The sequence below is a fragment of the Salmo trutta genome, chromosome 14 (genome assembly GCF_901001165.1).
Source record: "Salmo trutta chromosome 14, fSalTru1.1, whole genome shotgun sequence".
NCBI classification, from domain to species: domain Eukaryota; kingdom Metazoa; phylum Chordata; class Actinopteri; order Salmoniformes; family Salmonidae; genus Salmo; species Salmo trutta.
In genome coordinates, this window is record NC_042970.1 from 82,437,675 (window position 1) to 82,495,174 (window position 57,500).

Here is a 57,500-nt window from a genome sequence, read left to right on the forward strand (position 1 = left end):
AGGAATGAAATGAAACAGACCAGAGGAGGAGAAAAAGTCCTTTGTTGTTTTCCTGTCATTCCATTGATGTGTTCTAGAACGTTTCCGTTGGTTCCGACAGTGACATGTATTGTGGTGGCGGCGGTAGGAAATTATTCCCCCAACTCCAATTCATCTAAAATTAGAATTGTAGACATTATGTGTGTGTTGTGTGTGTGTGTGTGGTTGTGCGTGTGCGTGTGCGTGTGCGTGTGCGCGTGCGTGTGTGTGTCTGTGTGTCTGTGTGTCTGTGTGTGTGTGTGTCTCTGTTGTGTGTGTGTCTGTGTGTGTCTCTGTTGTGTGTGTGCCAGTGGTGTTCGGTACTGTTTAAGATGAGGGGGGACCATTGTTTTCATGAGCTTGGCCTTATTTCCTCTACAGCATATTGGATGACTGTCATTCATATTCCATAGAAACTGTCTATGGCTTATAGATAGAAACTGTCTCTGCTGGCTTGTCAATAGAAACTGTCTCTGCTGGCTTGTCAATAGAAACTGTCTCTGATGGCTTGTAGATAGAAACTGTCTCTGATGGCTTGTCAATAGAAACTGTCTCTGATGGCTTATAGATAGAAACTGTCTCTGATGGCTTGTAGATAGAAACTGTCTCTGATGGCTTGTAGATAGAAACTGTCTCTGATGGCTTATAGATAGAAACTGTCTCTGATGGCTTGTAGATAGAAACTGTCTCTGATGGCTTGTAGATAGAAACTGTCTCTGATGGCTTGTCAATAGAAACTGTCTCTGATGGCTTATAGATAGAAACTGTCTCTGATGGCTTGTAGATAGAAACTGTCTCTGATGGCTTATAGATAGAAACTGTCTCTGATGGCTTGTAGATAGAAACTGTCTCTGATGGCTTGTCAATAGAAACTGTCTCTGATGGCTTATAGATAGAAACTGTCTCTGATGGCTTGTAGATAGAAACTGTCTCTGATGGCTTGTAGATAGAAACTGTCTCTGCTGGCTTGTCAATAGAAACTGTCTCTGATGGCTTGTAGATAGAAACTGTCTCTGATGGCTTGTAGATAGAAACTGTCTCTGATGGCTTGTCAATAGAAACTGTCTCTGATGGCTTGTATATAGAAACTGTCTCTGATGGCTTGTAGATAGAAACTGTCTCTGATGGCTTGTAGATAGAAACTGTCTCTGATGGCTTGTAGATAGAAACTGTCTCTGATGGCTTGTAAATAGAAACTGTCTCTGATGGCTTGTAGATAGAAACTGTCTCTGATGGCTTGTAGATAGAAACTGTCTCTGATGGCTTGTAGATAGAAACGGTCTCTGATGGCTTGTCGATAGAAACGGTCTCTGATGGCTTGTCAATAGAAACTGTCTCTGATGGCTTGTAGATAGAAACTGTCTCTGCTGGCTTGTCAATAGAAACTGTCTCTGATGGCTTGTAGATAGAAACTGTCTCTGATGGCTTGTAGATAGAAACTGTCTCTGATGGCTTATAGATAGAAACTGTCTCTGATGGCTTGTAGATAGAAACTGTCTCTGATGGCTTGTATATAGAAACTGTCTCTGATGGCTTGTATATAGAAACTGTCTCTGATGGCTTGTAGATAGAAACTGTCTCTGATGGCTTGTAGATAGAAACTGTCTCTGATGGCTTGTATATAGAAACTGTCTCTGATGGCTTGTAGATAGAAACTGTCTCTGATGGCTTGTAGATAGAAACTGTCTCTGATGGCTTGTCAATAGAAACTGTCTCTGATGGCTTGTAGATAGAAACTGTCTCTGATGGCTTGTAGATAGAAACTGTCTCTGATGGCTTGTAGATAGAAACTGTCTCTGATGGCTTGTAGATAGAAACTGTCTCTGATGGCTTGTATATAGAAACTGTCTCTGATGGCTTGTAGATAGAAACTGTCTCTGATGGCTTGTAGATAGAAACTGTCTCTGATGGCTTGTAGATAGAAACGGTCTCTGATGGCTTGTCGATAGAAACGGTCTCTGATGGCTTGTCAATAGAAACTGTCTCTGATGGCTTGTAGATAGAAACTGTCTCTGCTGGCTTGTCAATAGAAACTGTCTCTGATGGCTTATAGATAGAAACTGTCTCTGATGGCTTGTAGATAGAAACTGTCTCTGATGGCTTGTATATAGAAACTGTCTCTGATGGCTTGTAGATAGAAACTGTCTCTGATGGCTTGTATATAGAAACTGTCTCTGATGGCTTGTATATAGAAACTGTCTCTGATGGCTTGTAGATAGAAACTGTCTCTGATGGCTTGTAGATAGAAACTGTCTCTGATGGCTTGTTGATAGAAACTGTCTCTGATGGCTTGTAGATAGAAACTGTCTCTGATGGCTTGTAGATAGAAACGGTCTCTGATGGTTTGTCGATAGAAATTGTCTCTGATGGCTTGTCAATAGAAACTGTCTCTGATGGCTTGTAGATAGAAACTGTCTCTGATGGCTTATAGATAGAAACTGTCTCTGATGGCTTGTCAATAGAAACTGTCTCTGAGACCTGTTTGTATTAGACCTCAGCAAGACGGTAAGGGAGAGAACAGCCCATGGCTGGGGGGGGGGGGTCAGCAAGACGGTAAGGGAGAGTACAGCTCATGGCTGGGGGGGGGCAGCAAGACGGTAAGGGAGAGAACAGCTCATGGCTGGGGGGGGCAGCAAGACGGTAAGGGAGAGAATAGCCCATGGCTGGGGGGGGGGTCAGCAAGACGGTAAGGGAGAGAATAGCCCATGGCTGGGGGGGGGGCAGCAAGACGGTAAGGGAGAGAACAGCTAGTGGCTGGGGGGGGGGGGCAGCAAGACGGTAAGGGAGAGAACAGCCCATGGCTGGGGGGGCAGCAAGACGGTAAGGGAGAGAACAGCCCATGGCTGGGGGGGGGGCAGCAAGACGGTAAGGGAGAGAACAGCCCATGGCTGGGGGGGGGGGCAGCATGACGGTAAGGGAGAGAACAGCTCGTGGCTGGGGGAGGTCAGCAAGATGGTAAGGGAGAGAACAGCTCGTGGCTGGGGGAGGTCAGCAAGATGGTAAGGGAGAGAACAGCCCATGGCTGGGGGAGGTCAGCAAGACGGTAAGGGAGAGAACAGCTCATGGCTGGGGGGGGGCAGCAAGACGGTAAGGGAGAGAACAGCTCGTGGCTGGGGGGGGGGGGGCAGCAAGACGGTAAGGGAGAGAACAGCTCATGGCTGGGGGGGGGGCAGCATGACGGTAAGGGAGAGAACAGCTCATGGCTGGGGGGGTGTGTGGGGTCCTTGATGATGCTGTGTGCCTTCCTCGGGCACCGTGATGTACTGGGCCGTCTTCACCACCTGCTGGAAGGAGTTGCGGTTGTGGACGGAGTAGTTCCCATAAAAGGCTGTGATGTAACCGGTAAGAACACTCTCGATGCTGCAGAAGTAGTATATAAGAGGACCCGGGGCAGCATGCCAAATGTCTTCAGCAGCCTTGGGAAGTAGAGACGCTGTTGCGCCCTCTTGACAAGAGTGGTGGTATTGTTGCTCCATGATGTGGATGCCAAGGAACTTAAAACTTGTGACTCTTGTGACTCTCTCTACTATAGTCCCATTGATGGGGATCAGGGCACGTTCCCTCCTCTGGTTCCTGAAGTCAACAATCAACTCTTTTTTTTTTTGCTGATGTTGAGGGAGAGGTTGTTGTCATGACACCACAATACCAGTTCACTTACCTCCTCTCTATAAGCTGACACGTCGTTGTTGGTTATCAGGCCTTCAATTGTGATATCGTCAGCAAACTTGACGATGGAGTTGGTGTTTTGCGCAAAGTCATGCAGTCGTGGGTGAACAGGGAGTAGAGCAGAGGACTGAGGACACACCCCTGGGGGGGCCCTGTGTTAAGAGTCAGTGTGGAGGAGGTGTTGATGCCAATCATCACAGCCTGTGGTCTGATCATCAGGAAGTCCAGGATCCAGTTGCAGAGGGTGGTGTCCAGACCCAGGGCTCTGAGCTTGGTGTTGAGCTTGGAGGGAACACTAGTGTTGAATGCTGAACTGTAGTCAATGAACATCATTCTCACAGAGGTGTGCCTCTTGTCCAGATGAACAGCATTCTCACAGAGGAGTTCCTCTTGTCCAGATGAACAGCATTCTCACAGAGGAGTGCCTCTTGTCCAGATGAACAGCATTCTCACAGAGGAGTTCCTCTTGTCCAGATGAACAGCATTCTCACAGAGGAGTGCCTCTTGTCCAGATGAACAGCATTCTCACAGAGGAGTTCCTCTTGTCCAGATGAACAGCATTCTCACAGAGGAGTGCCTCTTGTCCAGATGAACAGCATTCTCACATAGGAGTGCCTCTTGTCCAGATGAACATCATTCTCACAGAGGAGTGCCTCTTGTCCAGATGAACAGCATTCTCACAGAGGAGTGCCTCTTGTCCAGATGAACAGCCTTCTCACAGAGGAGTTCCTCTTGTCCAGATGAACAGCATTCTCACAGAGGAGTGCCTCTTGTCCAGATGAACAGCATTCTCACATAGGAGTTCCTCTTGTCCAGATGAACAGCATTCTCACAGATGAGTGCCTCTTGTCCAGATGAACAGCATTCTCACATAGGAGTTCCTCTTGTCCAGATGAACAGCATTCTCACATAGGAGTTCCTCTTGTCCAGATGAACAGCATTCTAACAGAGGAGTTCCTCTTGTCCAGATGAACAGCATTCTCACATAGGAGTTCCTATTGTCCAGATGAACAGCATTCTCACAGAGGAGTGCCTCTTGTCCAGATGAACAGCATTCTCACATAGGAGTTCCTCTTGTCCAGATGAACAGCATTCTCACAGATGAGTGCCTCTTGTCCAGATGAACAGCATTCTCACATAGGAGTTCCTCTTGTCCAGATGAACAGCATTCTCACATAGGAGTTCCTCTTGTCCAGATGAACAGCATTCTCACAGAGGAGTTCCTCTTGTCCAGATGAACAGCATTCTCACATAGGAGTTCCTATTGTCCAGATGCGTTACGTCTGTGTGAATACCGATAGAAATGGCATCTTCCATGGATCTGTTGGAGCAGTAGGAAAATTGCAGTGGGTCCAGTGTGGATCTGTTGGAGCGGTAGACAAATTGCAGTAGGTCCAGTGTGGATCTGTTGGAGCGGTAGACAAATTGCAGTAGGTCCAGTGTGGATCTGTTGGAGCGGTAGACAAATTGCAGTAGGTCCAGTGTGGATCTGTTGGAGTGGTAGACAAATTGCAGTGGGTCCAGTGTAGATCTGTTGGAGTGGTACGCAAATTGCAGTGGGTCCAGTGTGGATCTGTTGGAGCGGTAGACAAATTGCAGTGGGTCCAATGTGGATCTGTTGGAGCGGTAGACAAATTGCAGTGGGTCCAGTGTGGATCTGTTGGAGCGGTAGACAAATTGCAGTAGGTCCAGTGTGCCTGGCGTGCTGGCCTCGATGTGAGCCATGACCAGCCTTTCAAATCACTTCATGATGACCGAGGTGAGCGCGACCAGGGGGAATTGTCATTTGGGCATGTCACCTTGTTTTTCTTGGGCACTGGAATGATGGTGGTCTCCTTAAAGCAGGTGGAGACTACACCCTGGGACATATTGAAGATGTCTGAGGAGACGTCCGCTAGCTGGGCAGAACACGGTCAAGGATGCCATCTGGGCCGGCAGCTTGTTGAGTATTCGCTCTTTTGAGAGTTTTTCCTCACGTCAGCCAAGGAGAGCGAAAGCAGCTGGTCGTCTGGAGCAGCGAGAGTCTTCCTGGTATTGTCTTCCTGCTATTGTCTTCCTGGTATTGTCTTCCTGGTATTGTCTTCCTGCTATTGTCTTCCTGCTATTGTCTTCCTGGTATTGTCTTCCTGGTAGTGTCTTCCTGGTAGTGTCTTCCTGCTATTGTCTTCCTGCTATTGTCTTCCTGCTATTGTACTCTCAAAACAATCCTGCAGCATTGAGTATCCCTCATCTGTACAGCGCCTCACTATGTTGTGTTGTCTTTCTTGTCGTGATGTGTGATTTGTATTTTATTTTAAAAAATTATCCCAGCCCCCGTCCCTGCAGGAGTTATTTTGCCATTTGGTATGCCGTCATTGTAAATAAGAATTTGTTCTTAACTGACTTGCCTAGTTAAATAAAGGTTCAATTAAAAAAAAATATATATATACATTCTCAGTGTTGGTGGCTCCCTCGAGTTGGTGCTTGTAGGCGGGGAGTAGAAACAGAGATGTGATCTAATTGGCCAAAATGGGGTCGAGGATGTCTTTGTACGCATTGCGGATGTTTGTGTATACATGGTTCGGCATGTTAGTGATATTTTTGGGAAAAATGTGTTTTAGATGGGCTTGGTTAAAGTCCCCCGCGATAAAAAAGACTGCTTCCAGGTGAGAGGATTCTTGCTAGCTAATAATTTTGAACAGAGAGACAAATTGGAGTAATCAAGGTGACAGACAGTGACACATTCAATACCGACTTGAACACTCTTGACAGCATCTAGCTTATCTGGGGTGTAATCATTAGCCCAAACAGCTGAAAAACGTTCCATTTTGGCAACTAAAATGAGAGTTTCTAATGGACAAATTCAGGTAAGTTTAAGAAACGTTTTGCAACAGAATTGGCGGAATGAATACACCACTGATCGCCGGAACACACAGTTCACTTTCATAGCAGCCACGTAAAGGTCTACAGCATAATCACTTTGCATGTTCTATAATTCATTCTCCCATCTCTCCTCCTACATGCTCTCCTCCTCTCACCTTTTCCCTTCACTTGCGGACTTCAGTGCACAAAACAACAGCTGTCTCTGACCAGGCAAAGAAAACCTCTCCAAGCCAAACCTTCATACAATTTACATTTTACATTTTTAGTCATTTAGCAGACGCTCTTATCCAGAGCGACTTACAGTAGTGAATGCATACATTTCATATTTTTTTTCTCCGTACTGGTCCCCCGTGGGAATTGAACCCACAACCCTGGCGTTGCAAACACCATGCTCTACCAACTGAGTCACACGGGACCATAACCGCTAACCGCTACACATCGTTGTCACCAAATTAGCTAACGACATAGTCAAAATAGCTACGACGTTAGTAAACCTACAATCCAATCCATGTGTACAATCACACAGTACAGTGTACAGCAAGCAGTTTAGCAGTAACACCACCGGGCAGTTGTGGCAATAAATTAATAAAACCGAAAGCTTACCTTGACTTGGAAGAGTTGCAGAGTTCGTTAGCCTTAGCCAGTTAGCTAACATAAATAGCATTCCTCTTTGTTTGAGTCAGGTTGTTGAGTAGGCTAAATTAGCTGCATTAGCTAGCTAAGTAAGTGAAACTAAAAGGAATACAAAAAAACCACGAAATTTAGCTAGCTCTGCTGTGTTTACTTAATTTTTTGAAGAAATTAATTTGTTCAAAACTGTTCAACTATTGTCTTTCTCTCTTTGAGTCAACTACTCACCACATGTTATGCCCTGTAGTGCTAGCTAGCTGTAGCTTATGCTTACAGTACTAGATTCATTCTCTGATTCTGTGATTGGATGGACAACATGTCAGTTCATGCTGCAAGAGCTCTGATAGGTTGGAAGTCGCCATAATTACTGTGTAAGTCTATGGAAGGGGGTGAGAACCATGCACCTCCTAGATTTTGTGTTAAAGTCAATATACCCAGAGGAGGATGGAAGCTAGCTGTCCTCCGGCTACACCATGGTGCTTCCCTAGAAGGTGCTGTTGAGGATACTGTTTTGACTTAACCTTTATTTAACTAGGCAAGTCAGTTAAGTACAAATTCTTATTTAAAATGACAGCCTACCCCAGCCAAACCCTGGCGCCACCCTATGGGACTCCCAATTACGTCCGGTTGTGATACCGCCCGGAATCAAACCAGGGTCTGTAGTGACACCTCTAGCACTTAGATGCAGTGCCTTAGACCGCTGCGCCACTCGGTAAACCTTCATTGCAAAACAGTGAGTTTTAATCACTGATTTGGTGACATGTGAATATATTTAGTATAGCTTTATCTTCAAAGGACCAGATCATTTTTCTGATTTAAAAAAAAAATGAAATTCAGTGAGTAGGATGGTACTCCCCTTCCACGTCTGAGGAGCCTCCACTGGTGCGTGCTTGCGTAAGAGTGTGTGTGTGCGTGTGCCTGTGTGCGTGTATTGCCATGTTACTGTATTGTAATGGTATGACAGTGAGACTTCTGACCTTCTGTCTTATATGGATTCTATTAGTAGTAATACATCAGCTCAGAGGGGGTGGACACATCCAGGGAAAAGTCCCCACTTCAGACTCGGAAAACCATGACCTTGATCAGGGAATTTTGGAGATAACCCTAGAGGAGAAGATATGAGAGAGAGAGAGAGAGAGAGAGAGAGAGAGAGAGAGAGAGAGAGAGAGAGAGAGAGAGAGAGAGAGAGAGAGAGAGAGAGAGAGAGAGAGAGAGAGAGAGAGAGAGAGAGAGAGAGAGAGAGAGAGAGAGAGAGAGAGAGAGAGAGAGAGAACCAGCCGTGGTACCATCACACATCACAGTGTATCTGTTATCAGCTCACATCCATTATACATGAACTTCTACACACACGCTGGCACAGGGCACACATGCTGGCACATGCTGGAACGGAACAGATTTAATGCTGTCGGCCTGTGTGTGTGAGGATTTAATTCCTCTGGTATTCAGTGGTGAGCAGTCTGGAGCATTGAAGACAGGTCAGCTCTTCTCTTTGTCCTTGTCCTTAAATGAGGGATAGAGGAAAAAGAAGTGGGGAGGAGGGGAGAGTGGGAAGAGGAGGAGAGGAGAGGGGAAAGAAGAGGAGAGGAGAGGGGGAAGAGGAGAGGGGAAAGAGGAGGAGAGGAGAGGGGAGAGAAGAGAGGGGGAATATGGGAGAAAGGAGAGGGGGAAGAGGGGAGAGGGGAGAGGGGGAAGAGGGGAGAGGGGAGAGGGGGAAGAGGGGAGAGGGGAGAGGGGGAAGAGGAGAGAGGGAAGAGGAAGAGGTTATTCATTCTGAACACAAACCAAAAACTTGCTAGCAATCAGACACACAACCTTCAAGGGGTTGATTTTGTAGATTTTTTAAGATTTTTGTTCACATCTGTGTGTGTGTGTGTGTGTGTGAGTGTGTGTGTTGTACCCTCGGCTGTGAAATAGTTGCTCAGACAAGCACTTTATTGTTGAAGAGGAAACATTCCACAGACCACCAGATTTGTGCCCTGCTTGCTGGCACAACTACACTGGCAGTGTGTGTGTGTGTGTGTGTGTGTGTGTGTGTGTGTGTGTGTGTGTGTGTGTGTGTGTGTGTGTGTGTGTGTGTGTGTGTATGTGTGTGTGTGTGTGTGTGTGTGTGTGTGTGTGTGTGTGTGTGTGTGTGTGTGTGTGTGTGTGTATGTGTGTGTGTGTGTGTGTGTGTGTGTGTGTGTGTGTGTGTGTGTGTGTGTGTGTGTGTGTGTGTGTGTGTGTGTGTGTGTGTGTGTGTGTGTGTGTGTGTGTGTGTGATCTGTCATCTCCTCTCGTTGGCAGCCGCTGTCATGCGCTGCTCCAACATCTGTCTGCAAGGAACCGCGGCCGCCAACATTCCAGAACGCAGAACAGAACGCGCGCAACGTTCCAACCGAGGGAACTATCATCTCCCCGAGCTACTTATTCACCTATTAATACATGTATTAGTGAACAAATACCTTATTAAAATATATTAGTTAATATACATTTTCATTGTAAACTTATTTGGGATAAATTATTATGCATACAATGACAGTTGATAGAAATGTATAATAATAATTTGCTTTTCTGAAGATTTAGTTAATATTTTGATTGACAACTGAAGTCTTCCAAGTGCCCGGCCCGCCTCTTGCTCCTCGGTCACGCCCAAACAGAGTGCGCTCAGAGCGGCTAGTGGCTGGAGAGGAGACTAGTCCCGCCTGCAGGCGTGGCTCTCTCCCTCTGGTAGCTCGGTTAGAACTAACCGTGGTTTAGAATGGAACAGTCCAGTCATCTGGAGGGAGACAGAGAGACAGAGACAGAGACAGAGACAGAGACAGAGACAGAGACAGAGAGAGAGAGAGAGAGAGAGAGAGAGAGAAGCAAACCAGGATGAACAGTCAGATGTCTCCCTATTCTGTGAGTTTTGTCGCAGTGGAATAGACGTTCACTTTTATTGTCAATGCTTGCACTGCTCACCATTGTATGGGATTATAAACGATCTATTTTAGATTTGTAAACTTGTAGCAAGATGTCAAAAGGTGTCTGGAGGAAACGCGCCCTCTCCACGGCTGGAGGAGCCTTGTTCACCTGCCTCGTGATGATGTTTCTTCTCGTCGCCGTTATCAAACACCGGGGGACTCTCGTGGAGGAAGGTTCCACCGGGAGAGAGTTCGGGACTCGCTCCCTGCAAAGTTTAAACAGCATGAATAATAATGACAAACCCGTTAACCAAGCTCCAGCCGAGGATCGGGTCGGGGACAAATGTCAGGCGGCCCAGGTCAAGGGTTTTTCGGCGTACTTCAGTGAGTTGAGCCGGGGGAAACGGGCGGTGGAGCACAGAGCGGTGAAGGCTAGTGATCCTACACCGGTGGAGGAGCTCAGTCCGGCGGATGTGTTCATAGCGGTGAAAACCACCAAGAAATACCACCACACCAGGCTGGATCTACTGCTGGACACATGGATCTCTAGAAACATGCTGCAGGTAATGGGAAAACTTTACACTTACAGGAATGAAGCGCCTTTTGCTCAGGGACAAAATAACACATCTTTCACCTAGTCGACTCTGCGGTTTGAACCAGCAACATTTCGATTAAAACGCTCTGAACTGCTACGCTAGCCTATTGGACACATTGCTATTGTAGTAGTTTGTGAAATTAGATTACCAATGCATCTAAACATGCAACAGGTGATAGGACAAATACTATTATATTCTTAGAGGAAAACGGACGAAAACTAGTTTGAATAATTCCACAGAAATAAACACCCAAGTTAGTGGCATTAGATTACCAATGAATCTAAAGGCTGCCCAAGGCAACGGAACATGTCATGGTTGCTAGGCAACGGAACATGTCATGGTTGCTAGGCAACGGAACATGTCATGGTTGCCAGGCTACGGGGATAATTAGGATAAACTGTAAGTAGCAGCAACACTTTTTTTTACAACAACACTTTTCTTACTACTTTACTGATAACAGCTTTATTCAGGAAAGTTTGACTTACTGTGATATGTGTTTGTCCTAGTCTACCCATAGCTACTGTGTATTGAGGAAAGTTTAACTTACTACAGTATGACTGTGATATGTGTTGTCCTAGTCTACCCATAGCTACTGTGTATTGAGGAAAGTTTAACTTACTACAGTATGACTGTGATATGTGTTTGTCCTAGTCTACCCATAGCTACTGTGTATTGAGGAAAGTTTAACTTACTACAGTATGACTGTGATATGTGTTTGTCCTAGTCTACCCATAGCTACTGTATTGAGGAAAGATGAACTTACTACAGTATGACTGTGATATGTGTTTGTCCTAGTCTACCCATAGCTACTGTATTGAGGAAAGTTTAACTTACTACAGTATGACTGTGATATGTGTTTGTCCTAGTCTACCCATAGCTACTGTATTGAGGAAAGTTTAACTTACTACAGTATGACTGTGATATGTGTTTGTCCTAGTCTACCCATAGCTACATTAGGGTGAGAACTTTAAGTTGCTCTGAATGACTCTAACCAAAATGTAGTTAGAACAACATAGTGTATGCTACAGTTTTAGTGAGGCTACCAATGCATCTGCATTCAACAGAAGGCTTGACGGTGTATGTTCCCAGGGGTAACCCCAAGAAACCCCAAACCCTCCTCTCCCTGAAATACCCCTTCACCACGATTAGTTACGCCGGCTCACTTTCATTGCCTCCGCGCTTTGACCACAGCGCGAGACAGTCAGACGTAAACCTGTAAAGTTAAACTGGAGCCGGAGCCGATGAAGATTACTCTCGGAAGGCAGATCAGAGGACGAAGGAGAAGGAATGAAAACGGAGAAGAGCTCTCTTTCTCTCTCCCCTTTTCTTCTCTCCTTGCTTGTGTCAGAAAACAAAGGGAATCAGAAAGAATAGTCATTATCATGTTTTAAAAAAAAGGACATACAGAGGATACTATATAATGTAATCTTAGAGTTGATCTACAACAGACTGGTAGAACTATGTCCTTATAGAGGATACTATATAATGTCATCATCGAGCTGATCTACAACAGACTGGTAGAACTATGTCTTTATAGAGAATACTATATAATGTCATCATAGAGCTGATCTACAACAGACTGGTAGAACTATGTCCTTATAGAGGATACTATATAATGTCATCATAGAGCTGATCTACAACAGACTGGTAGAACTATGTCCTTATAGAGGATACTATATAATGTCATCATAGAGCTGATCTACAACAGACTGGTAGAACTATGTCCTTATAGTGGATACTATATAATGTCATCATAGAGCTGATCTACAACAGACTGGTAGAACTATGTCCTTATAGAGGATACTATATAATGTCATCATCGAGCTGATCTACAACAGACTGGTAGAACTATGTCTTTATAGAGAATACTATATAATGTCATCATAGAGCTGATCTACAACAGACTGGTAGAACTATGTCCTTATAGAGGATACTATATAATGTCATCATAGAGCTGATCTACAACAGACTGGTAGAACTATGTCCTTATAGAGGATACTATATAATGTCATCATCGAGCTGATCTACAACAGACTGGTAGAACTATGTCCTTATAGTGGATACTATATAATGTCATCATAGAGCTGATCTACAACAGACTGGTAGAACTATGTCTTTATAGTGGATACTATATAATGTCATCATAGAGCTGATCTACAGCAGACTGGTATAACTATGTCCTTATAGAGGATACTATATAATGTCATCATCGAGCTGATCTACAACAGACTGGTAGAACTATATCTTTATAGTGGATACTATATAATGTCATCATAGAGCTGATCTACAGCAGACTGGTAGAACTATGCCCTTATAGAGATACTATATAATGTCATCATCCAGCTGATCTACAACAGACTGGTAGAACTATGTCTTTATAGTGGATACTATATAATGTCATCATAGAGCTGATCTACAACAGACTGGTAGAACTATATCTTTATAGTGGATACTATATAATGCCATCATAGAGCTGATCTACAGCAGACTGGTAGAACTATGTCCTTATAGAGGATACTATATAATGTCATCATAGAGCTGATCTACAGCAGACTGGTAGAACTATGTCCTTATAGAGGATACTATATAATGTCATCATAGAGCTGATCTACAACAGACTGGTAGAACTATGTCCTTATAGAGGATACTATATAATGTCATCATAGAGCTGATCTACAACAGACTGGTAGAACTATGTCCTTATAGAGAATACTATACACACAGTGTACAAAACATTAAGCACACCTTCCTAATATTGAGTTGCACCACCCCTTTTTGCCCTCAGTTCGTCGGGGCATGGACTCCACAAGGTGTCAAAAGTGTTCCACAGGGATGCTGGTCCATGTTGACTCCAATGCTTCCCACAGTTGTGTCAAGTTGGCTGGATGTCCTTTGGGTGGTGGATCATTCTTGATACACACGGTAAACTGTTGAGCGTGAAAAACCCAGCAGCGTTGCAGTTCTTGACACAAACCGGTGCACCTGGCACCTACTACCACACCCTGTTCAAAGGCACTTTGATTTTGTCTTGCCCATTCACCCTCTGAATGACACACATACACAATCCATGTCTCAATTGTCTCAAGGCTTAAAAATCCTTCTTTAACCTGTCTCCTCCCCTTCATCTACACTGATTGAAGTGGATTTAACAAGTGACATCAATAAGGGATCATAGCTTTCACCTGGATTCACCTGGTCAGTCTATGTCATGGAAAGAGCAGGTGTTCTTAATGTTTAATATACTCAGTGTACTTCTCCACTCATTGTTGGAGAGAGTAGCTACCTGTAGCCTGTAAAGAGAAACTACCTGTAGAGAGAGTAGCTACCTGTAGAAAGAGTAGCTACCTGTAGCCTGTAGCCAGAGTAGCTGCCTGTAGCCTGTAGAGAGAGTAGTTGCCTGTAGAGAGAGTAGCTGCCTGTAGCCTGTAGAGAGAGTAGCTACCTGTAGAAAGAGTAGCTACCTGTAGCCTGTAGAGAGAGTACCTGCCTGTAGCCTGTAGAGAGAGTAGCTGCCAGTAACCTGTAGAGAGAGTAGCTACCTGTAGCCTGTAGAGAGTACCTGCCTGTAGCCTGTAGAGAGAGTAGCTGCCAGTAACCTGTAGAGAGAGTAGCTGCCTGTAGTAGAGGTCGACCGATTATGATTTTTCAACGCCGATAACAATACCGATTATTGGGGGCCCGAAAAAGCCGATACCGATTAATCGGCCGATTTTATTGATTTTTTTTGTAATAATGACAATTACAACAATACTGAATGAACACTTATTTTAACTTAATATAATACATCAATAAAATCTATTTAGCCTCAAATAATAATGAAACATGTTCAATTTGGTTTAAATAATGCAAAAACAAAGTGTTGGAGAAGAAAGTAAAAGTGCAATATGTGCCATGTAAGAAAGCTAACGTTTAAGTGCCTTGCTCAGAACATGAGAACATATGAAAGCTGGTGGTTCCTTTTAACATGAGTCTTCAATATTCCCAGGTAAGAAGTTTTAGGTTGTAGTTATTATAGGAATTATAGGACTATTTCTCTCTATACGATTTGTATTTCATATACCTTTGACTATTGGATGTTCTTATAGGCACTTTAGTATTGCCAGTGTAACAGTATACCTCTCCTCGCTCCTACCTGGGCTCAAACCAGCAACGCATCGACAACAGCCACCCTCGAAGCAGCATTACCCATGTAGTGCAAGGGAAACAACTACTCCAAGTCTCAGAGCAAGTGACGTTTGAAACGCTATTAGCGCGCACCCGCTAACTATCTTGCCATTTCACATCGGTTACACCAGCCTAATTTTATGAGTTGACAGGCTTGAAGTCATAAACAGCGCAAAGCATTGCGAAGGGCTGCTGGCAAAACGTACGAAAGTGCTGTTTTGAATGAATGCTTACGAGCCTGCTGGTGCCTACCATCGCTCAGTCAGACTGCTCTATCAAATCATAGACTTAATTATAACATAATAACACACAGAAACACGAGCCTTACGTCATTAATATGGTCAAATCCGGAAACTATCACGTTTATTCTTTCAGTGAAATACGGAACCGTTCCGTATTTCATCTAACGGGTGGCATCCATAAGTCTAAATATTCCTGTTACATTACACATCCTTCAATGTTATGTCATAATTACGTAAAATTCTGGCAAATTAGTTTGCAACGAGCCAGGCGGCCCAAACTGTTGCATATACCCTGACTCTGCGTGCAAGGAACGCAAGAGAAGTGACAATTTCATCTGGTTTATATTGCCTGCTAACCTGGATTTCTTTTAGCTAAATATGCAGGTTTAAAAATATGTACTTCTGTGTACTGATTTTAAGAAAGGCATTGATGTTTATGGTTAGGTACATTCGTGCAACGATTGTGCTTTTTTTCGCAAATACGCTTTTGTTAAATCATCCCTCGTTTGGCGAAGTTGGCTGTCTTTGTTAGGAAGAAATAGTCTTCACAGTTCGCAACGAGCCAGGTGGCCCAAACTGCTGCATATACCCTGACTCTGTTGCAAGAGGTGACACATTTTCCCTAGTTAAAAGAAATTCATGTTAGCAGGCAATATTAACTAAATATGCAGGTTTACAAATATATACTTGTGTATTGATTTTAAGAAAGACATTGATGTTTATGGTTAGGTACAAGTTGGAGCAACGACCGCCCTTTTTCGCGAATGCACACCGCATCGATTATATGCAACGCAGGACAGGCTAGATAAACTAGTAATATCATCAACCATGTGTAGTTAACTACTGATTATGATTGATTGATTTATTGTTTTTTATAAGATAAGTTTAATGCTAGCTAGCAACTTACCTTGGTTTCTTTCTGCATTCGCGTAACAGGCAGGCTCCTCGTGGAGTGCAATGTAAAGCAGGTGGTTAGAACGTTGGACTAGTTAACCGTAAGGTTGCAAGATTGAAGGTAAAAATCTGTCGTTCTGCCCCTGAACAAGGCAGTTAACCCACCGTTCCTAAGCCGTCATTGAAAATAAGAATGTGTTCTTAACTGACTTGCCTAGTTAAAAAATATTTATAAAAAATATAATAATAATAATAAATAAAAAAATTGGCAAATCGGTGGCCAAAAATACCGATTGTTATGAAAGCTTGAAATCGGCCCTAATTAATCGGCCATTCTGATTAATCGGTCGACCTCTAGCCTGTAGAGAGAGTCACTACCTGTAGCCTGTAAGGAGAGACTAATCTATGAGTGGGGCTAATTTTAAGGCTAATCTATGAGTGGGGCTAACTGTAAGGCTAATCTATGAGTGTGGCTAACTGTAAGGCTAATCTATGAGTGTGGCTAACTGTAAGGCTAATCTATGGGTGTGGCTAACTGTAAGGCTAATCTATGGGTGTGGCTAATTGTAAGGCTAATCTATGGGTGTGGCTAACTGTAAGGCTAATCTATGAGTGTGGCTAACTGTAAGGCTAATCTATGGGTGTGGCTAACTGTAAGGCTAATCTATGGGTGTGGCTAAGTGTAAGGCTAATCTATGAGTGTGGCTAACTGTAAGGCTAATCTATGAGTGTGGCTAACTGTAAGGCTAATCTATGAGTGTGGCTAACTGTAAGGCTAATCTATGAGTGTGGCTAACTGTAAGGCTAATCTATGAGTGTGGCTAACTGTAAGGCTAATCTATGAGTGTGGCTAACTGTAAAACTAATCTGTTAGTGTGGCTAAGTGTAAGGCTAATCTATGAGTGTGGCTAATTGTAAGGCTAATCTATGAGTGTGGCTAATTGTAAGGCTAATCTATGAGTGTGGCTAATTGTAAGGCTAATCTATGAGTGTGGCTAATTGTAATTGTCTGAGTGTAAATGTACATCCCAAATGGTACCCTGTTCCCTACATAGTACACTACTTTAGACCAGAGACCTATACCCTAGCTAGTGTACTACTTTACACCAGAGCCCTATTCCCTATATAGTGCACTACTTTTCACCAGAGCCCTATAGGCCATATGCCATTTGGGAGTCAGACTAAAAACCATTAAAAACACACACACACCAGACACTAGTCTGTGTTGATATGTAAACAGAGCGACAAGCTCTCACGGTCTCACTGCAGGATCACACGTTTGTTCATAAACGTCTGATGTCAAAGGTTTAGTTGATGCATTCATTCTGAATGGTTAAGGTTTGGGATTAGGGTGTAAATAAATGGATGGAACACGAGACCCTCGGAGACGGAGCTCACAGCCTATACCTATCTGCCATTAGAGCTGGGAATTTCCGGGGACCTTACGATATAATATTATTGCGATATGTATTGCGATTCTCACGATTCGATGTAGGATCTTCATTTGAGCCAGTTTGCTACAGCAGGAAAATAATCCTGCTGCAACAGGAAATGTGAATTATTATGTGGATTATAATTAATGGACATTTTTTGGTAGGGGTTGATGCATTTTTCGTTATTGCAAATCAAGTCTGACATTTTAAAGTGGAAATTACAAACTTTAGAAGCCTTTTTGTAGCTCGACTATACCACAAGTTAGCATTTCCTGTGTTGCAGGAATATTCTCAGCAACTAAAGAGTGATCAAACTAAGATCCTACATCTGTATTTGTTGTGATTCGATACTACAATTTTATTGCGATTTGATGTTCCAAACATATTGCTCACTATATGTCTGCTGCAGAGAGACGAGAGAGACATGAGAAAACAAGTTTTGATCAGTCATGGAAATAAAACTGCTGGAAACATGTTGGCTCACAATGGAATAATAAGATGAAGAACAAGATATAGGATGAAAAATACCGAATTTTGGCGCAGGTGCAGCCGACTAGTGCTAACCAACGCTACCTAACAAAAAATGTAAAGTATCGATATAATATCCTCCAAAAATAATATTGCCATATGTAACTGTATCTGTTTTTTCCCCCATCACTATCCGCCATCCATTTCCACAACGCCTTATCAAAACCCAAGCCTACTTGATGCTAATAGAGCTCACCATCGCCCCCTAGTGTCCGGTTTTGCAGTCATCTGCTGACGTCCTGCTTACCTGGATGGACGTCTAAATTCGCAGTGGGTCATAAGTGACCTGGCTGAACAGAGAGAGGAAAGCACTGTGTTTACCCGTGTGTGTGTGTGTGTGTGTGTGTGTGTGTGTGTGTGTGTGTGTGTGTGTGTGTGTGTGTGTGTGTGTGTGTGTGTGTGTGTGTGTGTGTGTGTGTGTGTGTGTGTGTGTGTGTGTGTGTGTAGACATTCCTATGTCTGCTCTCAGGTGTGTGTCAAAGGTGTGTGTCCCGCCCCACCCCTATAGGCTAATGTTAGACTGCTGAGTAAGGGAATACCTAAACACACACACACCCTGGGAACTCTCTCTCTCTTTCTCGTGGGAAGTGAAGAGGTATGGGTGTGATGTTTAGGAGAGTAAACACACAGACACACACCCTGGCGGAGGTAACCTTGATAATATGTTGCCTCAGAGGTAGTTGTGACGTCACCAGGAGACTTTAGCTACTTGGTTGTTATAGTGGTTGATTGTTCTAAAACGTTTCTCCTTTTCTCTCTCTCTGTCTCTCTGTCTCTCTCTCTGTCTCGTTATTGTTCAATTAATGTAGTTTCCTGTGTTGTAAAACTCAAATCCTGGCTTGCCTCCTAACCTTCCTCCCCCTTCTCTCTTCTCACCATTTTCTCTCACTCTCCCCTGTATGAGACAATGTGTAGTTTCCTCTGTGGGGTCTTAACAATGACACACACACACAGAGACACACACACAGAGAGACACACACACGCATAGAGACGCACACGCACAGAGACGCACACGCACAGAGACACGCACACACACGCACAGAGACACACACACACAGAGACGCACACGCACAGAGACACGCACACACACGCACAGAGACACACACACACAGAGACACACACACACATACGAGCTGGTTTTCCTCTGGAGGGTTTAAGAGCTCACAGGGCTGACGAGAACACACAGCTGGAGAGAAAGACTGGACTGCTGACAAACACACCGACATACACACAGGGATACACACACACACACATAGGGATACACACACACACAAAGGGACACACGGACACACACACGGACATACACACAGGGACACGCACACACAAATACATGGTTGCTGATTGAGGAGAAAGAACTGTCAAGTCAGTGGTTATAGGAGAGACAGTGGTTATAGGAGAGTCAGTGGTTATAGGAGAGTCCGTGGTTATAGGAGAGACAGTGGTTATAGGAGAGACAGTGGTTATAGGAGAGTCAGTGGTTATAGGAGAGTCCGTGGTTATAGGAGAGACAGTGGTTATAGGAGAGACAGTGGTTATAGGAGAGTCCGTGGTTATAGGAGAGTCAGTGGTTATAGGAGAGACAGTGGTTATAGGAGAGTCAGTGGTTATAGGAGAGTCAGTGGTTATAGGAGAGTCAGTGGTTATAGGAGAGACAGTGGTTATAGGAGAGTCAGTGGTTATAGGAGAGACAGTGGTTATAGGAGAGTCAGTGGTTATAGGAGAGACAGTGGTTATAGGAGAGACAGTGGTTATAGGAGAGTCAGTGGTTATAGGAGAGACAGAGTCAGTGGTTATAGGAGAGTCAGTGGTTATAGGAGAGTCAGTGGTTATAGGAGAGACAGAGACAGTGGTTATAGGAGAGTCAGTGGTTATAGGAGAGTCGGTGGTTATAGGAGAGTCGGTGGTTATAGGAGAGACAGTGGTTATAGGAGAGACAGTGGTTATAGGAGAGTCAGTGGTTATAGGAGAGACAGTGGTTATAGGAGAGACAGTGGTTATAGGAGAGACAGTGGTTATAGGAGAGTCAGTGGTTATAGGAGAGACAGTGGTTATAGGAGAGACAGTGGTTATAGGAGAGTCAGTGGTTATAGGAGAGACAGAGTCAGTGGTTATAGGAGAGTCAGTGGTTATAGGAGAGACAGAGACAGTGGTTATAGGAGAGACAGTGGTTATAGGAGAGACAGTGGTTATAGGAGAGACAGTGGTTATAGGAGAGTCAGTGGTTATAGGAGAGACAGTGGTTATAGGCGAGTCAGTGGTTATAGGAGAGACAGTGGTTATAGGAGAGACAGTGGTTATAGGAGAGACAGAGTCAGTGGTTATAGGAGAGTCAGTCAGTGGTTATAGGAGAGTCAGTCAGTGGTTATAGGAGAGACAGAGACAGTGGTTATAGGAGAGACAGTGGTTATAGGAGAGACAGTGGTTATAGGAGAGACAGTGGTTATAGGAGAGTCAGTGGTTATAGGAGAGACAGTGGTTATAGGAGAGACAGAGTCAGTGGTTATAGGAGAGTCAGTCAGTGGTTATAGGAGAGTCAGTCAGTGGTTATAGGAGAGACAGTGGTTATAGGAGAGACAGAGACAGTGGTTATAGGAGAGTCAGTCAGTGGTTATAGGAGAGTCAGTCAGTGGTTATAGGAGAGTCAGTCAGTGGTTATAGGAGAGACAGAGGTTATAGGAGAGCCAGTGGTTATAGGAGAGACAGTGGTTATAGGAGAGTCGGTGGTTATAGGAGAGTCGGTGGTTATAGGAGAGACAGAGTCAGTGGTTATAGGAGAGACAGAGTCAGTGGTTATAGGAGAGTCAGTGGTTATAGGAGAGTCAGTGGTTATAGGAGAGACAGAGTCAGTGGTTATAGGAGAGACAGAGTCAGTGGTTATAGGAGAGTCAGTGGTTATAGGAGAGACAGAGTCGGTGGTTATAGGAGAGACAGAGTCAGTGGTTATAGGAGAGTCAGTGGTTATAAGAGAGTCGGTGGTTATAGGAGAGACAGAGTCAGTGGTTATAGGAGAGACAGTGGTTATAGGAGAGTCGGTGGTTATAGGAGAGTCAGTGGTTATAGGAGAGACAGTGGTTATAGGAGAGACAGTGGTTATAGGAGAGTCAGTGGTTATAGGAGAGTCAGTGGTTATAGGAGAGTCAGTGGTTATAGGAGAGTCAGTGGTTATAGGAGAGTCAGTGGTTATAGGAGAGACAGAGACAGTGGTTATAGGAGAGTCAGGGGTTATAGGAGAGTCAGTGGTTATAGGAGAGTCAGAGTCGGTGGTTATAGGAGAGACAGTGGTTATAGGAGAGACAGTGGTTATAGGAGAGTCAGTGGTTATAGGAGAGTCAGGGGTTAAAGGAGAGACAGTGGTTATAGGAGAGACAGAGTCTTTGGTTATAGGAGAGTCAGTGGTTATAGGAGAGACAGTGGTTATAGGAGAGTCAGTGGTTATAGGAGAGACAGAGTCAGTGGTTATAGGAGAGACAGTGGTTATAGGAGAGTCGGTGGTTATAGGAGAGACAGTGGTTATAGGAGAGACAGTGGTTATAGGAGAGACAGTGGTTATAGGAGAGACAGAGACATTGGTTATAGGAGAGACAGTGGTTATAGGAGAGACAGTGGTTATAGGAGAGACAGTGGTTATAGGAGAGACAGTGGTTATAGGAGAGTCAGTGTCAGTGGTTATAGGAGAGACAGAGTCAGTGGTTATAGGAGAGACAGAGTCAGTGGTTATAGGAGAGACAGAGTCAGTGGTTATAGGAGAGACAGTGTCAGTGGTTATAGGAGAGACAGAGTCAGTGGTTATAGGAGAGTCAGTGGTTATAGGAGAGACAGTGGTTATAGGAGAGACAGTGGTTATCGGAGAGTCAGTGGTTATAGGAGAGACAGTGTCAGTGGTTATAGGAGAGTCAGTGGTTATAGGAGAGTCAGTGGTTATAGGAGAGACAGTGGTTATAGGAGAGACAGTGGTTATCGGAGAGTCAGTGGTTGTAGGAGAGACAGTGTCAGTGGTTATAGGAGAGACAGAGTCAGTGGTTATAGGAGAGTCAGTGGTTATAGGAGAGACAGTGGTTATAGGAGAGACAGTGGTTATAGGAGAGTCAGTGGTTATAGGAGAGACAGTGGTTATAGGAGAGACAGTGGTTATAGGAGAGTCAGTGGTTATAGGAGAGACAGAGGTTATAGGAGAGTCAGTCAGTGGTTATAGGAGAGTCAGTGGTTATAGGAGAGTCAGTGGTTATAGGAGAGTCAGTGGTTATAGGAGAGACAGTGGTTATAGGAGAGTCGGGGGTTATAGGAGAGACGGTGGTTATAGGAGAGACAGAGACAGTGGTTATAGGAGAGACAGTGGTTATAGGAGAGACAGTGGTTATAGGAGAGACAGTGGTTATAGGAGAGTCAGTGGTTATAGGAGAGACAGTGGTTATAGGAGAGTCAGTGGTTATAGGAGAGTCAGTGGTTATAGGAGAGACAGTGGTTATAGGAGAGTCAGTGGTTATAGGAGAGTCAGTGGTTATAGGAGAGTCAGTGGTTATAGGAGAGTCAGTGGTTATAGGAGAGACAGTGGTTATAGGAGAGTCAGTGGTTATAGGAGAGTCAGTGGTTATAGGAGAGTCAGTGGTTATAGGAGAGTCAGTGGTTATAGGAGAGACAGTGGTTATAGGAGAGTCAGTGGTTATAGGAGAGTCAGTGGTTATAGGAGAGACAGTGGTTATAGGAGAGTCAGTGGTTATAGGAGAGACAGTGGTTATAGGAGAGTCAGTGGTTATAGGAGAGACAGAGGTTATAGGAGAGTCAGTCAGTGGTTATAGGAGAGTCAGTCAGTGGTTATAGGAGAGACAGTGGTTATAGGAGAGTCAGTGGTTATAGGAGAGACAGTGGTTATAGGAGAGACAGTGGTTATAGGAGAGACAGAGGTTATAGGAGAGTCAGTCAGTGGTTATAGGAGAGTCAGTCAGTGGTTATAGGAGAGACAGTGGTTATAGGAGAGACAGTGGTTATAGGAGAGTCAGTCAGTGGTTATAGGAGAGTCAGTCAGTGGTTATAGGAGAGTCAGTCAGTGGTTATAGGAGAGACAGTGGTTATAGGAGAGACAGTGGTTATAGGAGAGACAGTGGTTATAGGAGAGACAGAGGTTATAGGCGAGTCAGTCAGTGGTTATAGGAGAGACAGTGGTTATAGGAGAGTCAGTCAGTGGTTATAGGAGAGTCAGTGGTTATAGGAGAGACAGTGGTTATAGGAGAGTCAGTCAGTGGTTATAGGAGAGTCAGTGGTTATAGGAGAGACAGTGGTTATAGGAGAGACAGTGGTTATAGGAGAGACAGAGACAGTGGTTATAGGAGAGACAGAGTCAGTGGTTATAGGAGAGATAGAGACTTGTGTTATCTCCCAAAGATAATGCCTAGTATTTAGCTCAGCAGGCTAACACAGTTTAAGTCTGAAGAGACCCGGACAAACACACATACAGACACACACGCGCAGGCGCGCACACACACACACACACGTGAGAATGTAATGTAATCTAATATCAGTATGGGAGCAGGAAGCTGGAGAGAGGTGTTGACACACACATCAAAACACTGACCCTGTGTCGTGTGTGTGACTGTGTGTGTGTGTGTCTGTGTGTGTGTCCGTCTGTGTGTCCGTCTGTGTGTCCACCCGTGTGTCCGTCCGTGTGTCCGTCCGTGTGTCCGTCCGTGTGTCCATCCGTGTGTGTGTCCGTGTGTGTGTCCGTGTGTCCGTCCATGTGTGTGTCCGTGTGTGTGTGTGTGTTAAGAGAACCACACACCACCATGGAAAAGGGAGAGATGAGACTGTTTTGCCCATGTGCTGCGCTAGGCAGGGGGCAGGGAAGTGTCTGTGTTTATTTGGGGGGTCTCAGGGTGGGTCTTTCCTGCCTGGGGGAATCCGGGGTACGCCTGGCTGATGCTGGCTTCCTGAGTTCTGACAGACAGACACAGACACACACACAGACATACCACACTCACACACACCCACACACACACAGAAATACCACGCACGCACGCACACACCCACGCACACACACACACACAGACATACCACACTCGCACACACCCACACACACACACACACAGAAATACCACGCACACACGCACACACCCACGCACACACACACACACACAGACATACCACGCACGCACACACCCACGCACACACACGTTGTCTACTACTAAAATGTGGTTATTTAATTGAAAAATAGTAACCATTAATTGAATGAATTAATTTGTACCATATAATAACGTTGTAGGGCTTTTAACTGGTCGGGACATTGTTGTTATCCCAGAGTCATGCCAACTCATTATGCAGTGGGAACTGAAGTGGGAGACACACACACACACACACACACACACGGCAGTGGGAATAATGTGAGGAATGTGTCAGAGAGAGTTGGAACAAAGACTTTCTCCCAGGGAGATGTCCCTCTCTAGTTAACTACAGCAGCTGTATGCTAATACCTCGGAGTGTGTGAATGTCGGGGGGTTACTTTCAACAATCTAACGTATAAAATACATTTCGACTTGTTTAACGCTTTTTTGGGTTTCATAGTTTTGATATCTTCACTATTATTCTACAATGTAGAAAATAGTTCAAAAATAAAGAAAAACCCTTGAATGAGTAGGTGTGTCCAAACTGTTGACTGGTACTGTATGTGTATGGTCTATCATTGAATGTCACACTAGCAGACACACACACACACACACACACACACACACACACCCCACTGGACTGGTCAGCAGCTGTTATGGTGCTGAGTGGTTTACCTTAGTCTTGGCTCAGATTCAATATCAGCACTATTGTCTGTCTCCACTCAATACTGTGACTGTGGTGGATAAACTACCCCTACCCTCTGTCTGTCTGTCTGTCTGTCTGTCTGTCTGTCTGTCTGTCTGTCTGTCTGTCTGTCTGTCTGTCTGTCTGTCTGTCTGTCTGTCTGTCTGTCTGTCTGTCTGTCTGTCTGTCTGTCTGTCTGTCTCCATTCAATACTGTGACTGTGGTGGATAAACTAGCCCTACCCTGTGTGTGTGTGTGTGTGTGTGTGTGTGTGTGTGTGTGTGTGTGTGTGTGTGTGTGTGTGTGTGTGTAACATGATGTCAGAGGAAGGATACAGGTGCAGTTTCACCTGTAGTGGAAAACAACCCTGTGGAACGGAATGTTGTTCTGTTTTAGACCAGTCGGCTGAAACAATGTTTTCACTTTACTTTACCAACAACAGCCTGATCAAACAGGATGACTGGGGCTGGGGCCCAAATGCCACTCCTATGTAGTGCACTACAGTGCATGCAGACCCCCTGACTTCACTCCTATGTAGTGCACTACAGTGCATGCAGACCCCCTGACTTCACTCCTATGTAGTGCACTACAGTGCATGCAGACCCCCTGACTTCACTCCTATGTAGTGCACTACAGTGCATGCAGACCCCCTGACTTCACTCCTATGTAGTGCACTACAGTGCATGCAGACCCCCTGACTTCACTCCTATGTAGTGCACTACAGTGCATGCAGACCCCCTGACTTCACTCCTATGTAGTGCACTACAGTGCATGCAGACCCCTTGACCTTTTTCCACGTTATTATGTTACAGCCCTATTCTAAAATGGATTAAATATTATTTTTGTTGTCAACCAACACATAATACCCCATAATGACAAAGTGAAAACAGGATTTTATACATTTTTACATAAGTATTTAGACCCTTTGCTATGAGACTTGAAATTGAGCTCAGGTGCATCCTGTTCCACATTTACATTTTAGTCATTTAGCAGACGCTCTTATCCAGAGCGACTTACAGTAGTGAATGCATACATTTCATACTTTTTTGTTTTGTTTTTGTACTGGTCCCCCGTGGGAATCAAACCCACAACCCTGGCATGGCACACACCATGCTGGCGTTGCAAACACCATGCTCTACCAACTGAGCCACAGGGAAGCCCACTGTTTCCATTGATCATCCTTAAGATGTTTCTACAACTTGATTGGAGTCCACCTGTGGTAAATTCAATTGATTGGACATGATTTGGAAAGGCACACACCTGTCTATATAAGGTCCCAAAAGCCATGAGGTCGAAGGAATTGTCTGTAGAGCTCCGAGACAGGATTGTGTCGAGGTACAGATCTGGGGAAGGGTACCAAAACATTTCTGCAGCATTGAAGGTCCCCAAGAACACAGTGGCCTCCATCATTCTTAAATGGAAGAAGATTGGAACCAGCATTACTCATCCTAGAGCTGGCCGTCCAAACTGAGCAATCGGGGAAGAAGGGCCTTGGTCAGGGAGGTAACCAAGAACCCGATGGTCACTCTGACAGAGCACCAGAGTTCCTCTGTGGAGATGGAAGAACCTTCCAGAAGGACAACCATCTCTGCAGCACTCCACCAATCAGGCCTTTATGGTTGAGTGGCCAGACGGAAGCCTCTCCTAAGTAAAAGGCACATGACAGCCCACTTGGAATTTGCCAAAAGGCACCTAAAGGACTCTCAGACCATGAGAAACAAGATTCTCTGATCTGATGAAACCAAGATTGAACTCTTTGGCCTGAATGCTAAGTGTCACATCTGGAGGAAACCTGGCACCCTACGGTTAAGCATGGTGGTGGCAGCATCATGTTGTGGGGGTGTTTTTCAGTGGCAGGGACTGGGAGACTAGTCAGGATTGAGGGAAAGATGAACGGAGCAAAGTACAAAGAGATCATTGATGAAAACCTGCTCCAAAGCACTCAGGATCTCAGACTGGGCGAAGGTTCACCTTCCAACAGGACAACTACCCTAAGCACACAGCCAAGACAACGCAGGAGTGGCTTTGGGACAAGTGTCTGAATGTCCTTGAGTGGCCCAGCCAGAGCCCGGACTTGAACCCAATCTAACATCTCTGGAGAGACCTGAAAATAGCTGTGCAGTGACGCTCTCCATCCAACCTGACAGAGCTTGAGAGGATCTGCAGAGAAGAATGGAAAAACTCCCCAAATACAGGTGTGCCAAGCTTGTAGTGTCATACCCAAGAAGACTCTAGGCTGTAATCGCTGCCAAAGGTGCTTCAACAAAGTACTGAGTAAAGGGTCTGAATACTTACGTAAATGTGATATTTCAGTTTTTAATATTGTGTAAATTTGCTCCAATTTCAAAAAAACAGTTTTTGCTTTGTCATTATGGGGTATTGTGTGTAGATTGGTGAGGGGAAAAAGCGAGGTTGGTGGCACCTTGATTGGGGATTAGCTCATGGTAATGGCTGGGGCGGAATCGGTGGAATGGTAACAAAGACACCAAACACATGGTTTCAATGGTGTCCATGTGTTTGATGACATTCCGTTTGCCTCCGTTCCAGCCATTACTATGAGCCGTCCTTCCCCTATAGGGAATAGTGTACTATATGGGACGCATCCTGTCTGACTACTGTTCTACAGAGTAGCGTTGTCTCACGATTCACACTACATTATGATAGACACACACACTGACCTTCTCTTTGTGTGTGTGTGTGTGTTTTCAGACGTACATATTCACCGACGGAGAGGATGACAGGCTGAGGAAGAGGATGGGTGAGATTCAAAAATAAAAACACATACATACACATATTCTAAAGGTGCCAGATTATAACAGGAAGCTAATATTGTTATTCTAAAGGTGCCAGATTATAACAGGAAGCTAATATTGTTATTCTAGAGGTGCCAGATTATAACAGGAAGCTAATATTGTTATTCTGGAGGTGCCAGATTATAACAGGAAACTAATATTGTTATTCTGGAGGTGCCAGATTATAACAGGAAACTAATATTGTTATTCTAGAGGTGCCAGATTATAACAGGAAGCTAATATTGTTATTCTGGAGGTGCCAGATTATAACAGGAAGCTAATATTGCTGACTCATTCAAAACTGTTTTGCCACCATAGTAACACAATAGCATCCAATCATCTTTGTTAAAAGTCACATACTGTACTGTGTTGTGCTGAAATGTGTGCTATGCATCATTTGACCCCAGGGCTCATTTACTGACTGTCTGACTGACTGACTGATTGATGTTATTCCTACAGGGAGTCACATGATCAATACTAACTGTTCAGCGGCCCACAGTCGCCAGGCTCTGTCCTGTAAAATGGCCGTCGAATACGACACCTTCATCAGCTCTGACAAGAAGTAAGACACACACACACACACACACAAACCGAAATGACAAATTAGCAGTTTGCGTTAATGGTTTAGGAATCAAAGTCAGGTTGATTGTGGTTAACCCTTGTAGGTGGTTCTGCCATGTGGATGATGATACTGATTGTGGTTAACCCTTGTAGGTGGTTCTGCCACGTGGATGATGATACTGATTGTTGTTAACCCTTGTAGGTGGTTCTGCCACGTGGATGATGATAACTACGTGAACATACGTCCCCTTGTGAAGCTCCTGTCTCACTACAGCCATGCCCACGACGTCTACATTGGCCGGCCTAGCCTCGACCGACCGCTAGAAGCCACCGAGAGGTTTGGCGACTCCCACACGGTAAGGGACCAGGAGGTAATGTGTTCACTAACCTAAAACATGTTTCTCTTCTCATTTTAACCATTATTTTGTTTTGTGACTATATAATAACCCAGCAAGCACATTTTGGTTCCTTGGAAGTTGTGGGAACGTACATTTTTGGTTTCCCATTAGTTCTGGGAATGAAGCCATACGTTTCCTGACTGGTTAAACTGAACTGTTTTTTTAAACATTTTGAGAACAGAAGTTAACATTTAGCCTGTTCTGGGAACGGACGTTTTGAGGCTGCAGGGATGTTCTGAGAACGTTTTGCTATGGTTACTATGGTTCCCTGAAAGTATTCCTGGGAGGTTTTATTAATGTTCTGAGAACATAAATTATAGGGTATTTGAAGGTAATTAAATAACGTTCTGAGAACATTCCCTAAATGTTCTTAATGCTTAAAAGAGTATTTGGATTTTTTTTTAAATAACTTTAACTTTTCACTGAATGTTTCAATAACACCACTAGCTTAGGTTAACTGTTTGGAACTCCAAGTATAGATAGGACACATGGAAATGAATTTTCTTAGGCATTAATCATGCAAACCCATTTCTTTATTATTGTGTGAGTTTTGAACCTATGATCTTCTGTTCTGAGTCCATGGAATTATTCCACTGGGCCACCAAGATGGAGATAGCATGCAATGTTTTTTAACTCATACAAAGCTGTTACTTTTAGTCTATTAAACAAACAGCATTAGTGGGCACGGCCCAATACACCTGAATGCACTTAACGAGATAGAGAAAGTTGTGTTGATGCAGGGCCGATGTAGATCTTAACGCATGGTGAGTGAGCTACAGGCAGGAATCAGCACTGAGCCATCTATGGGGAGGAGTGCCCCCTTGTGGACAGAGTGAATCACCCAACGTTTTACTCCCACCCTGGGGAGATTGATAAACCCCGTGAACACCATTGAACGAGAGGTACCAGAGGGGCATTAAACATGGACAAGAGTCCAACACACGTTGTGCTTCCGTGAGACTGTATAGTCTGCATGAATCCTGGCTCCCTTATGGGCACAGAGGGTAATGGCTGCCGTAACAAAACGTGGGGACACTGTCGTCACGGTAATGTTTTTGTGGAGCGGTGCACTGGTTGCTCAGACCCCTGCTAACACGGAACCCAAACGCTAAGACAGAACCCAAACCGGATGTGCTAGCTATGTGCGCTATCGTGCATACATTTATTTTGTCCCCCTACACCAAACGCGATCACGACACGCAGGTTAAAATATCAAAACAAACCCTGAACCAATGACATTAATTTGGGGACAGGTCGAAAAGCATTAAACATGTATGGCAATTTAGCTAGTTAGCTTGCACTTGCTAGCTAATTTGTCCTATTTAGCTAGCTTGCTGTTGCTAGCTAATTTGTCCTGGGATATAAACATTGAGTTGTTATTTTACCTGAAATGCACAAGGTCCTCTACTCCGACAATTAATCCACACACAAAACTCACAACCGAATCATTTCTAGTCATCTCTCCTCCTTCCAGGCTTTTTCATCTTTGAACTTATATTGTGATTGGCTTCTACACTTTCATAGTATTACCACGACAACCGGCAAAACAGTTAGTCTTTCAATCACCCACATGGGTATAACCAATGAGATGGCACGTGGGTACCTGCTTCTATAAACCAATGAGGAGATGGGAGAGGCAGGACTTGCAGCGCGATCTGCGTCAGAAATAGGAATGACTTCTATTTTAGTCCTTGGCAACGCAGACGATCTTTGACGCGTGCGAGCAGTGTGGGTGCACTAATTGAAGAACATAATATTTCTAAATTCCTCCTGGCTAATGTCGGCTATTAATTTTTAGGAATATATGTCGTCAGGGTATAAGGCCCCTTTCTCCAGGTTACCCAAGCCAGCTTCTCGGGGGCTGCTTCCTCATCGGAGGAGCACGCAAGCCGCGCTTTCTTCACTCCCTCCAACTCTAGGAATTGAAAATAATAATGGGGTTGCCATAACAATGGGAAACACTAGTAAACTTCATTCACCGGAAGTTATGCATGCTAGCCGACATTAGCCAGGAGGCTCTTTAGTCTAAGCTAGGCTGGCTAGCATCTTTGACCGCAGCACGGTCCGTTTAGAATAACCAAGCAACTTAACGCTACGTATACTAAACAAGAGAGCTACCCCAAGCAACTCCACCGTGGCAGGAATAGCTAGCATGCTATGCAGAGCAACTCCACCATGGGGAGGAATAGCTAGCATGCTATGCAGAGCAACTCCACCATGGGGAGGAATAGCTAGCACGCTATGCAGAGCAACTCCACCATGGGGAGGAATAGCTAGCACGCTATGCAGAGCAACTCCACCATGGGGAGGAATAGCTAGCACGCTATGCAGAGCAACTCCACCATGGGGAGGAATAGCTAACACGCTATGCAGAGCAACTCCACCATGGGGAGGAATAGCTAGCACGCTATGCAGAGCAACTCCACCATGGGGAGGAATAGCTAGCACGCTATGCAGAGCAACTCCACCGTGGCAGGAATAGCTAGCACGCTATGCAGAGCAACTCCACCATGGGGAGGTATAGCTAGCATGCTATGCAGAGCAACTCCACCATGGGGAGGAATAGCTAGCATGCTATGCAGAGCTTGTCAGCTGGCCTGGTCTTGAAAGTCTCTATGTAGGACCGGACCAAAGAGGAGAGACCGGACCCTTCATCCACATGTAAGAGAGGCAAGCGGTGCTTGACTGAGACATAAACAGGCAGCAGGGGGGGGGGGGGGGTCTACCCTCTCTCTTTGAGTAGCCTTCCGTAACCGGTGACAGAGCGCCCAGGAACCAGGTTGAGCGGCGGCAGCCACTGTACACACCACGTCCAGGCAGACAAGGCATTTGCTCCGGCCAAAGACCCAATCTATGTCGGCGTCATACTACTCAGACTCGGCGGAGGTATGGTCACCCGGAAGAGGAAGTGAATATCTGAAACACCAAGGCCCCTATAGAATGCTACACGAGTGTCAAGAGAACCTGCGTGTAGACAAGTAGGGAAACAGTGCCAGTCCTGCACATGAACTGATTTGAGTAATGGAATGCCAGAGCATGCACCGATCCGAGACATACAAGTCAACAAACGTGAGTATCTCTTTATTCGTTTGGGCATGGTTGCGAACCTCAACCGGGCTTAGCCTTCACCATCTAGCTCTCATTTGTCTGTCATCTTACTCATTGTTATAGCAACGGCAAGAAACCTTAAGAGAAACAAATTGTTTGTGATTATGAAACTATGAGAACCATACAACGTCCAGGGGATGAGCACGGTCTACCACAAAGCGACAGTGTTGTTGGTGCAACTAAGACCGTCTCGTCTTACAATTGTTTGTTTTAGTATCGTGAATTGTTCCTGTTCACACTGAGGTGAAGAGCGGAATAATTGAAGGAATAAATCCGAGCCTCATGCTTATCACCTGTGGAAGGCGGGGCTTCCAGCGAGGCGCAGATTTCATTGGCCTTGTCAGATGTGATTGTAGATCCTTCAACCGAAGTCGCGAGAGTACGACTCCCCGTAGTATGTTGTACAGAAGTTGACTGACTGAAAGGGAACAAATGGTTCTTAGAACGTTATGTGCTAGCTGGGTGGTTCTCAGAACGTTATGTGCTAGCTGGGTGGTTCTCAGAACGTTATGTGCTAGCTGGGTGGTTCTCAGAACGTTATGTGCTAGCTGGGTGGTTCTCAGAATGTTATGTGCTAGCTGGGTGGTTCTCAGAACGTTATGTGCTAGCTGGGTGGTTCTCAGAACGTTATGTGCTAGTTGGGTAGTTATATATTGTATATAGATATATAAAACAATAATAATAATATTGAATATGAATATATGTGTGAGTTTCCATTTATAATTGTATGTATCTGCCTATATAATGCCCTGCATTGTGTTTATTACATGTTAGTAATATTGTGTGTATTTTGTATGCATGTTGTGTGCTTTCAGCGTCCAGTGCGTTTCTGGTTTGCCACAGGAGGGGCAGGGTTCTGTGTTAGTCGAGGTCTCGCCCTCAAGATGAGCCCCTGGGCCAGGTGAGACTGTGTGTATATTTTGAGACTCACAGTGGGTTATTCTCCTGCTTTTCTGTGAGGTTGTGTACATACGTGTGTTTATGTGTGTTTATTTTGGAAGTCAGTAGGCAGTTTCCACACATGACATATTCACTCTCTCTTTCTCCTCTCTCTCTCGCTGTCTTTCTCTCTAACTCTCACTCCCTCCCTTTCTCTATCTCTCTCTCTCTCTCTCTCTCTCTCTCTCTCTCTCTCACGCTCTCCCTCACTCTCTGTCTCTCTCCTCTCTATCTCTATTGCTGTGTCTCTCTCTCTCTCTCTGTCTCTCTCTCTCCTCTTTCCACTCTCTCTCTCTCGGTCCCCAGTGGAGGTAATTTCATGACAACAGCTGATCGTATTCGTCTCCCTGACGACTGTACGGTTGGTTACATCATTGAGGCGTTGCTTGGGGTGGGTCTTATCCGCTCCCCACTGTTCCACTCTCACCTGGAAAACCTTCAGCTGGTGTCACCGACACAGATACACCACCAGGTACACACACACACAGTAATACTACTAAGGAGTATGGACCCTGTTAAGCTTCCATGGAACACAGCGCTAAATACTAACCAATGAACGCAGCGCTAAATACTAACCAATGGAACGCAGCGCTAAATACTAACCAATGAACGCAGCGCTAAATACTAACCAATGCAACGCAGCGCTAAATACTAGCCAATGGAACGCAGCGCTAAATACTGGCCAATGGAACGCAGCGCTAAATACTAACCAATGAACGCAGCGCTAAATACTGGCCAATGGAACACAGCGCTAAATACTAGCCAATGGAACGCAGCGCTAAATACTGGCCAATGGAACGCAGCGCTAAATACTGGCCAATGGAACGCAGCGCTAAATACTAGCCAATGGAACGCAGCGCTAAATACTGGCCAATGGAACGCAGCGCTAAATACTAACCAATGGAACGCAGCGCTAAATACTAGCCAATGGAACGCAGCGCTAAATACTAGCCAATGCAACGCAGCGCTAAATACTGGCCAATGGAACGCAGCGCTAAATACTAGCCAATGGAACGCAGCGCTAAATACTGGCCAATGGAACGCAGCGCTAAATACTGGCCAATGGAACGCAGCGCTAAATACTGGCCAATGGAACGCAGCGCTAAATACTAACCAATGGAACGCAGCGCTAAATACTAGCCAATGGAACGCAGCGCTAAACACTAACCAATGGAACGCAGCGCTAAATACTAACCAATGGAACGCAGCGCTAAATACTAGCCAATGGAATGCAGCGCTAAATACTAACCAATGAACGCAGCGCTAAATACTAACCAATGGAACGCAGCGCTAAATACTAACCAATGGAACGCAGCGCTAAATACTAACCAATGAACGCAGCGCTAAATACTGGCCAATGGAACGCAGCGCTAAATACTAGCCAATGGAACGCAGCGCTAAATACTAACCAATGAACGCAGCGCTAAATACTGGCCAATGGAACGCAGTGCTAAATACTAGCCAATGAACGCAGCGCTAAATACTGGCCAATGGAACGCAGCGATAAATACTAGCCAATGGAACGCAGCGCTAAATACTAGCCAATGAACGCAGCGCTAACTACTGGCCAATGGAACGCAGCTCTAAATACTAGCCAATGGAATGCAGCGCTAAATACTAGCCAATGAACGCAGCGCTAAATACTGGCCAATGGAACGCAGCGCTAAATACTAGCCAATGAACGCAGCGCTAAATACTGGCCAATGGAACGCAGCGCTAAATACTAACCAATGGAACGCAGCGCTAAACACTAACCAATGGAACGCAGCGCTAAATACTAACCAATGAACGCAGCGCTAAATACTAACCAATGGAACGCAGCGCTAAATACTAACCAATGGAACGCAGCGCTAAATACTAACCAATGGAACGCAGCGCTAAATACTAACCAATGGAACGCAGCGCTAAATACTAACCAATGGAACGCAGCGCTAAATACTAACCAATGAACGCAGCGCTAAATACTGGCCAATGGAACGCAGCGCTAAATACTAACCAATAAACGCAGCGCTAAATACTAGCCAATGGAATGCAGCGCTAAATACTAACCAATGAACGCAGCGCTAAATACTGGCCAATGGAACGCAGCGCTAAATACTAACCAATGGAACGCAGCGCTAAATACTAGCCAATGGAACGCAGCGCTAAATACTAGCCAATGGAACGCAGCGCTAAATACTAACCAATGGAACGCAGCGCTAAATACTGGCCAATGGAACGCAGCGCTAAATTCTAGCCAATGGAACGCAGCGCTAAATACTGGCCAATGGAACGCAGCGCTAAATACTGGCCAATGGAACGCAGCGCTAAATTCTAGCCAATGGAACGCAGCGCTAAATACTGGCCAATGGAACGCAGCGCTAAATACTGGCCAATGGAACGCAGCGCTAAATACTAGCCAATGCAACGCATCGCTAAATACTGGCCAATGGAACGCAGCGCTAAATACTGGCCAATGGAACATGATATAGCCTACTGAATTGAATGTTCTCATTTATTGAATACAGTCTGACAGGTGTGTGTGTGTGTTTGTTTGTTTATTGCCGTTTCAGGTGACTCTGAGTTATGGAACGTTTGATAGTAAGAGAAACATAATCAACGTAAGAGGAGCTCTCTCATTGGACGAAGACCCTACCAGGTAATATAGGGTTTGTGTTTGCGTCTGCATGTGTGTCTTTTGAGAGCCACAGTGGGTCGCTTCCCTACTTTGTCTAAGTGACTGTGTGTGTGTTTGCGTGTAAAACTCTCTGTATGCATGTGTTTTCAAGTTGTTGTATTAAAAGTCTCAGCAGGCAGTTTCCATGCAGTGTCACATTCACTTGCCTTCTCTCACTTCTTTGTCTCCCCCATACTCTCTCCCCCCCTCTCTCTCTACCCCTCCCCCTCTCCCCCTCTCTCAGGTTCAGGTCTGTCCATTGTGTCATATACCCAGACACTCCGTGGTGTTCAGCCCTGACCTGGTACTGACCCCACCAGTCCAGAGACACGGAAAGAGGGTAGAAGATGAGAGATGGATTAAAGACACGGAGGGAGCGGTGGACAGAGGAGAGAAGTGGAGAAGAGGGACTAAAAATATTGATGAATGGATAGACAGAGGAGAGGACAGGAGAGACAGAGCCATTAACCTCCCTCTGTATGGATTCAGAATGAGACCCTATTGTCATGATACGGTGCCTTCTGACCATAGAACGGCTTTCTCAAGCTCTCATGTCCTACTTGGTGTCATGGGGTGGAGTCGGATCGTTTTGGGGTTCCTAGGGCCTCTGGGGCACCTCGTGGGACGACACTGAATCTCTCCGTCACCGGATCCCTACGCCCTCTAACCCTTGACCTCTAACCCCTAGTCCCTCCCAGAGAGGCCTGGTGGGGAGAAGAGACGAGCGCGGTGTTGTTGTGAGGTTGCTGATTGCAGATGGCTCTGTGATGGACAACGTTGCAGCTCTAACAGAGGGGGACTGTTTTAAGCCACGGTGTTGTTGTGAAGTTGCTGATTGCAGATGGCTCTGTGATGGACAACGTTGCAGCTCTAACAGAGGGGGACTGTTTTAAGCCACGGTGTTGTTGTGAAGTTGCTGATTGCAGATGGCTCTGTGATGGACAACGTTGCAGCTCTAACAGAGGGGGACTGTTTTAAGCCACGGTGTTGTTGTGAAGTTGCTGATTGCAGATGGCTCTGTGATGGACAACGTTGCAGCTCTAACAGAGGGGGACTGTTTTAAGCCACGGTGCTGTTGTGAGGTTGCTGATTGCAGATGGCTCTGTGATGGACAACGTTGCAGCTCTAACAGAGGGGGACTGTTTTAAGCCACGGTGTTGTTGTGTCACTGCACTCCGCTTTGTAGCCTGAGTGCCAGTCTTCTTTGTGCTATCATCAACTCCTTGTCACGTTTGGTTCGTCCATGACAGCAATGTAGTTGGCATGGTAGCACAAACATGTCTGGGACCATCTATTTTGTGAGTAGAAGTTGTAATCTTTTCCCCCCCTGGTTGCTAAGGAGAATGGTTCTACACCCTCTTTGGTGTTCAACATTCCTCTTCCTGTATCTTGGAGACTGAAGGATAAACTAATTGTGTACTGTTTTTTTTCTGTTTTTTTTTCTCAATATTCTTCCCAATATTAACGTTTATTGTGGATTTAAAAAAAAGTCATGTCAACAGACTCCGGATCTCTACCAGACCAGTGAAGTGGTGTGTTTTACTGCTCATTGTTAACAGTTGATTACTTTTCAGTATTATCTTGTTATTCCATCAGACAGCTGTCAATCAGACAACAGTCATAATGACTTGGAGTTGGATGGTGACTAAGCACTTTGCTGGGAGTTATGAAGCACCAGGGACTGTATACATAAAGCAGGTCTCAGAATAGGGCTGCTGGTCTAGGATCAGGTGCCCTCTCTTATTCATTATAATCTAAAAGGCCAAACTGATCCTAAATCAGCACTCTTACTCTGAGATTCTTTATGAATATGGTTCCAGAAATCACCTTGGGGGGCCAAAAGACTTTAAACCCAAAATCATACTGTATTGAAGACAGACTATGCGTTTTGTTATCATGAAGATGTATATCTCTGTAATCAGAAGAATTTAGAAGGAGTAGAACAGGCCTCCACATTCATGTCAATGACGTCATAACGGGCAGACAGGCAGCCGTTCCAGTTCTATGTTTAGTAGTATCATGGAGCATGTTGGGAGGGATCAGAGAGGTAGAACTAGAATGACTAGAACGCTCTTGGAACCTTTAACCCTGGTCATTTGACTCCTGTGTACTCTCACATTGGCTGCCAGTCCACCCATTATGCCATCATAATGGGGAGACCTGTTCTATGGATTGTTTTTCTATGAGCGGAACACGTACATATTCTTAATAAGTGTTCTGGTGACTTCTCTCTCTCTGTGAGTTATTAATTGACCCATAATGGGTTTCTGATTGGAGATTCTTTATGAGAAGCGTTCTTCCTCAACTGGGCCTTTTATAGATACAAACCTGTTCTGTTTTGACCACTACGTGAACATCATCTGCTTTAGTAATGTGTTTTTATGTTATTCTTTTGATCAGGATAGTTTCTGATTGGATTTTACTGCATTGTTGTCGTTGTTGTCTTTGTCATTGTTGTTGTTGTCTTTGTTGTCTTTGTGTTCTTGTCGTCGTTGTTGGATGTATTCTCCAGTATGTGGACTATAGAAAGACGGTAGTATCTCCAGGGAACGCTGAATATTTTGCCTTATGTCTCACCACAGTGGTTGCTATTCTCTGCTTTTTTAATAAAGCCTTATAATGCCTTATTCAGCCTTATAGCGCCTTATTCAGCCTTATAGCGCCTTATTGACCTGAACTGTGTGTGTGTGTGTGTGTGTGTGTGTGTGTGGCAGATTACTGCCCAAGCTTCTTTTAATCCATCACATTCCTTTGCAGGCCACGTAAGATTCTCACAGACAGACAGACAGACAGACAGACAGACAGACAGACAGACAGACAGACAGACAGACAGACAGACAGACAGACAGACAGACACATTCACACACCACATGGACAGACAGACACATTCACACACCACATGGACAGACAGACACATTCACACACCAGATGGACAGACAGACACATTCACACACCACACGGACAGACACATTCACACACCACACGGACAGACAGACACATTCACACACCACACGGACAGACACATTCACACGGACAGACAGACAGACAGACATTCACACACCACACGGACAGACAGACACATTCACACACCACACGGACAGACACATTCACACGGACAGACAGACAGACAGACAGACAGACATTCACACACCACACGGACAGACAGACAGACACATTCACACACCACACGGACAGACAGACAGACACATTCACACGGACAGACAGATATACACACTCACACAGACAGACAGATATACACATTCACACGGACAGACAGATATACACACTCACACAGACAGACAGATATACACACTCACACAGACAGACAGACAGATATAGACACTCACACACCAGACAGACAGACAGATATACACACTCACACAGACAGACAGACAGACAGACAGACAGACAGACAGACAGACAGACAGACAGACAGACAGACAGACAGACAGATATACACACTCACACACAGACAGACAGACAGACAGATATACACACACACACAGACAGACAGATATACACACACACACAGACAGACACAAACAGATTCTCACACAGACAGACAGACACAAACAGATTCTCACACAGACAGACAGACACAAACAGATTCTCACACACACAGACAGACACAAACAGATTCTCACACACACAGACAGACACAAACAGATTCTCACACAGACAGACAGACACAAACAGATTCTCACACACACAGACAGACACAAACAGATTCTCACACACACAAACAGACACAAACAGATTCTCACACACACAGACAGACACAAACAGATTCTCACACAGACAGACAGACACAAACAGATTCTCACCTAGACAGACAGACACAAACAGATTCTCACACACACAGACAGACACAAACAGATTCTCACACAGACAGACTCAGTGAAGGAATGTGTGTGTGAGGATCAAACAGCAGGATGCGGTGGGAGCGTTCATACCTGACTGTGTATCTGTCAGGCTGTGTGTCTGTCAGGCTGTGTGTCTGTCAGGCTGTGTGTCTGTCAGGCTGTGTGTCTGTCAGGCTGTGTGTTATGTTGGTGGGATAATAGGTTGGCATCCCAGAGGTACATAATAATAGGTGTCCTTCTGGAAGAGATCCTTATTCTAGTCTTCTTTCCCAGGGACTTCCCTGGCTGTGTGTCTGTGTGGGAGGATTATTCTAGTAGTCTCTTCCCAGGGACTTCCCTGTCTGTGTGGGAGGATTATTCTAGTAGTCTCTTCCCTGTCTGTGTGTCTGTGTGGGAGGATTATTCTAGTAGTCTCTTCCCAGGGACTTCCCTGTCTGTGTGTCTGTGTGGGAGGATTATTCTAGTGTAGGATGAGATCTGATGAAACTACTGTTTGTCTTTGACTTGCTTCATGTCCTGAGTCTAATTACCCGTATTACATGTCTCCAGCTGACCAGGATTCAGTTGTTATTACAGGTGTCTGGGTCAATAGTGAGTACTGATCTATGTCTCCAGCTGACCAGGATTCAGTTGTTATTACAGGTGTCTGGGTCAATAGTGAGTACTGATCTATGTCTCCAGCTGACCAGGATTCAGTTGTTATTACAGGTGTCTGGGTCAATAGTGAGTACTGATCTATGTCTCCAGTTGGGAAAGGATTCAGTTGTTATTACAGGTGTCTGGGTCAATAGTGAGTACTGATCTATGTCTCCAGTTGGGACAGGATTCAGTCCGATCGCCCCTTCGCAGCTATGCACCTTTTTAAAGGCAATGTTGCTTTGTTCGCAAAGACCCCATTCACGACAAACCTACATATGTTGGCTCAATCGGAAATTACATTCAAACGTGCTTATAATGCGGAGCTTCCGAGGTCCAGAATGAATCTAGGCCCTAATGTTAATGATACAAAAATATATCTTTCTTTCTTTCTTTCCCTCCCTCAGGGGCGGAAATCCCGGGGGGGACACAACCCCCCCCCCCCCCCCCATCCTGGGAAAAATATGATTTGTCCCCCCCAATATATCACTGTAAACATAACTATGTAATTTAAATAATATTAATAATACGCAATGAAAGCAATTGTGCTGATTATAGACACTTAATAGCGCGTTTTTAAGTTTCAAAAGATTGCGACCCCCCCCACCCTTTTCCTCACAATGGTTTGATCCACTGCCAGTTCCTTAGTTGGCAAGGTAACAGAGGGTTCGTATCTACTGTCTGAAAGGCACTCAATGCACGTAACTGACGTGAGGTTAATCCAGTCAATCGCGCGCACACACACTAGCTGAATATGCAGAGCTAGCGCGCAAATATTAACTATTAAGCTAGCTAGTACCTATTCCATTTATGTGGCGTCGTCAAAGATGGAATCTTTGCTATCGTCAGTTTATTCCAAGATCAGCACGCAGATGATGTAAATTAGTGCTTCAAAGTCCCTGTGATAAGGTTAGCGATAAACTGAAGTCCAAACTGAACAGAACTACACTCTCTTCTACCATTGTCTTAAATATATTTAATGGTCTCGTTGCAAAAGCTAAGTTGTCGCAAGGGAACTTGTATTTATTTATTTTATTTCACCTTTATTTAACCCGGGTAGCAAAGATTATAGCAAACACCACTGAAACTGAATTGGTGCTCGCTAGCTTTGCAAATTCAGCTATTGTTGGAAGCCAGCCAATATGAAACAAACTTTTAAAATTATAAAAGGTTGCAGCATATGTTGTGTAAATGGTGAACTCATACAGCTGTCAACTCTTGTCACTGCAATCCGTTTCACATTTGCTAGCTACCTTTTAGATCGAAGCCCAAATAGAATGATAGAAGATAAGATGATAGAAGCCCATCTCCTACTGTAAATAACCTACACACTGTGTGTGTGTGTGTGTGTGTGTGTGTGTGTGTGTAGCCTGCCAGCCAGGTAGAAAAATGGCAGAAAAATGGCAGAAAAATTAAAAATACGGACATCAGAGTATTTTTCAGTACACCAAAACCCTAGTAGCCTAATATCTCAAAGACTAGTTGATAAAATGTTCATAAGAAAGAAGTAAAATGCTAATGGAAATGTTTCACAATGATGTCATTAGGCAGAGCAGGCAACAGATGGCACACAGACAGCAGAGTTGGGGACAGATATGCAGGGACAGACTGGCAGAGACAGGGAGTCTCAGGTAAGTTTGTTGAGTCTTTGTTTGGTAACATTATGAAAGGTTCTCAATTTTTTTGACTTGTAAAATAGGAACATAATTGGAAAATGCCATGGATACCCCTACTCTCAACTTAAACTGGTGACTGAACTAAGATTTGTTAAAGGCAATGGTATTGCTGTTGTGATTAGTTGTGTAGTTTTGGGTACCGGTAGTTAGGAGTACGGCAAACACCTTATTTCTTTGGTTCCTCAATATACATTTACCATATTACAATGTAGGCTATGTGTTACAGCACTATTTTTGGTGTCCCCCTCAGGAATTGCTCTTGAGAAAATTTAATGTAACTGTCCCCTCCAAAGTTTCGCTCCTGCTCCCCCTCTTTCTTTCTCTCCCTCCCTCCCCCCTCTCTCCTTCTCTCTCTACCCCCTCTTTCTTTCTGTCGTTCACCCCTTCTCTCTCCCCCCTCCCTTCTGTCTCCCCCCCTCTCTCCTCTCTCTCTCCACCCTCTCCTTCTCTCCCCCCCCCCTCTCCTTCTCCCCCCTCTCCCCCTCTCCTTCTCTCTCTCCCCCCCTCTCCTTCTCTCTCCCCCTCTCTCCTTCTCTCTCTCCCCCCTCTCCTTCTCTCTCTCCCCCTCTCTCCTTCTCTCTCCCCCCTCTCCTTCTCTCTCTCCCCCTCTCTCCTTCTCTCTCCCCCTCTCTCCTTCTCTCTCCCCCTCTCCTTCTCTCTCTCCCCCCTCTCCTTCTCTCTCTCCCCCCTCTCCTTCTCTCTCCCCCCTCTCCCCCTCTCTCCTTCTCTCTCTCCCCCTCTCTCCTTCTCTCTCTCCCCCTCTCTCCTTCTCTCTCTCCCCCCTCTCCTTCTCTCTCTCCCCCTCTCTCCTTCTCTCTCCCACTCTCTCCTTCTCTCTCTCCCCCTCTCCTTCTCTCTCTCCCCCTCTCTCCTTCTCTCTCCCCCTCTCTCCTTCTCTCTCTCCCCCTCTCCATCAGTCCTTATTAGTTGGTCCCTCAGTAGAGACAGTCCCGTTATAGTAAATAAACCAGATAATCACGCACACACAGAATTATCTGTGCAGTTAAATAAAGGTTACAATAAAAAATGTATTAAAATCTGTGCAGAGATAAGAGTCTTACATCAACAGATGTTGAAATTCCCCTGGCTAGAGGAGGAGGAACAAATTCCCCTGGCTAGAGGAGGAGAAACTCCCCTGGCTGGAGGAGGAGAAACTCCCCTGGCTAGAGGAGGAGGAACAAATTCCCCTGGCTAGAGGAGGAGAAACTCCCCTGGCTGGAGGAGGAGAAACTCCCCTGGCTGGAGGAGGAGAAACTCCCCTGGCTAGAGGAGGAGAAACTCCCCTGGCTGGAGGAGGAGAAACTCCCCTGGCTAGAGGAGGAGAAACTCCCCTGGCTGGAGGAGGAGTAACTCCCCTGGCTAGAGGAGGAGAAACTCCCCTGGCTAGAGGAGGAGAAACTCCCCTGGCTAGAGGAGGAGGAACAAATTCCCCTGGCTAGAGGAGGAGAAACTCCCCTGGCTAGAGGAGGAGAAACTCCCCTGGCTAGTAGAGGAGAAACTCCCCTGGCTAGAGGAGGAGAAACTCCCCTGGCTAGAAGAGGAGAAACTCCCCTGGCTAGAGGAGGAGAAACTCCCCTGGCTAGAGGAGGAGAAACTCCCCTGGCTAGAGGAGGAGTAACTCCCCTGGCTGGAGGAGGAGAAACTCCCCTGGCTAGAGGAGGAGTAACTCCCCTGGCTAGAGGAGGAGAAACTCCCCTGGCTAGAGGAGGAGAAACTCCCCTGGCTAGAGGAGGAGTAACTCCCCTGGCTAGAGGAGGAGAAACTCCCCTGGCTAGAGGAGGAGAAACTCCCCTGGCTAGAGGAGGAGAAACTCCCCTGGCTAGAGGAGGAATAACTCCCCTGGCTAGAAGAGGAGAAACTCCCCTGGCTAGAGGAGGAGTAACTCCCCTGGCTAGAGGAGGAGAAACTCCCCTGGCTAGAGGAGGAGTAACTCCCCTGGCTAGAAGAGGAGAAACTCCCCTGGCTAGAGGAGGAGAAACTCCCCTGGCTAGAGGAGGAGTAACTCCCCTGGCTGGAGGAGGAGAAACTCCCCTGGCTAGAGGAGGAGTAACTCCCCTGGCTAGAAGAGGAGAAACTCCCCTGGCTAGAGGAGGAGAAACTCCCCTGGCTAGAGGAGGAGAAACTCCCCTGGCTAGAGGAGGAGAAACTCCCCTGGCTAGAGGAGGAGTAACTCCCCTGGCTAGAAGAGGAGAAACTCCCCTGGCTAGAGGAGGAGAAACTCCCCTGGCTAGAGGAGGAGAAACTCCCCTGGCTGGAGGAGGAGAAACTCCCCTGGCTAGAGGAGGAGAAACTCCCCTGGCTAGAAGAGGAGAAACTCCCCTGGCTAGAAGAGGAGAAACTCCCCTGGCTAGAGGAGGAGAAACTCCCCTGGCTAGAGGAGGAGAAACTCCCCTGGCTGGAGGAGGAGAAACTCCCCTGGCTAGAGGAGGAGTAACTCCCCTGGCTAGAGGAGGAGAAACTCCCCTGGCTAGAGGAGGAGAAACTCCCCTGGCTAGAGGAGGAGAAACTCCCCTGGCTGAACTGCACTGTTGATTAAAGACTTGTAAGTAAGCATGTCACGGTCATGTTGATTTAATATGCATACTGGTAGGCTACTACTGCTTCTTGGTGTTTTTCTGCAGATAAATTGTGAAAACATCCGATGAAGATGTTGAATCCTCACTGCAGGAACAGTAGGTCGTGGAGAGCCTCATTCTGCACCAAAATATAACAAAACAAAACAGATTCAATTGTTTTGAAAGCTATATTGTTTTTCAACAGGGAATGCATGCTTACTTGACATAACAACCTTTTTTGTACGATAAACTAAATTGAAACAGAAGACTAGACTGGTTTTTCTGACGAGATTACTAATCTACTGCCGTCCCTCAAAATCCCACCTACAGTGATTGATTGACAGGTCTGAAACCCTACCAGCTCTGTGACTCACCAACATCCCGCCCCCTCCCCTGACAGTCCCACCCACAGTGATTGATTGACAGGTCAAACTGTTAAAGGGATAGTTCACCCAAATTACAAAAAGTGGAGGCAATAAAATACACTGAACAAATATATAAAACACAACATGTGAAGTGTTGGTCCCATGTTTCATGAGCTGAAATAAAACATCCCAGAAAAATGTTCCATAAGCACAAAAAATGTATTTCTCTCAAATTTTGTGCACATTTGTTTACATCCCTGTTAGTAAACATTTCTCCTTTGTCAAGATAATCCATCCACCTGACAGATGGGACATATCAAGAAGATGATTTAAACAGCATGATGATGACACAGGTGCACCTTGTGCTGGGGACAATAAAAGGCCAGGTTTGGTTTGCACAAGCAAATAATTTTTTGCACAAACTGTCAGAAACCGCAGTTCGTGGTTGTAACTGACTTCAGTGGGCAAATGCTCAACTTTGATTGCCACTGGCCACTGGCACGCTTCACGGATTCATCCCGGTTTTAATTGTACTGGGCAGATGGCAGACCACGTGTATGGCATTGTGTGGGCAAGCAAATTGCTGATGTCAACGTTGTGAAGAGAGTGTTCCATGGTGGCGGTGGGGTTATAGTATGGGCAGGCATAAGCTACAGACAACAAACACAATTGCATTTTATCGATGGCAATTTGAATGCACCGAGACATGGTGATGAGATCCTGAGGCCCGTTGTCGTGCCATTCATCCACCGCCATCACCTCATGTTTCAGCATTATAATGCACAGCCCAACGTCACAAGGATCTGTACGCAATTCCTGGAAACTGAAAATGTCCCAATTCGTCCATGGCCTGCGTACTCACCAGACGTCACCCATTGAGCATGTTTGGGATGCTCTGGATCGACATATACGACAGAGAGTTCCAGCAACTTCACACAGCCATTGAAGAGGAGTGGGACAACATTCTACAGGCCACAATCAACAGCCTGATCAACTCTATGAGAAGGTGTGTCGTGCTGCTTGAGGCAGATGGTGGTCAGACGCCCTACTTTTTCTTTGAAGGTATCTGTGACCAACAGATGCATATCTGCATTCCACATGTGAAATCCATAGATTACGGCCTAATTCATGTTTTTAAATTGACTGATTTCCTTTCATGAACTGTAACTGTAAAATCTTCAAAATAGTTGCGTGTTCCATTTAAATATTTGTTCAGTGTAATTTGAACAAATATCACTATGGTAACGAACGTATTTCAGTAAAACCGTAGTGACTTTCTCAAGAGAAGACAGGAGTAAAGTTAATGTTTTTTAATCCTACTTACAACATTAGTCCTGATCATACAAGCCTGAGCCTAGATATCCAAAACAACTAACACATTGAATTCATACATTTTTAGGTCATTGTCATGAGAAAGTCATGTCTTTCTACTCAATACCACAACTCATGTTACCAAGCTGGGAGGTAAAGTTGTTAAAGTATTGAATGAGTATTAAGTATTAAGTATTGGGTATTGAGTATTGAGCTGTGTATATGGGATGAAATCAAGGCATTAGAATGTACCAGACGCCCTTAATATAGAGCCCCCATCAGCACGGAACTCCCTGGCTGGCTACTGTTTCTGTTTGGCTGGCTACATTTTCTATTTGGTTGGCTACTTTTTCTATTTGGCTGGCTACTGTTTCTGTTTGGCTGGCTACTTTTTCTGTTTGGCTGGCTACTTCTGTTTGGCTGGCTACTGTTTCTGTTTGGCTGGCTACTTTTTCTGTTTGGCTGGCTACTGTTTCTATTTGGCTGGCTACTGTTTCTGTTTGGCTGGCTACTTTTTCTGTTTGGCTGGCTAATATTTCTGTTTGGCTGGCTACTTTTTCTATTTGGCTGGCTACTTTTTCTATTTGGCTGGCTGCTTCATCTACTTTCAGAAAAAACTGTGTCTAGACTCAAGAGAAACACACTCTTTTACCCGTGAATATCACAGACACAGATGTGTTGTTGGTACCAACGTACAGGAATATCGCCATCTACTGTCAGTGAATGTGTCATTACAGAGACGGGGAGAGAGAGAGAGTTAGTGAGAGAGGAAGAGGGAAAGACAGAGAGAATTAGAGAGAGGGAGGCAGATGTACAGATAGAGGGAGAGAGGAGATGTGTCAAATTCAATAACAAACCACTCCAGTCGTTCTGAGTCAGTTAAAGTTGTTTTAATTCTGTTTTTAAAACATGGATTCCAGGCTCAATAATGTCACCAACACAGTTTAGAACAGACAGTATTATCATCTTAGTAAACCGTTGTTGTCGCCGGGGACATAAAAACAACCATCAAAAAAATTAACAAGTCTACAGTACGGTTTTATAAAAAAAAAATGCAATTCAAGACAGTCATTCAGCATTATTATAAAGAAAAACAGAAAACAAATGGTGCTCTTGCCATAATTATTATTAGCCTACAAAAGAGCGAGCTATTGTTGTTTTTTTATGATTTATTTTTTAGAAGACAGACAAATGAAAACGTGTGATATGAAGAGTTATTAGATTGTTACAAGTTTAAGAAAAGGCCATTGGTTCTTAGTTTCCAACAGTATTGTTTTTGTCCTCTCTCGTCGTGTAAACGCCGTAGTATAGGTAGCGTTGTCATGGTGACGTGATAAACAGAATATTAAAAACGAGTGGAATCACGCCAGTAACGATTGTCTCGCTGAAAACGACAGAGAAGTGGTCTTTCATTCACAGTAAATTATACACACACTGAGCTTGTCATGGTAGGATGAAGTTGCTTCCTAGACACTGATCTAAGAAATGTTTTGTGTTCCGCCTAATGGTTAAGATTAGGATAATGGGAGAGTAAATTGATCCTAGATCTGTGGTTAAAGGCAACTTCTACCCAGAGCGAGTTAATCAAGATCGTTTGAACGATCATTCCTATGCACTCTTTCTCCCATTATCTGGAAATCCCTCTAGTTAATACACTACATTTCCCATGATGCAAATGCTAACCAGTGTCAAATTACAGGAGTGAGGGTGTATGGGTACTGTAGTTCTATGGTGTGTGAGTGACAGTTCACAGGACAATGGCTAGAAATAAAGAATAGTGTGTATGTGTGTGTATGTCTGCAATGTGTGGGTCTGCAATGAATGTTAGTGTGTGTGTGTGTTTCTTAGATGAATATTGAATAATAATAACGACCCTTCATTTGCCGGCAACCACACACACAGACCACTGTACTGTACGTACAGACAGACAGCACACACAGGAGAGAAGAGAGCAATACCAAGACTACACTGGACGAGCATCACACACAAGAGTGATGAGAGAGATTACAGCTACACTATTATCATCATACACTTCACAGCACATAGTAGCGAGAGAGAGAACGACTGGCAGACCCATAGAGTTAGATAGAGTACCTAGTAAATTAAGATTGAACTTTAGAGTCCTCTATCTTACTCTATGGTCGGCCCCTAGAGATAAACTACTGGCAGCCCCATAGAGTTAGATAGAGTACCTAGTAAGGTAAGAGGGTTTTTAGAGAGTCCTCTATCTAACTATGGTCGGCCCCTAACCTAGATAAGGAGACAGACCTCTGCACCGCTGACGTTTCCCTTTCACTTCACCGTGAAACAGAACAAGAGCTATCGCGAGATCAGGCATGTTTCACGAGGCTTTAAGTGTTCCCACGACGCACACACTTTACATCAGCGCGTGGGTGTTCTTCTTTTCCGTCTCCCATAGTCACCTCGAAGATCGTTTGTGCTTCTGAGAAGAAGAAAAAAAACTTCCTGTTTGAGAAAGGTTGTGACCTCTAACCTCATCGTGACCTTTAGTCTGAGGTCGTTAAAGAAGATCCCATTTTTTTTTTTAAGAGAAAGTTGGTCACAGCACCCAATGCTTCATTATCAAGTTACATTTTTTAACTAAATTAAAAACATTTTATTTTAAAAGTCTTTCTCTGTCTTTCACTGTATGATCCAACATTATCCAGGATTTATTTTCCCTTTCTGAGAATTAAGGAACTAAAAAAAGGAATGACGAGATAAAGAGAGTTCAGCATCCCTCAATATTCAGTTATTTTGGCACAGGTGAGCTCTCCCATGACCTTTAGTTTAGGAGAGTTCAGTATCCCTCATTATACAGAGTTATGAGCCCACAGGTGAGCTCTCCCATGACCTTTAGTTTAGGAGAGTTCAACATCCCTCATTATACAGAGTTATGAGCCCACAGGTGAGCTCTCCCATGACCTTTAGTTTAGGAGAGTTCAGTATCCCTCATTATACAGAGTTATGAGCCCACAGGTGAGCTCTCCCATGACCTTTAGTTTAGGAGAGTTCAGTATCCCTCATTATACAGAGTTATGAGCCCACAGGTGAGCTCTCCCATGACCTTTAGTTTAGGAGAGTTCAGTATCCCTCATTATACAGAGTTATGAGCCCACAGGTGAGCTCTCCCATGACCTTTAGTTTAGGAGAGTTCAGTATCCCTCATTATACAGAGTTATGAGCCCACAGGTGAGCTCTCCCATGACCTTTAGTTTAGGAGAGTTCAACATCCCTCATTATACAGAGTTATGAGCCCACAGGTGAGCTCTCCCATGACCTTTAGTTTAGGAGAGTTCAGTATCCCTCATTATACAGAGTTATGAGCCCATGACCTTTCGTCTTTTCATTCAGTCCCAGAGTTAGTTTCGGAATGCAAACTCTTTCTCTGGAATCTGATTTCAGAATGTTTGGAATTCCACCATGTTCCGTTCGGTCCTGGACTCATATTTACATGTGCGTTAGACGCACGCAAACACACAGAACACAGAACACACTCAAGAGAGCTCACGATTCAAGTTGTAGTCATACATGTAGTTAGTTAACGTGGCTCTTACATAGGCTAAATGTAACACGTCACTGCTGTACAGTGGTGGCTAAATCTACCTACAGTTTAATTCAGACATCACAGAGAGTGGTTACTCCACAACATGGCTTTCTGAATCAGTTTCAGGCCACATGGTCTGTCTGCACAACAGCCCTTTGCAGTAAAGTTAAAAACACCAGATGTTACAGGAATGTTGGAGCGTTTTGCAGAGTGCAGGGGCCGTTTTGCAGTCAGATTCTGTGTCCTAGTGGCAGGAGGGTTGTTTACAGAGGCAGGTAGAGTAGAGAGAGGTACACACACGTACAGGCCTCTGTGTGTATGTGTGTGTGTGTGTGTGTGTGTGTGTGTGTGTGTGTGTGGCCTAGAATGTGATACAGCCTCAGTCCTTGGAAACACACACTCTAAATACATCTATATACCACCATGTTTCAGTTGAGTCTTCCTCCAGAATGCAACTCATACTATTTCACCATTTACAGTTCTATACAGGATGTGTGTGTGTGGGGGGGGGGGGGGGGGGTGGCTCACACCTGCAGTCACCACCAGAGGGCAGTATACTTAGTAAACATGCTCATACCGGCAGTCACCACCAGAGGGCAGTATACTTAGTAAACATGCTCATACCGGCAGTCACCACCAGAGGGCAGTATACTTAGTAAAGAGGTGGATCCAGTTTGAGCTGGTGTAGAGCTGAGTGGGACTGTGGGATGGTTGTAGGGGAGATGGAGCTGGGGAGCTGGAGAGCTGAGGAGGGGTGGGGGGGGTGAGATCTACAAGGTTCATGGTGATCTTCTGGAGTCTGTAGGTAGGTTGGTGTTGGTTGGCTGATGAGTTGAGGTTCTGTTCTGGTGAGTTGGGCTGGTTGGTCCGTTGGTTGGCTCTGCTTTTCAACCCACTGTGGTCTGTTCAGGTGAATCTGAGAAGTATTCTTTTAGTGGTTCCTATGGGCTGAGGAGGTGGTTATGATCCTTAGTGGTTCTGGTTCTATAAGATGACTACTGTGTCAACAGGTTCTAAGGAGTTGGTAGTTCTAGTGGGTTGTGGTTCTTTAGTGGAATGGAAAATTGGTTCTCGTTCTTTTTTGGTTGATGAGTTCTTTCTAGAAGATTCTGGTAGGTTATAATAGGTTCTAGAAGGTTTTGGTAGGTTCTGGAAGGTTCTAATGGACAGATGACTGTGGTCTGGTGAGGGGATGTGGTCGGCTGGCCGGGTCCAACTGGTCATTGGGGACTGACCGTCGGTTCTGGTCCGGTCGACTGGTGGCCAGATACTTGGCCCTCATACTCGAGGTGTACTGGAGAGAAAGAGAGAGAGAGAGCAGTAGGGGAGAAAGACAGACAGAGGGGGAAGAGAGAGAGGGGGAGGGGAAGAGAGAGAGAGGGAGGGGAAGAGAGAGAGAGGGAGGGGAAGAGAGAGAGAGGGAGGGGAAGAGAGAGAGAGGGAGGGGAAGAGAGAGAGAGTGGTAAGGGGAAGAGAGAGAGAAACATAGGAGAGAGAGAGAGGTAGGGGGAGAGAGAGAGAGAGAGAGAGAAACATAGGAGAGAGAGAGAGGGAGGGGAAGAGAGAGAGAGAGAGGGAGGGAGAGAGAGAGAGAGAAAGAAAAGAAAATAACAAAAAGGAAATATTGTGTAGCCATCAACACTGCCCAAATCTGACTCATTTTCCAGCAGTATCAACTGGAAGTGAGTAGGGAAGAGTATGTATACTAGTGTACTTCAAAAGGGGGAGGGAGTAGGGAAGGGTATGTAGAGATATGCTGCTTACAAGTGTCCAGAGACAGAGAGAGACAGAGAGTAGAGGACAGGGTGAGGGGGTTGGTAGAGTGAAACACTATGGTAAACAAGCAACACACACCAACACACACACACTTCACTAGTCATTTGGACAGCCTGAGGTAGTGGATCAAAAACAACAATTATCACTACAGAGATTGATTAGGATTAGGATTATAGTCCTGCAGGGTTTTTGACAGGCGTTAGAACTCAACTCTAGATTATTATTAGACAGGAAATAGTATCAAATATTGAATTGATCAATTGTATTAGTGCTCTAATTCTGATGTAGAAGGTTAGGTTAGCCTGGTATTAGTCAGTGGTCTTAGTGAGGGAGTACTGTAGCGCTGGGTTTCCCAGTTTCTCCATCTCTAATGTGGAAACTAGTGCTTGGTGAGCCATGAGGCACAAAATGGCCGCCGTGCATCACCAAACCGAGGTGGTGTCTACAGCTAGACGGTGGTGGTGGATGACATGACCTCATAGAGTTGGATAGAGGGCACATATCTGCTTCTAAACTAGCCTTTGTGGAAAGTGTGATCTCTATCCACCTCTATGGGTGGTTTGCAGCAGTGGCCCTGTGAATCAGGGATGTATGTATTCATTCCTCCGATTCTGTTGAAATGCTTCTGAAACGGAAGCAAACGGAACGAAACTGGGAAGGACCTACCTGAATTTGTCCAAATAGAAACTCACGTTTCGCTGCTTTACTTCCGTTTGGTTCTTAAAATGGTAAACGGTTTCCATAATGAATACACCCCAGGTGAAGAACTAGTAGTGATGTTTAGTGATGACAGGGGACAGGGGGACAGATACATAGGACACATGCATCTAGAGGACGTGTACACACAGACACACTATGGGGACAGGACTAAAGGAGCGTTGGCTGTGGTTTACTAGGGGGACACGAATTAAGGACGGACATGGACAGGAAGTCACACGCCTTCGGAAACAACCAGCTTTAACCAATGGCTGTACTGGGAAGACAGTATCGCCCGTCCACAGACTCAAGAGAGACAACGTAAAAAAGGAAAAACCCAGCGTCAGACACCAAGAGTCTGAAAAGAAAGAGCACATGCCAAAACCCATTTGTTTTCCTATAAAGAGGTATGAAGATATAAGAGAGCTCTTCAAGGGTTCGCTGTGCCAAACCCAGTCTCTGTACTTCTTTGTTGAAGAGTGCAGTTACACCTGATGATGATGATGCAGTGATGAAGTCTGATTCAAGGAGAGCTTGTCAAGTCTTGTACCACCAAATGGTTAGCACCACTGGCCCAGTCTTGTACCACCAAATGGTTAGCACCACTGGCCCAGTTGGATGGAATGAATAGCCCTTAGCTTGAAACTTCACCTCTGTTTTCTCCTCTTACCGAGATCTTGTGGGAACATGCTTCAAATAATTGACCCGCATCCCAAATAGCACACTATTCCCTATATAGTGCACGGCTTTTGACCAGGGCCCATAGGGAATAGGGTTCCATTTGAGATGCAAAATAGACTAACCAGAGTTTACATCAGAATTAGAGACCGTCTTTTTTCATCTGTGATCTGTCAGACTAAACACCTGTTTTGAATACAATCTATTACATTTTTTTTTAAAAGCCAGGCTGCCAAAATGACCTTTGCGATGGTATTTCGCCACTCGAAGTTAAAACACCTTCAGGGTTCGGGGGGGGGGGTATACTGGAGTAGTGTATACTAGAAAGTGTGCACTTACAGAGGGTGGAGGGGATTCCCTGCCAATCAGAGGCGTGTTCTCACACCTGGGGGTCTGAAAGTTTGCGTTCTGGGTCCTGCGTCACAAATGAGAGGTTACTGAGGTCACTTCCTGGTTACTGAGGTCACTTCCTGGTTACGGAGTTCACTTCCTGGTTATTGTTGTCACTTCCTGGTTATTGTTGTCACTTCCTGGTTTCTGTTGTCACTTTCTGGTTACTGTTGTCACTTCCTGCACTACAGTCCTCCCTACAACAACTAGATTGCGTCCCAATGATCTCTCCTTTCTCCCGAAGTGTGCACTTGTTCACTTCCCTTCATGGATATGACTGGAATATGGAAACTCCATCTAGTATTCTAGTATCCATGCCAACATCAATCAAATGCTTTTTACAATTGTGGGGAGTGGTGAAAGAGTGCACACTTCAAGAGGAAGGAGAGATCATTGGGACTTCAGCCTCAGACCCTCAGTATGTGGTCGTCGTCCACATCAACAGCACGTTGTCTGCTATATTATTGTCCTAGCGCTGGTTGTTGACTTGTTAAAGCGTTGGGCCAGTAACCAAAAGGTTGATCTGCCCTTGAGCAAAGCACTAAACCCTAATTTGCTCCTGGGGTGCCGTACTACTATGGCCGACCATGTAAAACAACACATTTCCCTGCACCTATCCGGTGCATGTGATAATAGCTTTTTTTAAATACATAACTTATTGTTTTGTATGTAGCTGTATCAGTGGTTAGAGCCTAGTGGTTAGAGTGTTGGACTAGTAACCGAAAGGTTGCAAGTTCGAATCCCCGAGCTGACAAGGTACAAATCTGTCGTTCTGCCCCTGAACAAGGCAGTTAACCCACTGTTCCTAGGCCGTCATTGTAAATAAGATTTTGTTCTTAACTGATTTGCCTAGTTAAATAAAGGTAAAAAAAAAATGAATGCATAACTTAAACTTACTTGAAAGGTATGTAGGCCTATTACGTTGACTGAAGTGTGTTATTGAAGTGGACGAGGAGGAGAAACATATACTGCAGTCATGATGTGTGATGAAGGGTGTAAAACCTTGTAAGGCCACAGCATTAAACCATGCAGTTTGATATGTGTTTCACCTTATCCAAACACTACTGTGTATCATGCTTACCATGATCTGTAACATGGTCCTTATCAGTGATATGGGGACTCTTTACTGAATAAAACAAACTTAGGCTACTTTATATATGTTTGTGAGTGTATCTGTATTCAATGTGCAGCCTGGTGGTTAAATATGACAATAGTATCAACGTTTGTCTGAGTCCATGCAGCTCAAATGATCAGTGATGGACTAGCTAGCATGTGACTGGCAGGCAATGGGTTCCCGCTAGCGGCTAGCAGGCTAACTCACACCCTTTAGCTGTAGCTTTACGGTAGGCCGATACTAGTCAATGGCAATTGCGTGGCTAATTGGTAGCAGGCAATAGCTAACTTGTATGGCAGGCAGTGTGTAAAAGCTAACTCCGATATGTAGCATGTAGCCTAATGTATATCACTGAACAGGCAGTGTAGCTTCACTTGGGTAATTGATAGCTAACTGATAGCAGGCAGTGTTTTGTTTATGCTAGCAGGCTAACTTACTCGGTAGATAGCGATAATGTATGGCAGGCAATGGCGATCGCGTGGCTAACTTGAGCTTGTATAGCAGGCAGTGTGTCGATTCTGCTAGCGGTGCTAACTGACATGTGGCTAGCAGGCTAACTCACTCGCTAGCTACAATAATGTATGGCAGGCAATGGCGCTCGCGTGGCTAGCTTGTGTAGCAGGCAGTGTGTTGTTTCAGCTAGCGGCTACCGGTGGGGTGCTAACTCACATGTACTCAGTGACAGGGGCATTGCTGACAGTGTGGGCCGTAGCGGGGATGCTAGCTTCGCTGCCGTAGCTGCTACCACAGCTGTAGAGACTGGGCATGTGCACGCGGTACAGGTTATCATGAGGACCCGCCCCCCGATTGCCTTGGGCAGAAGACTCGTCTTCTCCATCCTCATCATCCGTCCTTCATTGGCCAGGGCCAAGGGGAGGGGCCGGGCGAGGGGAAGGAGGGGTGAGGGGAGATGGGAGGGGAGATCCGAGAGAGACAGTGAGAGTGAGAACAGAGGAGAGAGGAGCTGATAGAGGGTCAACTCAGACTCATAGGACCACTGAAGGAGGATAATACACCCCTCAACCCACAGATCTAGGATCAGCTTCCCCTCCCATAAACCTGACCTTTACCATTATGTGGGGAAAATTAAAAACTGACCCAAGATCAGGGTCTAGGGGCAAGTCCACACTAAACCACCTAATTCCCTTGTTTTGGTATTGTGCAACAGAGAGATGCCAGGCAAGAATAACCCCAAAACACCCCCACCACCATTAACCCCCAGGCACCACCACACCACAAAGCACAGGTGCACACGAGGCCACAGAACACTGCAGAACACTGTCAGGGGTCAAAGATCAGAAGTCAGGGGTCAGATTTGACCATTTCAGCCAAGTGTAGAAGGAACCAGAGGATATCATTCAGTTTTCAGCTTCATCCTCACCATCATCAGTAGCAGTTTTGTCTCAGCAGCAGAGAAATATAGCAAGAGGAAAGGAGCGAAGCATATAGCTTATTTAGAAAGGAATCATCGGAATCGATTCTGCTGAACTGCAGGCAATGACTGACTCCCTATAGTGAGCATTCATTTCAAGCCATTTGATTCATTCATTTCAAGCACACTTCAGAAGGAAGTGGGGCGTCAAGTAGCCTAGTGGTTAGAGCATTGGGCCAGTAAGCGAAAGGTTGCTAGATTGAATCCCCGAGCTGACAAGGTAAAAATCTGTTGTTCTGCCCCTGAACAAGGCAGTTAACCCACTGTTCCTAGGCCGTCATTGAAAATAAGAATTTGTGCGTAACTGACTTGCCTAGTTAAATAAAGGTTAAATAAAAAGCCATTTGATTCATTTATTTCAAGCCATTTGATTCATTCCTTTCAGGTTATTTGATTCATGCATCTGAAATCTTGAGTGCACCATAAAAATACAAATACAAAAATGTCACAAAAAAAACAAAAATCAGGTAAAAAAAAAAATGGCCGCTGCTGGTAAACCATTTTCTGCTGTGACATACAATGATAAAAAAACAAACAATCGTCAACGAAACAGAATTAAATAATCAGGACGTGTGCTTATTGGGAAGGTAGTGGAGTGCAGGTCAACTACACAAGATATAAAACATGTTTGTAGAACTTCAGATCGGTCCTTAGATTGCACGGGCAGTAAAGAGGCAAGCACTGGTTTACCGAGATGCTTCAACTGCTATCGCTTCACACCACCATGGGGCAGCAGTACTATTTCATAGTACTATTTCTAATGCTGCCACACTCGCATATAAAGCTGCCCAAAGCTCATCCACACAGACAGGGCTCAAAAGCAGGACTGTTCCTACATGAAGCACTCTGCCAGGGCCTCTCTTCTAGATGATAGAAATACAGGAGGTCGATGAGGGGCACATAGAATCTCTGTCGCTATAGAGATGTCAATTGAGAAGTCAATGTATTAGTACAAAATATATTACGCCATGGGCCAAACCGTCAATGACCCTTAATCTCTAAGTGATATGATCCGTGTTCCCATCAACTGTTACTGAGGATTCCATCGTCCCATTCCGAGTCACAGGTTTTTACAAATCAGAACATTGGTAGGAGAAAGGAGGACGAGGAAGAGGAGAAGAAACAGAAGGAGGGATGAGGGGGGACAGAAAATAACGGTGTTGAACCAATTAGAAGATGTAAAAGGAAACTGGGAGACGGGTGCATACAGACAGACGGATGAGAGAGTCTGATAGACAAACAGACAGATGCACTATACTAAACATGAAGGCTGTGTACAGTATTATTATTAGTAATTGTAGCAGAAGTAGTAGTAGTTGTAGCAGCAGTTGTAGTTTTAGTATAAGTGGTAGCAGCAGTAGTAGTAGGAGTACTAGTAGTATTAGCAGCAGTAGTAGTAGTATTAGTAGTAGTAGAAGCAGCAGTAGTAGCAGTAGTAATATTAGTATTAGTAGTAGTAGTAGTAGTAGTAGTAGTAGTAGTAGTAGTAGTAGTATTAGTAGTAGTAGTAGTATTAGCAGTAGTAGCAGTAGCAGTAAGATCTGATCAATGTCTTAGCAGGGAATAGGCCAGAAGTGTGTGTTCAGGTGTGTGTTCAGGTGTGTGTTCAGGTGTGTTACCTCTTGCTCTGCCAGGTGTGTGGCACACTGCAGACGATGGAGGAAAACATGAGAGCTGTGACGAAGGAGAACAGCACCAGGTAGATCAGCCCCTCCACTCCATCATAACACAACCCTGTTAGAGCCTGGACGTAGTCCTGGAACACAACAATATAACACCACCCTGTTAGAGCCTGGACATAGTCCTGGAACACTACAATATAACACCACCCTGTTAGAGCCTGGACATAGTCCTGGAACACTACAATATAACACCACCCTGTTAGAGCCTGGACATAGTCCTGGAACACTACAATATAACACCACCCTGTTAGAGCCTGGACATAGTCCTGGAACACTACAATATAACACCACCCTGTTAGAGCCTGGACGTAGTCCTGGAACACAACAATATAACACCACCCTGTTAGAGCCTGGACATAGTCCTGGAACACTACAATATAACACCACCCTGTTAGAGCCTGGACGTAGTCCTGGAACACTACAATATAACACCACCCTGTTAGAGCCTGGACATAGTCCTGGAACACTACAATATAACACCACCCTGTTAGAGCCTGGACATAGTCCTGGAACACAACAATATAACACCACCCTGTTAGAGCCTGGACATAGTCCTGGAACACTACAATATAACACCACCCTGTTAGAGCCTGGACGTAGTCCTGGAACACTACAATATAACACCACCCTGTT

The 57,500-nt window shown here is 45.0% G+C and overlaps 2 protein-coding genes across 4 annotated transcripts in view; one reads left to right on the forward strand and one right to left on the reverse strand.

Moving 5' to 3' along the window:
- Positions 1-9,909: 9,909 nt before the first annotated feature.
- Positions 9,910-37,773, forward strand: LOC115147658 (beta-1,3-N-acetylglucosaminyltransferase lunatic fringe). 2 transcript variants are annotated; one of them, XM_029689950.1, is made up of 8 exons: positions 9,910-10,621; positions 27,402-27,450; positions 27,944-28,046; positions 28,248-28,416; positions 32,367-32,452; positions 32,797-32,962; positions 35,043-35,128; positions 35,391-37,773. In XM_029689950.1, exons 1-8 carry the CDS (start codon positions 10,169-10,171, stop codon positions 35,455-35,457), a joined length of 1,179 nt encoding a protein of 392 aa, XP_029545810.1. In that variant the 5' UTR covers positions 9,910-10,168; the 3' UTR covers positions 35,458-37,773. The 2 variants fall into 2 exon arrangements, with proteins under 2 accessions (XP_029545810.1, XP_029545811.1); XM_029689951.1 differs by having other exon boundaries at positions 28,248-28,401.
- Positions 37,774-46,426: 8,653 nt separating this feature from the next.
- The window catches only part of LOC115147659 (protein tweety homolog 3), a 64,877-nt gene continuing 53,803 nt past the window's right edge, over positions 46,427-57,500 (reverse strand). The window contains exons 11-14 of one of the 2 annotated variants that reach the window (XM_029689952.1): positions 56,805-56,941; positions 54,423-54,605; positions 52,589-52,664; positions 46,427-50,393 (exon numbers count right to left, since the gene is read on the reverse strand). In XM_029689952.1, coding sequence (XP_029545812.1) covers positions 50,259-50,393; positions 52,589-52,664; positions 54,423-54,605; positions 56,805-56,941 — 531 coding nt within the window. In that variant the 3' untranslated portion in view covers positions 46,427-50,258. The remainder of the gene's footprint in view (positions 50,394-52,588; positions 52,665-54,422; positions 54,606-56,804; positions 56,942-57,500) is intronic. The other variant, XM_029689953.1, reaches the window with a different exon arrangement.

Coding starts and splice junctions, on each gene's coding strand:
- LOC115147658 (XM_029689950.1), top strand. CDS start 10,169: ATGTCAAAAGGTGTCTGGAGGAAACGCGCCCTCTCCACGGCTGGAGGA. Junction 27,451..27,943: donor CAGGCTGAGGAAGAGGATGG/GTGAGATTCAAA, acceptor TTATTCCTACAG/GGAGTCACATGATCAATACT. Junction 28,047..28,247: donor TTCATCAGCTCTGACAAGAA/GTAAGACACACA, acceptor TAACCCTTGTAG/GTGGTTCTGCCACGTGGATG.